The 72,089-nt window shown below is 41.0% G+C and overlaps 1 protein-coding gene and 1 long non-coding RNA gene across 52 annotated transcripts; both read right to left on the minus strand.

Moving 5' to 3' along the window:
* Positions 1-18,080: 18,080 nt before the first annotated feature.
* Positions 18,081-47,517, minus strand: LOC107128683 (uncharacterized). 50 transcript variants are annotated; one of them, XR_012432092.1, is made up of 12 exons: positions 47,133-47,271; positions 46,862-46,946; positions 46,660-46,774; positions 45,635-45,826; positions 44,800-44,957; positions 43,818-44,086; positions 43,556-43,676; positions 42,781-42,912; positions 41,292-41,412; positions 37,645-37,726; positions 35,594-35,984; positions 32,277-33,323 (listed from the first exon to the last, which is right to left on the minus strand). XR_012432092.1 is itself a non-coding variant. In XM_074034210.1 (10 exons), exons 1-4 carry the CDS (start codon positions 47,392-47,394, stop codon positions 44,056-44,058), a joined length of 468 nt encoding a protein of 155 aa, XP_073890311.1. In that variant the 5' UTR covers positions 47,395-47,517; the 3' UTR covers positions 30,508-33,323; positions 35,594-35,984; positions 37,645-37,726; positions 41,292-41,412; positions 42,781-42,912; positions 43,556-43,676; positions 43,818-44,055. The 50 variants fall into 50 exon arrangements, 15 of the variants coding, with proteins under 15 accessions (XP_073890309.1, XP_073890308.1, XP_073890310.1 ...); XR_012432119.1 differs by lacking the exons at positions 35,594-35,984; positions 47,133-47,271 and adding exons at positions 31,102-31,558; positions 31,959-32,102 and having other exon boundaries at positions 33,039-33,323; positions 37,645-37,729; positions 46,660-46,927; XR_012432120.1 differs by lacking the exons at positions 32,277-33,323; positions 35,594-35,984; positions 45,635-45,826; positions 46,660-46,774 and adding exons at positions 26,569-26,742; positions 26,891-27,013 and having other exon boundaries at positions 37,645-37,729; positions 47,133-47,517.
* A 3,021-nt stretch (positions 47,518-50,538) lies between these two features.
* Positions 50,539-51,600, minus strand: LOC141409814 (uncharacterized). Of its 2 annotated transcripts, none has more exons than XR_012432123.1 (2): positions 51,461-51,600; positions 50,539-50,747 (listed from the first exon to the last, which is right to left on the minus strand). It is a non-coding gene; the product is annotated as an uncharacterized lncRNA (long non-coding RNA). The 2 variants fall into 2 exon arrangements; XR_012432124.1 differs by having other exon boundaries at positions 51,337-51,474.
* Positions 51,601-72,089: the final 20,489 nt, after the last annotated feature.

Below are 72,089 nucleotides of genomic sequence, written 5' to 3' on the forward strand. Positions count from 1 at the left end.
TCTAGACCAGCCTGGCCAACATGGTGAAACATCATCTCTACTAAAAATACAAAAATTAGCCTGGCATGGTGGCAGCCTCCCGTAATTTCAGCTATTCGGGAGGCTGAGGTGGGAGAATCGCTTGAACCCAGGAGGTGGAGGTTGCAGTTAGCCAAGATCGCACCACTGCACTCCAGCCTGGGTGACAGAGTGAGACTTCATCTCAAACAAGCAAGCAAGCAAACAAAAAACAAACAAACAAGCAAAGATACTCACTGTCTATGCATCCCAGGATCTCCAGAACAAAAATTTAAAAAGAAAAAAAGATGGCCAGGTGCAGTGGCTCATGCCTGTAATCCCAGCACTTTGGGAGGCCGAGGTGGGTGGATCACGTGAGGTCAGGAGTTCTAGACCAGCCTAACAAACACGGTGAAACCCCACCTCTACGAAATACAAAAAAATTAGCTGGGCATGGTGGTGCATGCCTGTAGTCCCAGGTACTTGCGAGGCTGAGGCCAGAGAATTGCTTGAACCCAGGAGGTGGAGGTTGCAGTGAGCCGAGATTGTGTCACTGTGCTACAGCCTGGGTGACCGGAGCTAAACTGTCTCAAAAATGAAGATAAAAAATAAAAGATATTCACAGAAACTGTTATTATGATAAATTTAAGCAAGACACAGTGGCCCTAAAAATTAGACATCATTGAAGACCAAAGGAACAGCGTGTGGTCATTCTTTTGCAAATTGAAGTATATGATCTACATAAAATAAATAAATTTAATTGCATGTGTAGGCAAGAAAATGTTGATAAATGATTGACTATCTTATTTCATAATTCTAAACAGGGATTTAGCACCATATGAAAACTAGATTATTCATGTAATCAAAATAAAGGACAATTTTTATTCTAATTTTAACTCAGAAATTATTATGCTTATTTAACAATTTTGCTGAAAGATTAATGAGTTACAAAGGACAGATTATCATTACCTAACATTGCTATGGCAACTTACATACAAATACCTGTTAGTCACCAAAAGTCAAAAAAGCAATTAGCATTACAACTTCAGATGGATCATACAACAGAAACTAGTATCAAGTTACCTTATCTTATAATATTGAGTGTTATTAAAATCAAATTATAAAACAACACCAAAAATTAAGTTCGGGTTATAAGTGTTGTGCAGAAAAGATTTCATATAGCAGGTAAGAGACTTCCATCCTTAGAAAGGCCAGTATACAAGGCTGGCCCTTGGCTGGTGTTTAGGAAATTGGAATTGGGAGGGCTTTCACCATTCCCTGAGAAGACTGGCTCACTGTGTCTAACGTGTTTATACAAACAGTGTGGTTACTCTGAACAGCTGCTTTCCTTCTAGAAGTCTCTAACTTGGGTACATGTGAGGGAGAGTAACCTCCATATAAAAACTTGGGTACTTAGTCTCTAATGAGACTCTGGTAGTGGTAGACATCACTGCACCTATGTTGTCAAAATGTGAGCCTGGGAGAATTAAGCAGATCCTGGGAACTCCACAGGAGAGAACTCCTGGAAACTTGTGCCTGGTTTCCTCCAGACTTGACCACAGGCACCTTTTTCTCTACTAATTTTACTTGTCTCCTTTCTTGTAATCAGTTAAAGATCTGAGTATGACTATTTGCTGAGTCCTGTGAGTCCTTCCGATGAACCACCAAACCTGGGGGTGGTCGTGGGAAACCTAGACACGTAAGCACTGCATAAGATTTTATTAAGTTGATATGATATGTGTAACCGTAACCAGATGGTTATTTCACAAAATAACTTTCCCTAATCTCTTTTTTTTTTTGTCACCTTGATACTTGATTTGGAGATTCTTGTATTTCTATATCTATCCAATTGAATAAACCCATAAAAGGAAAAAATGAAACAATAATGTCAGAAAATAATGTGAAATAACCAGCAATCCTATTTCAACCACATAAAAAATTGAGGATCTGGGTGATTGGCAATATGTTCTACAATATGAATGTTTCTAGAAAACAGCTGGGATTACAGACAGGTGTCAGCATGCCCGGCTAATTTTTGCATTTTTAGTAGAGAACTCCCAGGTTCAAGCAATTCTCCTCCCTCAGCCTCCCAAGTAGCTGGGATTAGAGGCAGGTGGCAGTATACCCGGCTAATTTTTGCATTTCTAGTGGAGAGGGGATTTCACCATGTTGGCCACGCTGGTCTCAAACTCCTGACCTCAAGTGATCTGCCTGCCTTGGCCTCCGAAAGTGCTGTGATTACAGGTGTGAGCCACTGTGCCCGGCCTATATTGTTTATTACCTATCATATGATATATATTACAGATATACTGCTATGTAAGTTATATATACACGTTAGATGACAAGTAATACGTATATATACACAGTTGATGAAAAGTATGTTTTCATTTTACAGAGAATTCTTTCAAATCAAACCTTCAAAAACTCTAAAATTGCGCAAAGTGCTTTTTTCCAGATCTAGAAGTTACTTATGTACACTGGAAAAATTCCTTCACGTTTCTGGTATAAGAATTTAAATTAAAAGAGGAATGAAACAGTTTTCTATTCACAATATTTGTGAGGACGTTTTATATTCCTGCTTAAAGTTTAAGTTGCTGATTAAGGTATATATGCTATATGTATAGATGGTATATGTATCAGTAATATATGTATATCATATCATATGTAATAAACAAAATAGGCCAGGCACGGTGGCTCAAACCTGTAATCCCAGCACTTTCGGAGGCCAAGGCAGGCAGATCACTTGAAGTCAGGAGTTTGAGACCAGCCTGGCCAACATGGTGAAATTCCCTCTCTACTAAAAATGCAAAAATTAGCCAGGCATACTGGCACCTGCTTGTAATCCCAGCTACTTAGGAGGCTGAGGGAGGAGAATTGCTTGAACATGGGAGACAGAGGTCGCAGTGAGCCAAGACCGTGCCACTGGACACCAACCTGGGCAAAGAAGCGAGACTGAGCAAAAAAAAAAAATATATATATATATACACACACATACACACACACACACACACATATAATGAATGCCCTAAAAAATGAAAACATACTTTTCCTCTGAACATATGTATATAATATAGTTAATATTTTTCAAGTAAGCTCTCTTTTGTTTTGTTACTTTTTTTCCTGAAACACAGGCAGTTTTAATTTTTAGTTGGCTAAATCAACCTTCAGGATGTCTGCTTATGAGGCCATTCTTAGGAAGGCCTTTGTCAACATAAAAGGTACCTGTAAAACAAGCATTTGTGTTTTCTTCTGGTATCTTACTCATTTGCATATGTCAAAATTTCAATCTCTATTCCATCAGGAACTCATGTTTGTGACATAAAAGTTCATCAGTTTTCTTCAAACAGCAGGCATTTTTTCATTAATAATTCATCCTTTCCTACTCATCAATCCTTACTTCTAGCCTACATAATTTCAGTTTCTGGGTTTCCTACTCTGTTCCATGTGTTTCTCTTTTCAGCTGTCAGTAAACAATTAATTGTAGACATTAATAGCACATTTTGCTATCTAGAGGAGCAAGTGCTTTTTCACTCCATTATGAGATTTTTAAAACTGTCATCACAATAGTGAAAGACTGCAGGTGTCATACAAAAATGTTAAAACCTTGGTATTTTCATTCGGTCTACGTAAAATTGATAAACACAGAAAGAGCTCACATGTTGAGAAAAATGTGTCTTCCCATTCAAGAACACAGAACCCACCTCCCACTTCCAAGTAAGCAACCTACCTACACAGGTGGATACGGTTGTAAGATGGACAGTTTTCTCTGGGAACTTTTCACCTACTGAAAATAACTCACGGTATTTTTGATAGGGGAATGAGTTTTCACACTAGGCACCTCCTACAATGTATAAACCTTGAATCTCTCTTGACATATTTGCATTGGCACAGTGTGCCAGTTTGGGGCCCAGGCTTAAAAGGTCCTAGATTCTTCTGTTATCTTATTCAGAATTCTTCCATGTCTATGAGAACAAGCCCATTTTAGCTTTCTGGAGGATAAAATAGCATGCTGAGAAAAGCCAAAGAGCCTCAGTCTACAGAAAGCTCACTGCCAGAAGCAGAGCCACCTAATTCACAAGCAGCTGACCACTGACACCTGAAGGAGCCAATCTCAGCCTAGGAGAATAGCCCACCTGAGCCCAGCCTAAATTTCTAACCTGCTCAATCCTGAGCTAGTATGTTTTGGGATTGTTTGTTATGTAGTTATAACTGAGTAATATATACACCCATTAAACAGCACTATGAGAAGGTGAGGCAGAGGGATCACCTGAGGTCACAAGTTTGAGACCAGCTTCGCCAACATGCTGAAACCCCGTCTCTATTGAAAATACAAAAATTAGCCAGGCATGGTGGCACATGCCTGTAATCCCAGCTACTCAGAAGGCTGAGGCTGGAGAAGGGCTTGAATCCAGGAGGCAGAAGTTGCAGTGAGCCAAGATCATGCCACTGCACTGCAGCCTGGGTGACAAGAGTAAAACTCCATCTCACAAAAAAAAAAAAAAAATTAAAAGATGTGTGATATTTTAAAAACAACTTCGTTAAGGTTTAATTTTAACATCTAATACCATGTGCATATTTACAGTGTAGAAATTTTAAAATTTAAGTTCTCTATTACAATACTTTACAGTCAAACTGGGGCAAAATATTTGCGACTTATGTCCTAAAAAGCTTATTTTCCTAATTTATGAAGTCCCATAGACTGTAAGAAAAAGAGAAACATGGAAAAGAAAAATGGGCAGCTGCTATGTGGAAAGACAGATAAGTCTTGAAAAGCAGATTAAAAAGGAGAACTTTGAAGGAAGTAGTACCTATCAAATGCCAACTCTTCTAACATTTTTGAGATACAGAAGTTTATATATTGCACTTATCTATTCTGGGTTTTTTAATCAGGAGTATATCCGAACCTTGAGGGTTTTGTTATTGTTTGTTTGTTTTGGCTGTTGTTGTTAGAGACAGGTGTCTCACTAAGTTGCTCGAGCTAGACTCAAAATCATTTGTAGCATTTTAAAAATTATCTTATTGATAACATAAAATAATGGGGCATCACACAATCCACGTCCCTTACTCTGTGTCGGGATGGAAATTTCTGCCTCTTGAGACCCAGCTGCAGTCGCTCCACGCACCAAGCCAATCCCTGGGCCAACTGCTTGTACCTGTGACGGATTTGGGGGCAGCGGCTGTGAGAGGGCGCTGGGACACAACACAACGCCCAGCCCCACTCCATCCCCCTCCCCGCCTTAACTCCGCGGACCCGTGGATCACACGTGCCCGTGGATTCGCACCGGGGGATTCCACCCTTCCCGACTGACACCCGCCCCTGCCTCAGCCTCAGCGCTTACGGGAACTTCCTCTGGGGCGGGTTTCTTTGAGGCCTTCTCGCCTCCATTTGCCACCGAGGCCCTGTTCCAGGTTTTCTTCCTCTTCTTTTGTGCCTTCATCGCCTAACGGGTGCGCTCTGGGGTCGGTGTTACTGCGCGCGGGTTGTCCTGGGCAGAGACAGACAGTGGAAGGATTCCCGGTGCTGGAAACCGGGCCGGGAAGCCGGCGTCTGCGGGAGGCGCAGTGAGTACCCGGGCCTGGGGCCCACGCTGCCTCCCGGGCATGAGGTCCTAGGGCTTGGAGGAAGGCGGGCAGCACGAGGGTGCCGGAGGGCCGCCGCCGTGCAAGGCCCCGCCACCCGCGCGTCTTCTCCACACTGCTCGCCGCCATGCGTCGCAGTCGCCTCCGGAACTACGCGGGGCTCCGAGTCCGACGCCGAATTCCGTCCTCTGGAAACGCGTCTGCGACTCTAGGTTCCCCAGAACCGCTGGCGGGGCGGGCCGCGGGGGCCGTGAGGGGAAGGGGCGAGGCTGGGGCGGGGTCAAGCTGGGGCGAGGCGAAGCCAGGGCGGGGCGGGGCGGGGCGGGGAGGGGCATGGCAAAACCCAGATACACTGTATCAAAATCTAAACTTCAAAGACTTCCAGGTGATTCACACGCACGTTAACAATTGTTAGGTGGCAGTGATTCTATATTTGAAAGGGAAATGGATATATGGCTGTATTGATTTGTCAGAAAGGCAAAGACTGTATGTTTCAATGCATATACATCTTATCTTACAGAAAATGAACACAACAATAAAGTGGGTGTGGGGAAGGAGCTGAACCAGAAATTAAACAGAAATGAGACAGAATTAGTAGATGTTGAGGCTGAGCATCAGCCTATTACACTATTTTGGACATTGTGTGTAAGAATTTAAAACATGCTCCAATAAAACACTAGTATAAAAAAGAAAAGTCATCTAGAACACTAGCTCTTAGGCTTGTGCTTACATTTGGGGAGGAGGAAGAGGAAATAGTTGGTGGACAAAAACAAAGGTATTTCCATTCTATAGTTACACTAATGTATTAGCTTTGTTATAATTTATTGAACATTACATTAATATTTTATTGCATATATATTTCTGTATGCATGCTATATACATCAATAAAAATTTAAATCTTACATACTTATCCTAACTTAAGAGTTCAGAATAGTAGCAATGTTACTCTGTTTGAATAGTTTCTTGAAACAGTCTTACTCTGTCGCCAGGCTGGAGTGCAGTGGCGCGAGCTCGGCTCACTGCAACCTCCGCCTCCTGAGTTCAAACGATTCTCCTGCCTCAGCCTTCCGAGGAGCTGGGACTACAGGCGCACGCCGGCACACCCGGCTAATTTCTGTATTTTCAGTAGAGATGGGGTTTCACCCTGTTGGCCAGGATGTTCTTGATCCCTTGACCTCATGATCCACCCGCCTTGGCATCATAAACGGCTGAGATTACAGACGTGAGCCACCGTGCCCTGCCGGTATTGTTTTATTTGAAAGGGGGCAATCAACACTCGGGCTTCATGAAATGGATATTAATATTCCAAGGTATTTATTCTTGTCCTGACCCTTGGGAGTCCCCCCTTAGTCTTTTTGATTAGTATTATTATTTTTTATTTCATTTATTTATTTTCCTTTGAGACGGAGTCTCGCTCTTGTCGCCCAGGCTGGAGTGCAGTGGCGCGATCTCGGCTCACTGCAAGCTCCGCCTCCCGGGTTCACGCCATTCTCCTGCTGCAGCCCCCACCAGTAGCTGGGACTACAGGTGCCCCCCACCACGCCCTGCTAATTTTTTGTAGTTTTAGTAGAGACGGGGTTTCACCATGTAAGCCAGGATGGTCTCCATCTCCTGACCTCGATCCACCCACCTTGGCCTCCCAAAGTGTTGGGATTGCAGGCGTGATAGTCTTCCATTTTTTACCTCAGTTGAGTAAGTAGCATGGTTTTAGTTTTGGGGAATGCAATTTCGTACAGCAAAGTCCTTCCTCTGTAATAATATATATATGTGTGTATATATGTATATATTTAGTATACAACTATATTAATATATATTAATATATAAGCATATAAATATATAATATATAAATATATAATATATATTTATAAATTGATGTGTATATTAAATATATATATAAAATCTCATTAAAATAGATTACCTAATTGTCTCCTATCACTGAGCTCATCAATCACACCAAGGACAGAAAACAAACAGGTATCAAAACCTGGCTGGAATAACTACAGCTTCTTCTCTACCTCCTCACACTCTGGGCCATCAGATCCGTGCTAGGATGCTGGATCTCCATGGTCCTCTCCAACTAGCAGACAAGACAAAACCCTGCTTTTTTTGTTTTTCAGTTCCATGAAGGCAAGGCAAGTTGGCATTTTCCCATTTCCAAGACATGTACCAACAACATGTAACATCCCCTTGTTACTCAGCTCTGCTCTCATTTCAGAGATCACTGTACATCAACAGTTTTAGAGTGATAATTATAATTTCAGTATTGGGTGTCTCCCGTTTTGGTTTCACTCACACTGCTTCCTTGGAGCTACTCAACAAATAGTCAACTAACTTGAACTTTTTTTTTTTTTTTTGAGAGGGAGTCTTGCTCTGTCGCCCAGGCTGGAGTGTAGTGGCCGGATCTCAGGTCTGCAAGCTCCACCTCCTGGGTCTACGCCATTCTCCTGCCTCAGCCTCCCCAGTAGCTGGGACTTCAGGCGCCCACCACCTCGCCCGGCTAGTTTTTTGTATTTTTCAGTAGAGACAGGGTTTCACCGTGTTAGCCAGGCTGGTCTCGATCTCCTGACCTCGTGATCCGCCTGTCTCGGCCTCCCAAAGTGCTGGGATTACACGCTTGAGCCACCGCGCCTGGTCTAACTTGAACATTTCAACACCCAACATACTATTAGAAAACTCAGGCCTGGCATGGTGGCTAACACTTTGAGAGGCCAAGGCAGGAAGATTACTTGAGCTCAGGAGCTCAAGACCAGCCAGGGAAACAGAGTGAGACCTTGTCTCTACCAAGAAAAGGAAAAGAAAAAAGAAAAAAGAAAAAAAGAAAATAAAAGAAGTCAAAGATGTGGCTCCTTTTATCCCATGCATGGGGATTATACTTAGACTAAAATGAACATTGAGATCCCTAGGGATAAAGGTCTTAAAAATCCTGAAGAAAGCTTGCCCTCTACTTCTAACTAATCTAGACTTCTGCTTCATTTCTGACTAAAAGGTAGACTAACTCATTGCTATTTCAAACTACCAGAACCAAACTATGAACTCTCGCCTAATATATAAGATGGAATAGTTGCAATTATTTTAAACTTCAATTTAGTATTAACTGATCTTTTAACATAAACACTTACTTTGTCAACCCACAAGAGTGTAATCTTCGGCCTCTCATCCACACGTCTTGAGTAAGCTGTTAACATTTTGCTTAAGAAGGATGTTGATAATACCTGGTGAGTCATAGTGCACAGTAAGCATGAGGGCTGTTTTAAAATAACAAAGAAATCAGTCCACTCAAGACCTTTAATAAAGACTTTTTTAACCCACTCTTGTGGGTTGACAAAATAAGACTTGGTGGTCAGTGTCCTCCCAATTGTGGGGTAGGGGCGAGGCTAGAATGGTAAAATGCTCAGAAGAAACCGGTGAAGAAGACGACTTCTGAAATAATAAATTGTACTATTCCATAGCGGAGGCCTTTTTGGACGGGTATTGTGTGATGGACTTAGTAAGTACTTTCTCGAACAATGTCGGGTCATCATTGATACATAGTTAACATATTAGTTAGGAGGCCTAGTATTAATAGGGTGTTGGAATAAAAGTGAAATCATATAATTAAACCAGATGTTATTAGGAGGGCTGAGAAGGCTTCTGTTAGTGGTCAGGGACTAGGTTTAACTATGTGGTAGGCATGGAATTGGTGGGTCATTAGGTGTTGTCGTGTAGGTAGAGGCTAACTAAGAGTGTGAAGACATAGGCTTGAATTAGAGCGACGGCAATTTCCAGAATGCTTAAGAGTACTAGGAGTGTGAAGATAATTGAGGTGGTAGGGGGGCTAACAGTTGATAATGCTAATGAAGTGCTTCCAATTAGGTGCATGAGTAAATGACCTGCTGTGATGTTGGCAGTAAGCGTACAGCTAAGGCCACTGGTTGAATAAATAAGCTAATGGTTTCAATGATGACTAATATGGGGATATGGGGTGTGGGTGTACCTTGTGGTAGAAAGTGAGCTAGAGAGTTTTTAGTTTTAAAATGAAATCCTATGATTACTGTGCCTGCTCATAGGGGGATTGCTATAGCTAAATTTATGGATAATTGGGTGGTTGGTGTAAATGAGTGAGGTAGAAGTCCAAGAAGGTTGGTTATAGTGATAAAGATAATTAGGGATATTAGTATGAGGGATCAGGTTTGCCCTTTGGTATTGTGAATTGCTATTATTTGCTTTAGGGCAAGTGGAGTTAGTTTTTGTTGAACAGTAACTAGCCGGTTGTTAATAAGGTGGTTGGAAGTTGGAAATAGTAAGGAGGGAAATAGAATAATAGGTACTGCAGCAGGCAGGCTTAGAATTGTTGGGGCGATGAATGGGGTAAATAGATTTTCATTCATTTTGATTGTCAAGGGCTGTTGTAGTTTTGTGTGTTAATTTTTTGTGAGGAGGATAAGTGGTAATTTGTGTTTAGTAATTTTAGTTGTATGATGAGGAGTATAGATGTGATGATGGTTGGTCATGTAGTTGTATTTAGTTGGGGCATTTCACAGTAGAGAGGGGTTGCTTCTCTCGGTCTTTAACTTAAAAGGTTAATGCTGGGGCAGCTATACAGTGGGTCTGTAGAGATATTTTGTAAAGATTTATGGGTGGGGTGTGTTAGAGGCATAGAGTGGAGTGTGGTGGGTCTATGGAGTAAATACGGGTCCTATTTCAAAAGCTTTTAGTGGAATTAGTTCTATGACGATGGGTATAAAGCTGTGGTTGGCACCGCAGATTTCTGAGCATTGTCTGTAGTAGACGCCTGATCGTATGGCGGTAAAGGTAGTTTGGTTTAAGCATCCGGGGACTGCGTCTGTTTTTAACGCTAGTGTAGGAAGGGTTCATGAGTGTAGGATGTCCTGAGATGTAATTATTATACGAACAGGAGCTTCAATTGGAAGAACTACTCGGTTGTCAACTTCGAGGAGCTGAAGGTCTCCTGGGTTTAAAAATAATGGTGGGAGTATATAAGAGTTAAAAATTATCCCTCCATAATCTGTGTATTCGTGGGTTCAGTATCATTGGTGTCTGATTGATTTGATAGTAAAAGAGGGTTATTGATTTCGTCTGTCAAATAGAGGCTGTGTAAGGATGGGAGAGCGATTAAGACTAAAATGATAGCGGGTAGGATGGTTCAAATGGTTTCTATTTCTTGGGCATCTGTGATATTGGTGTTGGTTAGTTTTGTTGTGAGTGTTAGGGAGAGGACATATAAAACTAGAAAGCTAATTAAGAAAATTATTATAAGAACGTGGTCGTGAATGAAAGGTGATTAGTTCCTCTATAATAGGGGATGTGGCATCTTGAAGACCTAGTTGAACTGGGTGAGCCATTAAGATATACAGGATTCAACCTATAATTTAACTTTGACAAAGTTATGAAATAGTTTTTCTAATACCTTATTGAAAAAGTTATAGGGGTTATAGGGTTGGCTTGAAACCAGTTTTAGGAGGTTCTATTCCTTCCTTTTTCATCTAGGCTTTTTTTGTTTTGTTTTGTTTTGTTTTTTCTTTTTGAGACGGCGTCTGGCTCTGTCGTCCAGGCTGGAGTGCAGTGGCCGGATCTCAGCTCACTGCAAGCTCCGCCTCCCGGGTTTACGCCATTCTCCTGCCTCAGCCTCCCGAGTAGCTGGGACTACAGGCGCCCGCCACCTCGCCCGGCTAGTTTTTGTGTGTGTGTGTGTGTGTGTGTGTGTGTATTTTTTAGTAGAGACGGGGTTTCACCGTGTTAGCCAGGATGGTCTCGATCTCCTGACCTCGTGATTCGCCCGTCTCGGCCTCCCAAAGTGCTGGGATTACAGGCTTGAGCCACCGCGCCCGGCCGTCATCTAGGTTTTTTTATGTAGGTTGGCTCTTCAAATGTATGGTAGGGTGGGGGACAGCCGTGCAACCACTCTAAGTTAGTAGAGGGTTGTTCGATTAGTAAGACTTTATGTTTTGAGGCAAAAGCTTCTCAGGTTATATAGATTATTAATATTACTGCTACTAGGGAAATGAAGGAGCCCATAGATGATAGAATGTTTCATGTGGTATATGCATCAGGGTAGTCGGAATAGCGTCGGGGTATTCCAGATAAGCCGAGAAAATGTTGTGGAAAAAAAAGTTAAATTTACGCCTATAAATATAATGGCAAAATGGGCTCTGGCATAAGCTTGGTCTAGTGTGTAGCCTGAAAATAGGGGAATCCGTGGATAAAACCTTCTATAATAGCGAATACAGCTCCTATTGATAGGACATAGTGAAAGTGGGCTACAACATAGTACGTGTCATGTAATACAATGTCTAATGATGACTTTGCTAATACAATGCCCGTTAAGCCTCCCACTGTGAAGAGAAAAATAAAGCCTAGGGCCCAAAGTATTGCGGGGGGATCATTTGGTATTGCTTCCGTGGAGTGCAGCAAGTCAGCTAAAAACTTTAACACCGGTGGGGATAGCAATAACTATAGTGGCAGAGGTGAAGTAGGCTCGTGTATCTACCTCTGTACACACTGTGAACATGTGATGGGCTCATACAATAAAGCCTAAGAATCCAATTGATATCATGGCTCAGACTATGCCCATATAGTCAAATTGTTCTTTTTTTCCGGAGTAGTATGTTACAATATAAGAGATTATCCCGAACCCTGGTAGAGTGAGGATATAGACTTCAGGGTGACCGAAGAATCAGACTAGGAAAATGAAAAAGATGTATCAAAATGCAGAAGCTAAGGTGAGTAAATCCACTGAAAACTGTGTAGAAGAGAGGATATGTCAACTCCAAGGTGAAAATCCGTGGCTTGAGCAGCAACTAGATGATGTTCATCAGAAAGATAATCAGAGAGAGATAGAGATTAATAGTCAAGAGTAGTTTCTGTCTCTCCTCTCTTTTTTTTTTTGTTGTTGTTGTTTTCATATGGCTTTTTTCCCCTGAAAAGTCTCATGTAGATAACCTGATCTGTGAATTTTTTTCACTAAGTATTTTTGAACTTTTTTAATTAATAAAGTGATCTTGTTATAAGATTACTTGTCAGAATTTCCCTAAATAGAAATATTAAAGATTTTAATTTATTTTTCGGTAGATCACAACCTAAACCCAAAGTGTCAAGTGGTACTGCTACTCTGGGCACAATCATTTTTGACGGTGATCTTTAGTATTATCACTAGAAAGCCTCTTTGTGTAACATTTTCAAGATGTTACAGAAAGGCGTCCTTGTGAAATAGGGAATGATTATCACAGGAATTTAAAGAAGCGTAATTCACAAAGTCGTTAGAAAATAACACCTTGTTCAGCCTGAAGAGGTGTGCGGAAGGCAGAAAGAACAAGCCCCACTTCCAGTGCCTTGGTCACAGTGTTGGGGGCTAATTGCCTTCAGAGACGCTTTAGTTGTTTTTGATCCCCAACCAATCTAGTTCTCCCCTAGGAGTTGTGGCTCTGAATTATTCCTCAGTGCCAAATGTTTAATTGTTCCTAGATAATGGGTGAAATGTACCCTTCACCCTTGTGAAGCCTGAAACTGGTTTACTGAACACAAGTATTCCTAGATTTTTTTCTGTCCATTTTAGCTTTCTTAACCTATGTTAAGGAGTGCAATGTGACGTTTTGATAAAATTATTTCTAGTGAAGTGGTTCTTATAATCAAGCAAATCAACATATTCATTGTCCCATGCTGTTACCCTTTAAATACAAGTATTTCTAATGGAATCTTCAGAATCTTACAAATAGAGCCGTTTTAGAAGGCATCAAGTTTTGTCTTTGAGCCATACATCACTGATAGCCATTTGCCTTCCGTGTCTACTTTGTTTGAACTGCTTGTTCAGTATAAAACACCTTAGAAACACAGGTTCTCCTTTAGAACGATTTTAAAGTTATAATTCCTTACAACAGGTATGCCCTCACACATCCTCGGTGTGAAAGCTCTGTTTAGTGGGTTATTTGGTTTACTCTCAGGGCAAGTTTTTAAAAACTGCAAGTCATTAAGAATCATTTAAGGAAAAATGAAACACTAAGCCTTTGTCTTTGCTATCTTTACAGATCGAATAAGAAAAGAGCAATGATCAGCACCAAGCTCCTTATGGAGAAAGAGCGGGTGAAATATTTTCTCAGCACTCTTCCTACAAGGTGAGACCCAGAGTCACCTTGTGTTGAAAATCTTTCTAGTATAGGACTCAACAGAAAATAGATTCCCCAGCTGCCCGTAAGAATTCCTACTTCCAACCCACAGACTTCAAATGACTGCAAGAACGACTTGACTGAGGTTAGTTATATGACCGTTTCTTTTTTGGGTTTCACTTCTCTAATATAATTCTTGTTTTTAATTTGGTGGAATACTGAGTTGTTCTGTTGACTTATGCATGTTAAGTAAAGATCATAATTAGCTCTGTTAACACAGAAAGGAAATGGGAATTTTATATTTTTTAATTCCCTGGAGCTCTCATTTTCAAGAGATATCCATTTGCTAACTTTATTCAACAAATCTGACTCAACTGACATGTTTAAAATGTCTTTAAAAGCTGCATTTAAGTTAGGTTTTAGAAATTGCATGTTATTGCCTGATAACTGATGATATACTTTGAGATGTTTTGGTTTACTCTCTATTTGACTGTAGTTTAGCTGTGGTTCATACCACATTTTTTTTTCTTTTTTCTTTTGAGGCAGTGTCTCACTCCACCGCCCAGGCTGGAGTGTTGTGGTGCCATCTCGGCTCACTGCAACCTCCACCTCCCAGGTTCAAGCAATTCTCCTGCCTCAGCCTCCCGAGTAGCTGAGACTACAGGCATCCGCTCTTACACTTGACTGAGGTTTGTGTTTTTAGTAGAAACAGGGTTTCACCATCTTGAGCAGGCTGTTCTCGAACTCCTGACCTTGTGATCTGCCTGCCACAGCCTCCCACAGCTCTGGGATTACAGGCATGAGTCACCGTGCCTGGCTTATGTCACTTTTAAAGTTTCTTTGCAGCGGCCGGGCATGGTGGCTCATGCCTGTAATCCCAGCACTTTGGGAGGCCAAGGCAGGTGTGTCATGAGGTCAGGAGTTCAAGACCAGCCTGGCCAAGTTGGTGAAACTCCATCTCTACTAAAAGTTCAAAAAAAAAATTTTTTCCGCGTGTGGTGGTGGGCACCTGTAATCCCAAGTACTAGGGAGGCTGAGAGAGAGAATTGCTTGAATCTGGGAGGCAGAGGTTGCAGTGAGCTGAGATTGCACCATTGCACTCCAGCCTGGGTGACAGAGCGAGACTCCATCTTGAAAGTAAAAAAAATATTTAAAGTTTATTTGCACCATCTCAACTCTTCCCACCCACAATCACAACTGAATTATTGGCATCCAAGCACTTTAGCCCACATATGGATGTTTATTATATAGTAGAATCCAAAATAATTGCATTTTATGAATTACATGAAACACTAAAAAGTTCATTTCCATTTTTATGTGAAAAGCTTTGTGCTTGGCCGGGCGCGGTGGCTCACACTTCTAATGCCAACATTTTGGGATGCCAAGGCAGGTGGATCACTTGAGGTCAGCAGTTTGAGACCAGCCTGGCCAACATGATGAAACCCATCTCTACTAAAAATACAAAAATTAGCAAAGCATATTGGCAGGCATGTGTAATCTCAGATACTCAGGAGGCTGAGGCTGGAGAATCGCTTGAACCCAGGAGACAGAGGTTGCTGTGAGCCAACCTGTGGTGAAGTGACATCTGTGTTCAAGTGTAGAAAGGGCCCAATCTGGTCGATGAAGCACACGGCCAGCTTCTGGGTGGTGCGGGCACAGTGCCACAGCTTTTGTCACTTCCTGATGTGCCCCACCAGCACTGAAGAGACAGCCTGGAGACGGGACAAGAGGAAGGCTGAGATGGTGAGTGCCAGACTCTCCCTGGCCCTGAGCCTAACCCCAGGGTGACACTCAACCTTTGGGAGTGGGAAAGCAAGATGGACAGTTTCAAGTGCTTCACTAAGAAGGTGGACAACAGGGCACTCAGCTCATCTTCACAGCCAATGAGTTGATATACAAGCAGGTGATAATGACAGGCTTTAAGAAAGAGCATCGGAAGGTGGCCAGTTCGTCTTCAAGCTTCAGCCAGTCCTTGGAGCTGGACCACGCCACCCACTTCACCACAGATGCCTTCCACACTGTCAGTGAGCGCTTTGCTAATCATTCCAGGCAGGACCTGGACCCAGTCATGGACCTGTTAGTGCTGTCTCAGGGACACCAGGCAACATCCTGAACTTCATCCATGTACACAAGGAAGCTCTTACCAAAGTGACAGAGAGCAGGCAACACGTGGCAGAAGAGAAGACAGAGGTGCAGAGGCTGATGACGTCAGAATCACAGGAACAGGATTTATTTCGCTACTTCAGTGGAAATTCGCTGCTTCCATCCAATTTGAATGAGAGACATGAAATCACGGATGCAGCATTTCTTGCAAAAGAGAGACTATTTTTTCAAAAAGTCACCCAGGAATTGATAGATTTGAATGACTAGATATTTGATTGTGGACTGTTTCCAGTTCAAGGATACTTTCTACAGCAGAATAATAACACTAACAAAGAGCTAGTGCCAGCTATCGGTGGTAGTGCCAGGATGGTTTTGTGCTCAACTGAAATCCAGCTGAATACGGAACTGTGTAGGTAAGAGTTAATATGGTGATAGAAGAGAAACAGTAGCAAACATGAACTAAGTCATGCTACGAACGCCTGCACTACCGTTGTACCTTTTGGAATGAATGAGAATGCCACTTTATTGCTTTTTGAAGTGTGAATATTGTAGTGTCTATGCTGTAGACCTCAAACCCTATAAAGAATCTCAAGGAAGTTGGCTGGATAAAGCCCGCTGTGGATGTCTTGATACTCAGAGATTGATGATACAATTCGAATATGTGTCCCCACGAAATCTCATATTTAATTATATTTCCTAATGTGGAAAGTGGATCCTGGTATAAGGTGATTGAATTATGAAGGCAAATTTCTCATGAATGGTTCGGCGCCATCCCCTTGTACCATCCTCACAATCACGAATGACTTCTTGTGAGACCTGGTCACCGAAAACTCTGTCACCTCCCTACTCACCGTGTTTTTCTTTTGCTATGTGAGACAACTCACTCTCTCTTTGCCTTGCATGAAGATTGAGAGATTTCTGAGGACTTCCTGAATTGGAAGCCACTGTGCTTTCTGTCCACCCTGCAGAGTCATGAGCCAATTAAACCTCTTTTTCAAAATAAATCATACAGAAAATGGCCAATGAGGATGGGAGCACTGCTGTAAAGCTACCTGGGAATGTGGAAGCAACTTTGGAACCAGGTACTGGGCAGAGGTTGGAAGAGTTTGGAGGCCTCAAAAAAAGACAGATAGACGAGAAAATTTTTGGAGTGTCTTAGGGACTGGTTAAGTGGTTGTGACAAAATTCCTGACAGAAACATGGACAGCGAAGGCCAGGCTGAGGAGGTCTCAGATAGAAATAAACTTTCTGGAAAATGTCTTCCTTTTGGATATGGAAAGCTTCCACCATGCCTGTACCATCATTATACCTTAGAAGGAGTGAACTTGCTTTTATATCAGAGGCTCATAGGCGAAAGAGGCTGTAACCTTGACTCAGATGAGGCCTTGGACTTTGTAACTTTGAGTTAATGCTGAAATGAGTTAAGACTCCTGATGGCAAGGCATGACCGTATTTTGCAATGTGAGAAGGACATGACGTTCGTGGGGTCAGGGACAGAATAATATGGTTTGTCTCTATGTCCCCATCAAAACCCATGTGGAATTTTACTCCACATGGGGAGGCCTAGGTGGAAAAAGGTTTAGTCATAAAAGGGTGAGGGGTGGATCCTTCATGAATGATAAAGCACCTTGACGCTGTCCTCCTGATGGTGAGTGAGTTCTCACGAGATCTGGTTGTCTAGAAGGCTGTGGAACCTCTTTCCTCACTCTGTCTTGCTCCTACTCCTGCCTTAGGAGACAGCTCATTATCCCTTGGCTTTCTGGTATAATTAGGAGGCTTCTTGATTCCTCCCAGAAACAGGAAAGGCACTTTGCTTCCTTCACAGCTTGCAGAACCATGAGTCAATTAAATCTCTTTGGTTTGCAATAATACAGAAAATTAGAACTGCAGAGAGAGCTGTGAAATACCTTCAAGGCCTTTTTCCCTTTGTCTGGGCTATTAGCACAGGGCTTCTTGATATGCAAATTTCTGAAATCTTCTTGAATTTTTCCCCTTAAATGGGGTTTTGTGTTATTGCTACATAACCAACCTGCTATACAGATACCTGAAAAAGTAGAAGCAGGCTCAGTAGTGGCTAGCAAAGATTGGGTGGTTTTGGAGGCATTAGAGCATGACAGAAAGATGAGGAAGTGGGAGGGAGTGATTTAGTCATGGATAGTGGGGTGGGTGTAGAAGGAAAAATGGGGGGTGGTTACGGTGGGAAGGAGTAGATTGGCTGTGTAGGTTGGCTGAAGTGTGGTGGGTAGTAGTGTTATGCCCAGACCCTCTGTTCCCCAAAGAAGACCACCAGAGTCCAGAGTCAAAGCCAAGCGGCAAGGATCTTTACGACAAGTTCGAACTTGGTCCCTCCATTACACAGCATACAAGAGGGCCCCGAACAATGCGAGTGTTTGCTTTTTATAGCCCGAAAGTTACAGGGGAACAAAGGAATTCTTTTGGTTCCCGCGCTTTCAGTAAAACTTTGAACGGCTGCCTCCTTATCGGAGACTTTTCCAGGTGGTGTTTGTACTGGGCTCAGGAAGTTTGAGAGATATATGGCGATATGTGGTGGGATGGGAGGATGGGATGTGTTTGTACTGGGCTCAGGAAGTTTGAGAGATATATGGCGATATGTGGTGGGATGGGAGGATGGGATGTGTTTGTATTGGGCTTGTTTTGAGCCCGGGGCTGAGGAATGTGCCCGGCTCCTCTCATTCCCCCCTTCTTTTCAGGTATCTCTAGAGCCAATCTTGGGTCTTACAAGTCTGATTCTGTTTCAGCGTCTACAGGTTGGTATTGGGCTGTGAGGACCATGAGTTGTACAGTGTCAAATCTTTCTCTAACGAACTGCAAAATTCTGTTAACAACACAAGGTCCTACGGTAAGCAGAAATAGAAGACTCAGCAGGGGTCCAAGGAAGGGGGCTAACAGAGAAAACATAGATGACTTCCACCATTGGTCTGCAGCTGAAGCAAACTGCCGTGTTCTTACTTCTGTGCTTAACTTGCGTAACTGTTGGACCCGGTCCTCCACAAGTCCTGATTCATTTATGTAGAAACAACAGTCTTCCTTTAGGAACATACACGTACCCCCTTTTTCAGCAGTGAGTAGGTCTAAGGCCCTCCGGTTCTGCAAGGTTACCTGTGCTAGGGACGTGAGCTGCCGCTGGAGGGAGGCAAGGGACTCAGCTGACTCCTCCATAACAATGGCAAATTGTTGGTACAGCTTGTTACTTTCTATGAGGGTGTGACCTAAGGCTCCCCCCGCCAGTCCGGCTGCCATGAAGGATGCGGTGAGGGAGATTCCTGCAATAAGGGGGAGAAATATGGCTCGTGCAGGTCTCGGTCTAGGGACTGGGTGAATAACAGCACTAGTCCAGTTACCGGTATACCCTAGGAACTCTCCGGCAGTAAGTAGAGTCAACTGGGGAACTAATGTGACAGGAAGACACAGTAGGTTGGTAACAGAGGGGCTTGATAGGTTTTTAGATAATGTTCCATTACACCAGAAGAATATGCCTGACAGAGCCCTTAAGGTGATATTAGGGGGCGTTGCAGTGATGCTGCAGAGGCTGGAATTAGTTCCTGAGAAACAGTAGGGAAACTTTTCTTGACTGGGGTTTAGGTATAGTGGCATGTTAGGGATAGGGGCATATGAGAGGTTTCGGTGGTGGTTAGCTTGGGCAGAGGTAGAGGATCCCCACGGCAGGGGGACAGCGGTTAGCGGTGGACGCCCTAGAGTGGCATACAGAAAGCAGCCAGACAGGCTGTGAAGTCCTGTAAAGTTAGCAAGTTCTAATCCTTCTTGCAATAATTTTAACCAGGAAAAAGGACGTAAATCTTGTGTCAGGCGGTTTTCTTGTCACTGGGTATTTCCATGGACCAGGGGCCGTACCTGCACTAGACTCCGCCACAGATAGAGGTGACTGCTAGGCCATGTGGAGGCGGAGGAGTAGTATACAGCCCCGTGTTGAGGCGTGGTCCAGTGGGAGTTCCAGGGGTCTCTTAACTATCCATGTATATGAAAGGTCTCCATCTCGTCTACGATGGAAGGGCCATCTGGGATCTATCTGTTCTTTTCCACCCCATCATTGGTATTTATGGACGATACAATAGTTATAAGGGCAGCCGGCACTTTGGTGCCACCAATAGTGCTTACAATTGTATTGAGTCTGATCATACTCGAAGCATATCATTGGTGCCACTGGTTTGGCTATTGGGAAATCGGTAAAATTTAGTAAAATTGGGCTATTGCACCCTGAGGAGGGGCAATCTGCACTGGCCACTAATTTCCCGGGCTTATGAGGTTGCCCAGGGTGGGTTTGGTTTTCATAAAGCCAGAATCTCCAGACAAAGGGATTAGGAGCTGGCTTTATGTTTTCCCCAGCGGCCACTAGGGCGACCAACGTTAGAGTCAGACTACCTAACTGCATGTTTGCAGTGAGCTATGCTGTCGGCGCAGGGTGAGTTTTAAGGGGTTGTTCTTAGCTCTGTCCACAGTCCACGTGTCCGGTGCTTCAGCCGCCGCCGTGATTGGTCCCAGGAGGTCGGAGGTTGGGTCCACCGGCTTGACGTGGGTGTAGTGGATCCACGACGCAATGCCTTCTACCTTTAGGGCGGTGGGTGTGGTTAGGAGTACCTGGAGTGGTCCTTTCCACCTGGGTTCTAGGGTCTCTTGTCGGTGTCGCTTGACCAAGACCCAGTCTCCTGGCTGGTACGGATGGGGTGTCGGCGGGGGACCGGTCTCATATAGTTCCTTCAGCTTGGGCCAGATTTCTTGATTAATTTTCTGCAAGGCTTCTGCCGTGTTGTAGTCCCACGCCGGCCTGGTCAGAGGAAAGGTCGCGTTTATGAGGTCAGGGTTGGCAGTCAGTTGACCGTCGTCCCCCGGGACCAGCTTTCTAGCTTCTACCTGTATTCTCTCTCGCTCTTCCGTGGTAAACAAGATTCGGAGGAGCTGCTGGCAATCATCCCAAGTGGGCTGGTGGGTGAACATGACACTATCCAGTAAAGCCAGTAAATCTTTGGGGTTGTCTGAAAACCGAGCACTCTGAGTCTTCCAGTTATACAGATCACTGGTGGAGAATGGCCAGTACTGGATCCTGGGGATTCCTGTGTCATCTGGCGGTCCTATTTCCCGAAGGGGTAAAGCCACCGTAGAGTCAGGCGGCTGGGCGGCGGGGGGGGCTAGTCCGCGAAGTGCGCCCTCGCGTCTGCCCTGCCGGCCCTTCCAAGTTACTTTCCCTATCAGCGGGCCGGTGAGTGCCGGCCGCCTCCCCTCCGCCTGCTCCCTCCCGCGACTCAGCCCAGGGGGTGGGCTGAGTGATCAAAGAAATGACCCTAAGTTGGAACTCATATTGAAATGAGAAGCAGAGCTTAAACCTTTGGAAAATTTGTAACCTGGACAAGTGGTCCAAAGGAAAAGCTGGTTTACAGGGGGAAGATCTAGAAGGCTTCACGTATTTGTATGAGAAGGAGCCCAGTGCTAATAGTTCAAGACAATGGGGAAAACGGCCTTGAAGGCCTCTCAGAGACCTTTGTAGCAGCCCTTACTGTCATTGGCCCTGGGGCTTAAGAGAAAAGAATGGTTTCCTGGGCCAGCCCCATGGCCCCACTGCTGTGTGCAGCCTCAGGACACTGCTACCTTTATCCCTGCAGCTCCAGCTCCAGCCATGCCTGAAAGATGCACAGGTACAGCTTGTGTCACTGCTTCAGGGGTGCAAGCTCCAAGCCTTGGTGGCTTCCACATAGCGTTAAGCCAGCAGGTGCATAGAGCACAAGACTAGAGGCTTCAGAGCCTTCGCCTGGGCTCCAGAGGATGTATCAGAAAGCCTGGGTGTCCAGCCAGAAGCTTTTCCAAGAGGCAGAGCCTCGTGGGAAACCTCTACTCGGGCAGCGCAGAAGGAGAGTACAGGGTTGGAGCCTCCATACCCATTCAGGGAGGCAGCCTTTCCAGGCCCCAGATTCATAGACCCACCAACTGCTTGCACCCTTAGTGTTGAAAAGCTACAAGTATTCAACACCAGCCCAACCCACGAGGGCAGCTGGAGGGTAAAGATTCTGCAATGCCACAGGTGCAGAGCTCCCCAAGGCCTTGGGATCCCAGCTATCACACCACCCTGTGCTCCAGATGTGGACATAGATTCCCAAAAGATGATTTGGAGCTGTAGGATGGAATGAGTGGCCTGCTGGGGTTTTGACTTGCATGATATCTGTAAGTCCCATCTGTATTTTGTGCTGCTTTCTGGCAAATTTCTTCTTTTTGGCTTGGAATGCTTACCCAATGCCTGTACAATCTTTCCACTTTGGAATGAGTTAACTTGCATTGTATTTCAGAGACTTAGGGGCAGCAGGGATGGCAGCCTTATCTCAGAAGAGACTTTGGGCTTTTGACATTTCAGTAAATGCTGGAATGAGTTAAGCCCTTGGGGGAACGTTGAGAATGCAAAGCTGTATTTTGCAGTATGAGAAGGACGTGAAATTGGGGGACAAAGGGGAGAATAATATGATTGGGCTCTGTCTCCCTACCAAAACTCTTGTGGAATTGTAACGGGGAATGTTAAATGTGGGGCTCTGTAGAAGGTGATTTAATCATGGTGGACAATGGAGGTTGGAAGTGGGAGTGTGGGAGAATGGGGTTTCATGGCGCGGGTGGGGGTGGAACGTGGGGATCGGCGGCAGATCCTTCATAAGTGGTTAAACGGTATCTCCTTAATGCAGTCTGTGTGATAGTGAGTTCTCATGAAAAATGATTGCTGTCCTGCAGAGTTTTGGACTCGCATTGGGCCTGTGTCCCAGTTGTGTTATTATTCTGGGAAAATCTTCTCTTTGGGTTGAGAAACCTCACCCAGTGCCTGTACCATCACTGTAACTTGAAAGAAAAGAACTCCCTTTTACATTCAGAGACTCATAGGCAGAAGGGATTGCAGCCTTGTCTTGGATGAGACTTGAACTTATTACAGGGATTACAGGCAGGTGCTAGCATGCCCGGCTAATTTTTGTAATCCCAGCTTCCTCTGAGGCTGAGGGAGGAGAATTGTTTGGACCTGGGAGACACAGGTTGCAGTGAGCCAAGACTGTGCCACTGGACACCAGCCTGGGCAAAGAAGCGAGACTCTGAACCAAGAAAAAAAAGAAAATATATAAAATGAAGTCCCTATAAAATTAAAACATACTTTTCATCTGAATATATGTATATACATATGTATAATATAGTTAATATTTTTCAAGTAAACTCTCTTTTGTTAATTTTTTTCCTGAAATACAGGCAGTTTTAATTTTTAGTTGGCTAAATCAACCTTCAGGATGTCTGCTTATGAGGTCATTCTTAGGAAAAGCTTTGTCAACATAAAATGTACCTGTAAACTAAGCATTTGTGTTTTTGCTATCTAGAAAAGCAAATGTTTTTCCACTCCATTATGAGATTCCTAAAACTGTCATCACAATAGTGAAAGACAGCAGGTGTCATACAAAAATGTTAAAACTTTGGTATTTTCATTCGGTCTATGTAAAATTGATAAACACAGAAAGAGATCACATTTTGAGAAAAATGTGCCTTTCCATTCAAGAACACAGAACCCACCTCCCACTTCCAAGTAAAGAACCTACCTACACAGGTGGAAACAGATAGGCTGAGATGGTGCAGCAGTTGTTTTTTAAAGTAAAAACCTGTGTATTCTAGAGTTGTAACAGTCAAGTCAGAAGTATTAATAAGATGCACGTAATTATTGGCATAGAGTGAAAAATATCACCACGAACAATCAGGTAGACCAGCAACTATTTGGACTGAGTAACATAAAGAAGAGCATATAGTAGGATTCATCTTTTCGTGTAATATACAGTGTTGGTGACTTATAATCTGATGTTTTTGGTAATGTAAGCTTTTATTAGCTAAAGGGTTTTGTATGAGTTTTATCCATTTTTTGTTTTTCCTTTCTTGAGACGGAGTCTCACTCCGTTGGCAGCCTGGAGTGCGGTGGTGTGATCTCGGCTCACTGCAACCTCCACCTCCCAGGTTCAAGCGATTCTCCTGCCTCAGTCTCCCAAGTAGCTGGGACTACAGATGTGTACCACCGTGGCAAGCTGATTTGTCTATTTTTAGTAGAGATGGGATTTCACCGTGTTGGCCAGGGTGGTCTCAATCTCTTGATCTCTTGTTCTGGTCTCCCTGCCTTCCCAAGGTGCTGGGATTACAGGTATATGCCACTGCACTTGGCCAGTTGTATTAATTTTTAAAGTGTTAACTTTTAGTTTATGACTACTAATATTGTCATTATGACTGTTGTTGTTATTTTCAGCCTGCAGATAACTCTTATCTGACCCTCAGGTGATGTGAATATATCAGACTAGGAAAGCAACGGTGAAATCTTTGCAACTCTCCCATCTTAAACATCAGGTGAGAGTTCATAGTTTGGTTCCGGTAGTTTGAAATAGCAATGAGTTAGTCTACCTATTAGTCAGAAAGCTGGTGATCTCTGAAATAAGAGCAGAGCTGAGTAACAAGGGGATGTTACATGTTGTTGGTCCACGTCTTGGAAATGGGAAAACGTCCACTTGCCTTGCCTTCATGGAACTGAAAAACAATAAAAGCAGGGTTTCGTCTTGTCTGTTAGTTGGAGAGGACCAAGGAGATCCAGCATCCTAGCCCGGATCTGATGGCCCAGAGTGTGAGGAGGTAGAGAAAGATTCGTAGTTGTTCCAGCCAGGTTTTGATACCTGGTAGTGTTCTGCCCTTGGTGTGATTGATGGGCTCAGTTATAGGAGACAATTTGGTAATCTATTTTAATGAGATTTTATACATATATATTTAATATAAAAATATATACAAACATGTATATTATATTAATATATATCATATATTTATGTATTAATATAACATTTACATATGAATTAATATTAATATAGTAATACATATTTATATATAATAGATAATATGTAATACATGATGTAATATATATAATATACAATGTAATATATAACAAGCAACATATAACATATATTTCCATATGAATATATATTTACATATAATATGTAATATGTTATATATAATTATATATTATATAAAATATATATTATATTGTATATATTATATATCATGTTATATATTACGTTAATATTGTATATGTTAATAATATATATTGTCTTGTCTGTTAGTTGGAGTTGATATATATTATATATAGTATACAGTATAGAATATATAATATATATTTTATATTATATATTTAAAATATTAATATTTATTTATTTATTTATTTTATTTATTTATTTATTTATTTATTTATTTTTGAGACGGAGTCTCACGCTGTTGCCCAGGCTGGAGTGCAGTGGCGCGATCTCGGCTCACTGCAAGCTCCGCCTCCCGGGTTCCCGCCATTCTCCTGCCTCAGCCTCCTTAGTAGCTGGGACTACAGGCGCCCGCCACCGCGCCCGGCTAATTTTTTGTATTTTTAGTAGAGACGGGGTTTCACTGTGGTCTCGATCTCCCGACCTTGTGATCCGCCCGCCTCGGCCTCCCAAAGTGCTGGGATTACAGGCTTGAGCCACCGCGCCCGGCCAAAATATTAATATTTAATATTGATGTATATTCATATTTAATATCTAATTAATCTTTTATATATATATATATATTCAAAGCACCTGAGATGAGATTTTCTGTTCAGTTGAGAAATATGTAATTTTGTGAATTATTAGTTTTTTCTCCTGTTTAATGGATAATACCACCCCACTTTTATTCGCTGAGGTTTGCAAGACAGAGAAAATGGTGGAATTTTTATTGAAAAAGCCCAGACACATGCCGTTGATAGGCTGAGATGGTACAGCAGTTCTTTTTTAAAGTAAAAACCTGTGCATTCTAGAGTTGTAACAGTCAAGTCAGATGTATTAATAAGATGTACGTAATTATTGGCATAGAGTGAAAAATATCACCACGAACAATCAGGTAGACCAGCAAGTATTTGGACTGAGTAACATAAAGAAGAGCATAGAGTAGGATATATTTTTTCGTGTAATATAGAGTGTTTGTTGTTGTAATCTGATGTTTTTGGTACTGTAAGCTTTTATTAGCTAAAGGGTTTTGTATGAGTTTTATCAATTTTTGGTTTTTCCTTTCTTGAGACAGTCTTACTCCGTTGGCAGCCTGGAGTGCGGTGGTGTGATCTCGGTTCACTGCAACCTCCACCTCCCAGGTTCAAGCGATTCTCCTGCCTCAGTCTCTCATGTAGCTGGGACTACAGGTGTGTACCACCGCGGCCAGCTAATTTGTCTATTTTTAGTAGAGATGGGATTTCACCGTGTTGGCCAGGGTGGTCTCAATCTCTTGATCTCTTGTTCTGGTCTCCCTGCCTTCCCAAGGTGCTGGGATTACAGGTAAAAGCCACTGCACTTGGCCAGTTGTATTAATTTTTAAAGCGTTAACTTTTAGTTTATGACTACTAATATTGTCATTATGACTGTTGTTGTTGTTGTTTTCAGCCTGCAGATAACTCTTATCTGACCCCCAGGTGATTTGAATATATCAGACTAGGAAAGTAATGGTGAAATCTTCCTCTAAATCATTGCCTACTTTAGATAAGCGACCTCAGCACAGTTTCTGGGCCATCAAAGAACTCTCAGTTAGCATCTTGTATTATGTCATACCCCAGTGGGGCAAGAGGATTCCTTGTGGTCCCTTCCTTTTAGCCTTGGTGATCATTTACAAAGATGAACACTTGAGCACCCTAGATGCTTTTCGACCCAAACTAGCCAGTCCATGCAAATGGCTATTCCGCCTACACTGACAGGCATATGTTAAAACAGTCAAGTGTGTCAAACTAGCTGTTTAAAAAAGTCTTTATTAAAGTTCTTGAGTGGAGTGATTTGTTATTTTGGAAGAGCCCTCAAGCTTGCTGTGCGCTATGACTCGCCACGTGTTGTCAACCTCCTTCTTAAGCAAAACGTTAACAACTCTACTCAAGATATGTCTGGATGAGAGGCCGAAGATTACACTCCTGTGTGTTGACAAAGTAAGTGTTTATGTTAAAAGACCAGTTAATACTAAATTGAAGTTGAAAATAATTGCAACTATTCCATCTTAAACATCAGGTGAGATAGCATAGTTTGGTTCAGGTACTTTGAAATAGCAATGAGTTAGTCTACCTGTTAGCCAGAAAGCTGGTGATCTCTGACATGAGAGCAGAACTGAGTAACAAGGGGACGTTACATGTTGTTGGTCCATGTCTTGGAAATGGGAAAATGTGAACTTGCCTTGCCTTCATGGAACTGAAAAACAATTAAAGTAGGGTGCATACCATCACATGCCGGGCTAATGTCTTGATGGTTACTTTTATAGAGACAGAGTCTCATTCAGTTGCCCGGGCTGGTCTCAAACTCCTAGGGTGAAGGAATAAAATTGGGGGGTATGGCCCATTAAAACGAAGAAAAAAATTAATAATTCACAAAATTACATATTTCTCAACTGAATCGAAAATTTTATCTAAGGAACTTTGAATCCATATATAACAATATATATTATAGATTATGTATTAAATATTAATATTTGTCTGTTAGTCTTGTCTGTTAGTTGGAGAGGACCAAGCAGATCCAGCATCCTAGCCCGGATCTGATGGCCCAGAGTGTGAGGAGGTAGAGAAGAAGTCGTAGATGTTCGAGCCAGGTTTTGATACCTGTTAGTGTTCTGCCCTTGGTGTGATTGATGGGCTCAGTGATAGGAGACAACTTGGTAATGTATTTTAATGAGATTTTATACATATATATTTCATATATAAATTAATATATACAAATATGTATATTATGTTAATATATATCATATATGTATTAATATATTATTTACATATTAATAATATAGTAATACATATAATAGATAATATGTAATACTATATAATGTATGAAGTAAACAGTAATGTAATATAAAAAATATATTCATATTTTAATATATATTAGCATATTATATGTAACATTGTAATTATATCTAATTATAGATTGTATAAAGTATATATATATTATGTTATATATTATATATCATTGTTATATAATATATAATATATTAATATTGTATATGTTAATATACATTATTTTGTCTTGTCAGTTGGAGTTGTTATATATTATATAGTGTACAGCACATAATATATAATATGTAATTGTGTATTATATTTAAAATGTATTATTTAATGTTTATATATTTATATTTAATATATAATTAATCTTTATATTCAAAGAACTTCAGATGAGATTTTCTGTTCAGTTGAGAAATATGTAATTTTGTGAATTATTAATTTTTATCTACTGTTTAATGGACAATACCACCCCACTTTTATTCGCTGTGATTTGCAAGACAGAGAAAATGGTGGAATTTTTACTGAAAAAGCCAACACAAACGCCGTTGATAGGCTGAGATGGTAGAGCAGTTTTTTTCAAATAAAAACCTGCGTATTCTAGAGTTGTAACAGTCAAGTCAGAGGTACTAATAAGACGCACGTAATTATTGCCATATAGTGAAAAATATCACCACGAACAGTCAGGTAGAGCAGCAACTATTTGGACTGAGTAACGTAAAGCACAGCACACAGTAAAGTTCACATTTTCGTGTATTATAGAGTGTTTGTTCTTATAATCTGATGTTTTGGTACTGTAAGCTTTTCTTAGCTAAAAGGTTTTGTATGAGTTTTATCAATTTTTTTTTCCTCTTTCTTGAGTCGGAGTCTCACTGGGTTGCCAGTCTGGAGTGCAGTGGTGTGATCTCGGCTCACTGCAACCTCCACCTCCCAGGTTCAAGTGATTCTCCTGCCTCAGTCTCCCACATAGCTGGGACTACAGATGTGTACCACCGCGGCAAGCTGATTTGTCTATTTTTAGTAGAGATGGGATTTCACCGTGTTGGCCAGGGTGGTCTCTAACTCTTGATCTCGCGATCTGGTCTCCTTGATTTCTTAATGTCTATTGTTAACATATAATGACATGTAATATATAATATATTTTAATCATATATAATATATAAATATTATATATTATATATTAATATATTACATAATATATACTAATATTAAAATATTGTATATATTAATACTACACATTATATTGTCTTGTCAGTTAGTTGGAGTTATATAATATGAAAGTATAGAGAATAAAATATAAAAAATATATTTACATATATATTTAATATCAATTAGTATGTAATATTAATATTTAATACATAATTAATCTATAATAGATAGTTATATATGGATTCAAAGTTTCTTAGATAAGATTTTCGGTTCAGATGAGAAATATGTAATTTTGTGAATTATTAATTTTTTTCTTCATTTTAATGGGCCATACCTCCCCAATTTTATTCCTTCACCTTAGGAGTTTGAGACCAGCCCGGGCAATTGAATGAGACTCTGTCTCTACAAAAGTAACCATCAAGACATTAGCCCAGCATGTGATGGTATGCACCTTGTAGTTCCAGCTGTTCAGGAAGTTGAGGTGGGAATATTGCTTGAGGTCAGGATCTTGAGGCGGTAGTGAGCCATAACCATGCCACTGCATTCTAGCTCTGGGTTGACAGAGTGAGACCCAGTTTCATAAAAAGAGATTCATAAGACACTTTTGATGCGACTCATTATAATTTGTAAAGTGGAAACTCATTCTTGATATTACCTTAGCAGCGTGTCCCCGAGAAAGTGTCGGAGCCTTTACCTCGACCTTCCCGTGAAAAAGGTAATAGGGTAGTCAACGGAAAAGGAGAAGGTGAGAACCGTATTTTATTGAAAAAGTCATTGGACGGAACGCTTCTTTTCAAATAGGAGTACCAAGATAGTCTAATAGCTAAATAAAATGTCCTGTTAACTGTATAATAAGTAAAGGAGAAGTCAAATGGTGATAAGTTGTGTCTCTAAGGGTCCGCAGTTGATGCTATTGCGAGTACCACTAAAGGAGCTGAGTTATGAGTTCCATTTTAAGATACTCTAAGACCTGAGGCAAGTCAATAAAGAGGGGAGAGGAAATGAATAAAACAGAAAGAAGGCATGAGGAGGGCGGAGGAGTGTACATGGAATCAATAAAAAAAAAAAAATGTGGGTGTATGTAATGGAGAATAGTAAAGTCCAACTGTTCGGTAGAAGAAGGAAGAACAGGGTGTTAGAAATAGGAAGGGAGATAAAGGGAGCTTCCAATAGGAAAACGTGTCAGAGAATGAGAGTGACATGTTCCTCCTCTTGCTGTCATCCTCACTCCTAGGGAGGCATTAAGGATTGAGGTACTTTACCACACATTTACCACAGATGAGTATCACCAAAAATGGTCAGCCACGTGTGGCTAGAACTTAGTTTTGTAGAAAACGTTGTAACCTCACGGGATAGTATCATATAGGTCGAATTAACATAATTGAAAGGAATAGTGTTGGGTGATGGATGGAGAAGAAATCAATTAGAAAAGGTCCTGCCTGATGAAAAGTTCATGAGGAACACTATGGCTTATAATGTACTATTAAATTCAGGGATACAATAGGGAAGAAACTGAGGCTAAACCAAAAAGGGCAACTAGGGTAAAAAAATACGGAAGCACATCAGTAGAGAACAGGCCATTCAAATTTTCATGAATCAGTTGAGGAACTTCTGGAAAATACACACTCTGATCGATTCTGCATTTCTCATGAGTACTCAGGTGCTGTTGGTGGTGCTGGTCCTTAGACACAGCTCTGAAGAGCAAGGGAATAGCCTTCCTTTAGAGAAATGTGGAAAAACCACCATTGGACCGCAATTTACAAAACAACAGAATCAAGGGCAAGCATGAATTTCCTTTTATTTCTGAGCATAATTCAAGCCACAGGGAAAGAGTATGAGATGAAAAAACAGAAATTATGGGTAGACACCACTGCTGAATACAGACGAAAAAAGTGGTTACAATTATCCATAGAAAAAGCAGTTCGGAAGGGAAGCATCGGGACAACAGATCTGAAGATTCCTTTTTCAAAGGAAGAGCGATTGTGGAAGGAGAATGAGGGAGGAAAGAAAGACATTCGCTGCAGTCTTGGGAGTTAAAGCGAAGTCAACCTGAGACAACTGATTTCCAGTTGCTTCAGCATATGCCCAGTCTCACAAAAGAGGTTACTGCTGTGGAGAGTACTGGAGGCAGGAGGGATGCTAGAATTGGGGTAAACCACTGCAGCCCATTTCACTTCATAAGTGTCAGGCCTCAGACAGAGAAGTCTCATTGACATGAGTGAAAAAGATGTGATTAAGTTGCGTAAAGATGCTTCGGCCAATGTGTTTTAGACAGCCAGCTCTTTGATATGATAGGCGTTTTATAAAAATCCTGTGCAGTGTCAGATGATATACCAACCTTAGCTAAATTTAGAAGCGACCACATTATAAAATTCATTCTGATTTATTATGCTTTGCATTTAGTAAATACACTGGGAAGTAACATTTCTTGTTGCATTAATTAAATACCACTAATTATGATTAATGTTTATTCTAATAAGGTCCCAGGTGAGCTCCCAAAGGAATGCTTTGTAACAAAGCGTCAGTCTTATGCTTTAAAAGACAAAACAAAACAAAACAAACAAGAACAAAAACAGGATCTAAAGCATACACACAGGTGTGCACAAGTGTTTTTCTTACTAAGGTAGAGTCTTGCTTTGTTTCCCAAGCTGGTCTCAAACTTCTGGGATCCTCGAGTGATCCTCCTGCCTCAGCCTCCTGAGTAGTTTGGATTACAGGCATGCATCACTGGGCCTTCTTATGCTTTTAATATTCTGTACCTTTATTATTGATTTAAAATGCATTTTGCCTGTTTCTTTAATAGATGTTGGAAGTTCTGATGAATCTTCAGTCAGGTAGGATTGTACAGATTTAAAAAATTATGTTAACCAAGGAAATATAGGTGGAAGGAACTAACATCTGTTGAGTGTTGTATTCGGGGTAGACATCCTATTGCACTTATCGTCTCATAAAACCATCACGACATCTGTGTTCCTATCAACTACTGTTTGTTTAAAAAACGAGTATGGGTTGGAGCAATGGATTAATTGGCTCATGATCCTCTAGTTAACAAAGTAGCTGACCCACTTTGATTGTCAGCCTGCCTGCCTTCCAAATCCCTTCTCTTGTTCCTCAGCATAGGTAGATAGACATCCATGCAGCACTTGGAACATGGTATACATCTGAAGCAGCTTAATTAAATTCATTAATTTAATTAACATCTAAATTAATGAGAGTTTAAATACTTTCAACACCCATTTAAGGTTATCGTTAGAAGGTGGTCAGTCCAGAGTCTGTCATCATAAATTTGACAATTTCAGTGGGAACCGGGATCTTCTTTTTGCCATCAGAAGTTTTAGGGCTGATCTTACTTAGCTTTGGCCACGAGACTGTAAGTTTTACAAAAGCAAGTTTAGGCAAGTCTTAGAAAGTATTTGATTTCTCAGTTTGGCTTTCATTTAGGCTAGTATTTCTGCTTACTTCCATCATACTTTTGGTAGTCTTGTTTATTTTTCCATGAATTTTCTATAATCGTGTCTTGAGGTTTTCAAAACGTTCTTCTCTTTTTTTTTTTTTTTTTGTCTTTGTTATTTAATTCTATTCGTTTTTCAAATTCTGCTGGCTATGTATTCCCAGAATCAGAAGCACATAGAATTACAGAATTTTAAGGAATCTTAGAATGAATTAAAACACGTTCTAGTATTGTCATGTCTGTTGAACATTCTGGTCAAGGGATCGTTTAGATAGAAAACTTGAGTCTCAGAAAGATTAGGATTCAAGAAGACATAGGAATTGGAAGAAATGAGATTTGTACTCATGTTAAATCCCAGTATTCTTCCTACTTTTTATATCCTATTGGCCTGAGTTTTGGTAATACAAACGGGAGTGAGTCTCGTGCACCCAGTGTCTAGAATGAGTGTGGAATTGACTAGTGAAGCCAATGAAAGCGGGTAAGAATGGAATGGGCAGGGCAAGGCCAAGTTTGAAGAGAAACAATGATCGATCGATAAATTCCAAAGATGACCGACACACAGAATGTTGGGAATTATCTACAAAGGCGCCTTAAAATAGAAGGTTCAAGGGAGCTCTAAAAACTTTGCTGCCTTTTTTTTTTTTAATTTATCAAGGACTGACAGATTTTTACTGAAAGATGTTAAAACATTTTGAGACACTGAAGGAGTGGCTACAGCAGAGAGAAATCTTCGTGGCACCATCTACTTCCATCCTGACTTACAGAAGGTGGTTTAGAGCCCCTGGAATACTAAGGGGCTGGAGATTGATGAACTCTACATAGCTCTGTGGCCCAGGACAGGTGGTCTCCTCACCTCTGCCTCTTTTCCTAATTCGCTGATATTCCTTCCCTTGTTCATGTAGGCTGGGTCAGGGGCATGATTGGATGGCAAGTCAGTCATGGAGTTCAGCTGCGTAGCTGGTAGTGCGTCTGTGCTGGGGGCAGGTGATGGAGAGTCCAGTTAGCTTGTTTTTCAGGAGCAGGGATATAGACGGCTCGTATACTTGGTCATTTGAGGCCATCCTTTCAGGAATCGGTGCTTTCGGAGACTGAAGATTTGAAGGTTGGAGACTCCTGTGGAGCCTTGCAGAAGTGGAATCTGGAAGTTGGAGCCCATAGGAAGAAAGATATTGAGATGGTACTTAGGGAAATAGAGGCACAACTACCAGGACTCTATTTTTCCAGCATTCTCTTTCCTTGGGTATGAGTGCCTACGAACATTTTTGAGGGCTTGCTAGTTTATGTGGACCTGAATAAAGTAAGGGCTTATAGAGTGAAGATAATGGGATTTTATAATTGTTAACGTTTTAATCTTTCTGGCAGGAGTATTCTCAATAAGAACGTACACCTCTGCTCTTTGACTTTTGGACATTTAGCTTTCCTACATTTCAGCTATTGCAGGGGTTTCCCTGTACTGATTTAGGGAAAAGGAAACCAATAGGACCTTCCAGAGTGGTTTCCCTGCTGAGGAATCAAGACTGCCATTTTGAGGCGAAGCAGATTCGTCTTTTAACCATAGATAGATCATGGGCAAGGGACAGTGGATCTCTCTACCTTGTTTTAGGTCATCAGTTTTTTTCCAGATTAGGTAACACAATTGATGTCATCCGTTAAGTGAATTTTAAGCTCAGCTTCAGGTCGGATAATTTGTGAGGGTCAATTATTGTCAGGCTCTGCCAGTATATTGACCGTCACTACTGGCGATAGAGCTCAAGGTCAGTTTTCATTGAATATGTTACAGATTTAGACAGGTGGAGGCAGCGATAGGTAACCAGAATCTTTTACAGCAGGGGACATATTTTAATTATATCAAGAATCATTATTTAATACCTAGATCACTGGCCTTTCCCCAGATTGTTTTCCTTTTCTGAGGGGGAAGCTGGATAGAAACCAGCAGATAAAAACTGTAGAGAAATCAACTTGTTCATTTTCATTGTACATGTTTGCTTTCAAGCCTGTTCCACGAACTGTGTGTGGATTCATTGCCTACATCACATCGGATGAAAAAGACTTGAGTGTAGCTACGAAGTTAAAGTGATCTCTTGTAAAATTAATTTTCTCACTCTGCATCTAGTTTTGCATAGTATTTACTTTTAAAAGGGAGCAGTGGTGTACTGTTTATCATAGTTTGACGGTGGTAATGGAAAGTCAGAGAAAAACACACATATGGCTAGTTGATTCAAATAATTATTTGTTTACCATTGGTAACGAACAAAGATTGATAAGTACCATGACAGGATGTGAGCTGAGAAAAATGAACTGGAAAGTTAAGTCGTGACAGGAAAATCCCATTAGGAAATGCTTTCTCCAATGGAGGAACATGAAATTTGGTTAAGGTTTATTTGGATAAATACTAACACTTTGACTTTTCAATCATTTGAGGGTAACTATCATATTTATGTTCGTATAAATCTTCAGGGGATCAAATTATTTGCGCTAATCATGGAATCCCCCGGTACCTTTTAGTTGCAAAAACGTTTAACACATTGCCTATGACCTTTTTTTTTTTTTTTTTTCTTCCTGGAAACTTACAATTTTGGTATCATACAGTTTTTAGGAGAGATTGTTTCTCTAGTTATGTTATTGGTTCTGTTGTGAGACGAATATTACAAGTTGTAGAACAATGGCTGAGTGTGGTGGTGTAGATCTGTGTGATCCCTGCTACTTGGGAGTTTGAGGCAAGAAGATTGCTTGGGCCCAGGAGTTTGAGAGAAGCCTGGGCAACATAACAAGACTGTACCTGACTTAAAAATATAAATCATAGAAATGTGGAAATTTAAATTTTTGCTCTCAAAATTTGTACCGCAAAGGGATTTTTTTTGGTGTGTTTTGTAAGTTGTCCATGAAGAGTTTCCATGAAACAATTCATCTGTTGCTGCAAATAAACAGTTCTCGAAGCAGAGACTCTTAATACCAATATGGTAATACTTCACTGTCATAATTTTGTCATTGTAGTTTATCTAAACTATTGACTTGGCCGGGCCCCGTGGCTCAAGCCTATAATCCCAGCGCTGTGGGAGGCAGAGGTGGGGGATGACCCGAGGTCAGGAGTTTGAGATCAGCCTGGCCAGCATGGTGAAACCTTGCCTCTAAAAGAAGAAAAGACACAAAAATTAGCCGGGCAGGCTGGTGCATGCTTGTATTCCCAGCTGCTCAGGAGGCCGAGGCCGGAGAATCGCTTCAACTCGGGACGCAGAAGCTGCAGTGAGCCAAGATCACACTGTTGCACTCCAGCCAGGGTGACAGTGCAAGACTACATCTTAAAACATAAAATGACCACTCAAAGTCCATCTATCACATTCTGCAATTTTGGGTTTTGGAAGTTTTTAGGTTTCCTTGTTTAAAAAATCATTGAAAGCGCCTGCATACCATGGGCCACTGGAGGTCAGCAAACATATTTGTGTGTATCCTGGAGTACCTAGAACACAGTCTTCTGCGTAAGCAGCATTTTAACGGCTGTTTTTTGAGAGGGGGATTCACTCTGTAACGCAGGCTGGAGTGCGGTGGCGAGACCTTGGCTCACTCCTATCTCCATTTCCTGGGCTCAGGTGATCCTCACACTTCAAGCCATCCAAGTCGTTTTGACCGTTGACCTGTGTCACCATGCTGGGCTGATTTCTGTAGTTTCTGTAGAGACGGGGTTTTGCCTTGTTGCCCAGGCTGGTCTTGAACTGTTGGGTGCAAGTGTTCTGTCTGCCTCAGCCTCTCAAAGTGCTGGGGTTTACAGGCGTGAGACATTCAACCTTCATCGTTGCTTCATCTGAATAAATAGACAAATGAATTTTTCTCTCATGGAATGTGTCAAGTCATACACCTCATGTATCTAACGATTCAATATTTAAAATATTGCTTACATTTGTATTACATTTTAAAATTTAAGGATGTGTAAGTTTTGAGGTGTTATGTTGAGAAATTATGCCATCCATAAAAAGGAAATAAATTAGAAATAGGTCATCAGCAGCAAAGAGGATTGCAACGTATTCCCTAGTATCATTCAGCTGGAATCATGACGTTGTGATTGCAGATGAACATTTCTTATACTTTTTATTAGCTCCAACACACGACACGTTCTATGAAATATACCTTTTCAAGCCATACATTACTCTTTAGAATTCTGGTGACCAATTATTTTTCTAGGTGGAAAGTTGAAAGTTCCAGGTTTCTCTCTCTCTTATAATAGTGTTCTTTCAGGTAGTGGTAGAGTACCATGTTTAAGTAACTGAATGTCTTATAGTAATAAACTCTATCACAGCACTACTTACAACATCTAATTGTAGCATAAATATTAAGTAGCATCATTAGGGACAGGAAAGACCAAAATGCTCTGTTAGGGATCTATTTCTCCACGTCCTTGATTGTACTTCATGGGGTTTCCTTTCTTTCTTGGCTTAAGCTCGCATTTCGTTCAATGGTTCTTTTTCCACATTTCTCTAAAGGAAGGCTATTCCCTTGCTCTTCAGAGCTGTGTCTAAGGACCAGCACCACCACCATCACCTGAGTACTCATGAGAAATGCAGAATCGATCAGAGTGTGCATTTTCCAGAAGCTCCTCAACTCATTCAGGAAAATTTGAATGCCCTGTTCTACACCGATGTGCTTCCGTATTTGATTACCCTAGTTGCCCTTTTTGGTTTAGCCTCAGTTTCTTCCCTATTGTATCCCTGAATTTAATAGTACATTATAAGCCATAGTGTTCCTCATGAACTTGTCATCAGGCAGGACCTTCTCTAATTTGTTTCTTCTCCATCAGTCACCCAACACTATTCCTTTCAATTATGTTAATTTGACCTATATGATACTATCCCGTGAGGTTACAACGTCTTCTACAAAACTAAGTTCTAGCCATACATGGCTGACCGTTTTTGGTGATACTCATCTACGGTAGATAAAACACAGGTCTGTGTGGTAAAGTACCTCAATCCTTAATGCCTCCCCAGGAGTGAGGATGACAGCAAGAGGAGGAACATGTCACTCACGTTCTCTGACACATTTTGCTATTGGAAGCTCCCTTTATCTTCCTATTTCTGACACCCTGTTCTTCCTTCTTCTACAGAACAGTTTGACTTTACTACCCTCCATTACATACACCCACATTTTTTTTTTTTATTATTCCATGTACACTCCTCCGCCCTCCTCATGCCTTCTTTCTGTTTTATTCATTTCCTCTCCCCTCTTTATTGACTTGCCTCAGGTCTTAGAGTATCTTAAAATGGAACTCATAACTCAGCTCCTTTAGTGGTACTCGCAATAGCATCAACTGCGGACCCTTAGTTAGAGACACAACTTATCACCATTTGACTTCTCCTTTACTTATTATACAGTTAACAGGACATTTTATTTAGCTATTAGACTATCTTGGTACTCCTATTTGAAAAGAGGTGTTCCGTCCAATGACTTTATCAATAAAATACAGTTCTCACCTTCTCCTTTTCCGTTGACTATTCTGTTCCCTTTTTCACAGGAAGGTCGAGGTAAAGGCTCCGACACTTTCTCGGGGACACGCTGCTAAGGTAATATCAAGAATGAGTTTCCACTTTACAAATTATAATGAGTCGCATCAAGAGTGTCTTATGAATCTCTTTTTATGAAACTGGTCTCACTCTGTCAACCCAGAGCTAGAATGCAGTGGCATGATTATGGCTCACTACCGCCTCAAGATCCTGACCTCAAGCAATATTCCCACCTCAACTTCCTGAACAGCTGGAACTACAAGGTGCATACCATCACATGCTGGGCTAATGTCTTGATGGTTACTTTTGTAGAGACAGAGTCTCATTCAATTGCCCGGGCTGGTCTCAACCTCCTGGGCTGAAGGAAACCTTCCCCTTCTGCCTCCCAAAGTGTTGAGATAACCCGTGTGAAACACCACAGCCAGCACTCATCAATTCCTTTCAATAAACCTCAATGTTGCCCAGGCATGGTGGCTCACACCTGTAATCACAGCCCTTTGCCAGGCCAAGGTGGGTGGATTGCTTGACTTCGGGAATTTGAGACCAGCCTGGGCAGCATAATGAGAACACGTCTCTGCACAGAAATACAGGAAGGAGTCAGGCACGCTGGTGTGTGCCTGTATCCCAGCTGCTCGGGAGGCTGATGGGGGAGGATCACTTGAGCTTTGGAGGTGGAGACTGTAGTGAGCCGAGATCATGCCACTGTACTCCAGCCTGGGCAACAGAGCAAGACCCTGACTCCACAAAACTTTCCATTTACAACGTGAGAACGGAGGGAAATACAAAAAACAAGCCTAATCGGTCAACGAAATGCGAGCTTAAGCCAAGAAAGAAAGGAAACCCCATGAAGTACAATCAAGGATGTGGAGAAATAGATCCCTAACAGAGCATTTTGGTCATTCCTGTCCCTAATTATACCACTTAATATTTACGCTACAATTAGATGTTGTAAGTAGTGCTGTGACAGAGTTTATTACTCTAAGACATTCCATTACTTAAACATGGTCATCTACCACTACCTGAAAGAACACTATTATAAGAGAGAGAGAAAAACCTGGAACTTTCAACTTTCCACCTAGAAAAACATTAGTTTATTTATTGGTCACCAGAATTCTAAAGAGTAATGTATGGCTTGAAAAGGTGTATTTCATAGAACGTGAGTTGGAGCTAATAAAAAGTATAAGAAACGTTCACCTGCAATCACAACGTCATGATTCCAGCTGAATGATACTAGGGAATACGTTGCAATCCTCTTTGCTGCTGATGACCTATTTCTAATTTATTTCCTTTTTATGGATGGCATAATTTCTCAACATAACACCTCAAAACTTACACATCCTTAAATATTAAAATGTAATACAAAGGTAAGCAATATTTTAAATATTGAATCGTTAAGATACATGAGGCATATGACTTGGCACATTCCATGAGATAAAACTTCATTTGTCTATTTATTCAGATGAAGCAACGATGAAGGCTGAGTGTCTCACGCCTGTAACCCCAGCACTTTGAGAGGCTGAGGCAGACAGAACACTTGCACCCAACAGTTCAAGACCAGCCTGGGCAACAAGGCAAAACCCCGTCTCTGCAGAAACTACAGAAATCAGCCCAGCATGGTGACACAGGTCTACGGTGGTCCCAACTACTTGGATGGCTGAGGTGTGAGGATCACCTGAGCCCAGGAAATGGAGATGGGAGTGAGCCAAGGTCTCGCCACCGCACTCCAGCCTGCATTACAGAGTGAATCCCCCTCTCAAAAAACAGCCGTTAAAATGCTGCTTACGCGGAAGACTGTGTTCTAGGTACTCCAGGATACGCACAAATGTGTTCGCTGACCTCCAGTGGCCCATGGTATGCAGGAGCTTCCAATGATTTTTTAAACAAGGAAACCTAAAAACTTCCAAAACCCAAAATTGCAGAATGTGATAGATGGACTTTGAGTGGTCATTTTATTTTTTAAGATGTGGTCTTGCACTGTCACCCTGGCAGGAGTGCAACGGTGTGATCTTGGCTCACTGCAACTTCCGCGTCCCGGGTTCAAGCAATTCTCCGGCCTCGGCCTCCTGAGCAGCTGGGAATACAAGCATGCGCCATCATGCCTGGCTAATTTTTCTGTTTCTTCTTCTTTTAAGAGGCAAGGTTTCACCATGCTGGCCAGGCTGATCTCGAACTCCTGACCTCAGGTCATCCCCCACCTCGGCCTCCCACAGCGCTGGGATTATAGGCTTGAGCCACGGGGCCCGGCCAAGTCAATAGTTTAGATAAACTACAATGACAAAATTATGACGTTGAAGTCTTACCATATCGGTATTAAGAGTCTCTGCTTCGAGAACTGTTTATTTGCAGCAAACTATGAAGTGTTTCACGGAAACTCTTCATGGACAACTTATAAAACACACAAAAAAATCCCTTTGCGGTACAAATTTTGAGAGCAAAAATTTAAATTTCCACATTTCCACAATTTGTATTTTTAAGTCAGATACAGTCTTGTTATGTTGTCCAGGCTTCTCTCAAACGCCTGGGTCCAAGCAATCTTCTTGCCTCAAACTCCCAAGTAGCAGGGATCACAGGTCTACACCATCACACTCAGCGATTTTTCTACAACTTGTAATATTCCTCTCACGAAAGAACCAATAACATAAGTAGAGAAACAATCCCTCCTAAAAACTATATGATACCAAAATTGTAAGTTTCCAGGAAAGAAAAAAAAAAAGTCATAGGCAATGTGTTAAACGTTTTTGCAACTAAAAGGTACCGGGGGATTCCATGATTACTGCAAGTAATTTGATCCCCTGAAGATTTATACGAACATAAATATGATAGTTACCCTCGAATGATTGAAAAGTCAAAGTGTTAGTATTTATCCAAATAAACCTTAACCAAATTTCATGTTTCCTCTATTGAGGAAAGCATTTCCTAATGGGATTTTCCTGTCACGACTTATTTTCCAGTTCATTTTTCTCAGCTCACATCCTGTCACGGTACTTATAAATCTTTGTTCGTTACCAATGTTAAACAAATAACAAACAGCTAGTTTCACACACTTTACCGTTTAACATATGCCTGTCAGTGCAGGCATAGTAACTATTTGCGTGGACTAGCTAGCTTGGGTCTATAAGCATCTAGGGTGCTCAAGCGTTCATCTTTGAAATGATCACCAAGGCCAAAAGGAAGGGACCACAAGGAATCCTCTTGTCCCACTGGAGTATGACATAATACAAGATGCTAAGTTAGAGTCCTTTGATGGCCCAGAAACTGTGCTGAGGTCGCTTATCTAAAGTAGACAAAGATTTAGATGAAGATTACACCATTGCTTTTCTAGTCTGTTATACTATAATTCAAATCAGCTGGGGGTCAGATAAGAGAAATCTGCAAGCTGAGAATGACAACAACAACAACAATCATAATGACAGTATTAGTAGTCATAAACTAAAAGCCCACACTTTAAAAATTAATAAAACTGGCCAACTGCAGTGGCTTATGCCTGTAGTCCCAGCACCTTGGGAAGGCAAGGAGACCAGATCACGAGCTCAAGAAATTGAGACCTCCCTGGCCAACATGTTGAAATCCCATCTCTACTAAAAATATACAAATAAGCTCGCCGTGGTGGTACACACCTGTAGTCCCAGCTACGTGGGAGGTTGAGGCAGGAGAATCGCTCGAACCTGGGACGTGGAGGATGCAGTGAGCCGAGATCACACCAACGCACTCCAGGCTGGCAACGGAGTGAGACTCCGTCTCAAGAAAGGAAAAACAAACAATTTATAAAACTCATACAAAACCCTTTACCTAATAAAAGCTTACAGTACCAAAAACATAAGATTATAAGTTAGAAACATTCTATATTGCAGAAAAAGATGAATCCTACTACATGCTCTTCTTTATGTTACTCAGTCCAAATATTTTCTGGTCTACCTGATCGTTCGTGGTGATATTTTTCACTATATGCCAATAATTACGTGCATCTTATTAATACTTCTGACTTGACTGTTACAACTCGAGAATACGTAGGTTTTGACTTTAAAAAAGAAATGCTGTACCATCTCAGCCTATCAACGGCATGTGTATTGGCTTCTTCAATAAAAATTCCACCATTTTCTCTTTCTTGCAAGTCACAGCGAATAAAAGTGGGGTGGTATTGTCCATTAAAAAGTAGAAAAAAAGTAATAATTCACAAAATTACATACTGCTCAACTGAACAGAAAATCTTATGTGAGGTGCTTTGAATTCATATACATAAATGTATATTATAGATTAATTATATACTAAAAATGTTAATATTAAATATATATTAAATATAAAAAATAACATTATATACTGTATACTATATATAACAATTCCAATTAACAGACAAGACAAAATAATGCATATTAACATATACAGTATTAATATATAAAATGATATATAATATATATTTCATACTATAACATTTGTTATAACTATAAGAATTATATTACATATAATTATATGTAATATTTATTGTATATTACATTATTTTCTATTATACATACACTACAGAGTAATACATTACATTAATATTTGCTAATACATAAATAATACATTAATACCTAAATATGATATATTAATATTCATATTTGTGTATATTTATATTTAAATATATAAGTATAAAATCTGATTAAATAGATTACCAAATTGTTTCCTATCACTGAGCTCATCAATCACACCAAAGGCAGAAAACTAACAGGTATCAAAACCTGGCTTGAACAACTACAATTTCTTCTCTAACTCCTCAAACTCTGGGCCAGCAGATCCGTGCTAGGATGCTGGATCTCCATGGTCCTCTCCAACTAACAGACAAGACAAAACCCTGCTTTTATTGTTTTTCAGTTCCATGAAGGCAAGGCAAGTTCACATTTTCACATTTCCAAGACATGGACCAACAACATGTAACATCCCCTTGTTACTCAGTTCTGCTCTCATTTCAGGGATCACCAGCTTTCTGGCTAAAAGGTAGACTAACTCTCATTGCTATTTCAAACTACCAGAACCAAACTATGAACTCTCACCTGATGTATAAGATGGAGTAGTTGCAATTATTTTCAACTTCAATTTAGTATTAACTGGTCTTTTAACATAAACACTTACTTTGTCAACCCACAAGAGGGAAGTCTTCAGCCTCTCATCCACACGTCTTGAGTAGAGCTCTTAACATTTTGCTTAAGAAGGATGTTGACAATACCTGGCGGGTCATAGTGCACAGCAAGCATGAGGGCTGTTCTACAATAACAAAGAAATCGCCCCACTCAAGAACTGTAATAAAGACTGTTTAAACAGCTAGTTTGACACACCTTACCATTTTCACATATGCCTGTCAGTGTAGGCGTAATAACTATTTGCACGGACTAGCTAGCTTGGGTCTATAAGCATCTAGGGTGCTCAGGTGTTCATCCTTGTAAATGATCACCAAGGCTAAAAGGAAGAGACCACAAGGAATCCTCTTGTCCCACTGGGGTATGACATGATACAAGATGCTAACTGAGAGTCCTTTGATGGCCCAGAAACTGTGCTGAGGTCGCTTATCTAAAGTTGGCAAAGATTTAGATGAAGATTTCGCCATTGTTTTCCTAGTCTGATATATAATTCAAATCAGCTGGGGGTCAGATAAGAGTCATCTGCAGGCTGAAAACAACAACAACAACAACAATCATAATGACAATATTAGTAGTCATAAACTAAAAGCCCACACTTTAAAAATTAATAAAACTGGCCAACTGCAGTGGCTTACGCCTATAATCTCAGCACCTTGGGAAGCCAAGGAGACCAGATCATGTGGTCAAGAGATTGCGACCACCCTGGCCAACACGGTGAAATCCCATCACTGCTAAAAATACACAAATAAGCTGGCCGCGGTGGTACACACCTGTAGTCCCAGCTACGTGGGAGGCTGAGGCAGGAGAATCGCTTGAACCTGGCAGGTGGAGGTTGCAGTGAGCCGAGATCACACCACTGCACTCCAGGCTGGCAACGGAGTGAGACTCCGTCTCAAGAAAGGAAAAAAAAAAAAAAAAATTTATAAAACTCACACAAAACCCTTAGCTTTTAGCTAATAAAAGCTTACAGTACCAAAAACATCAGATTATAAGTAATAAACACTCTATATTACACGAAAAGATGAATCCTACCATATGTTCTTCTTTGTTAGTCCAAATACTTGCTGGTCTACCTGATTGTTCGTGGTGATATTTTTCACTATATGCCAATAATTACGTGCAGCTTATTAGTACTTCTGACTTGACTCTTACAACTCTAGAATAAACAGCTTTTCGCTTTAAAAAAGAACTGCTGTACCATCTCGGCCTATCAACGGCATGTGTATTTGCTTTTTCAATAAAAATTCCACCATTTTCTCTTTCTTGCAAATCACAGCGAATAAAAGTGGGGTGGTATTGTCCTATAAAACAGCAGAAAAAAATTAATAATTCACAAAATTACGTATTTCTCCACTGAGCCGAGTATCTTACCTAAGATGTTTTGAACTTAAAAATACAATAGAGAAAGGAAGTCAATGGAAAGCAGGCCCTTCCTTCTCACTCCTCCATGCTTTCTGACGTGCTGGTCGCTGCCTTGCAAACAACCCTCGTCTGTCTCCCCGGATTAACTGTGCTCATTGCCAAAACTCACTTTAAACATTTACCAGACCCAAGAATCCTTGCTTCGATCACAGCACTTAGCATGGTACATTGTAATCATTTCATTGTTTCCCTCTGAAACCAAGAGCTTCTTGAGGGCAAGGGCTGTATCTTTTGTCTCTATGGCCCCAAAACCCTAAGACATAGTAGCAAGTACTTTAAGTTTTTTACATAAATTAATGATCTGAATTATTCTCTCTAAAGCAGTGTTTCTTAAACTGTATTCCAAAGAATATTTGCTTTACCAGAAGTATTATACCCCAAGAGAAAGACCCCATGACCATCTGCATTTGAGGAATATTACAAAACTGTATTTTATGTCCAAGAATCAGGAAATCTCTTGAATTTTACCTGATCCCCATTTTGTGCCATACTATTTGTGGCAAACATTAACGTTTGAGGAATGAAGAGTTTCAGAGAAACAGTTGCCAGCACTTCCCAATATAGGTGGAGGTTTCCTCTGGGTAGTACATACTTGCTTGATTCGGTTCTATCAATCGTGTCAGGATCCCAGATGCCGATGTCGGGCACTGCTGCTCCAAACGGGTGATTATAGAAATGACCTCTGAAGTAAGACTGGCTTCAAATGCACTTATTTTCCTTATTATTAAAGAGTCCATGGGTTATTTTTTCCTAATACAAGAGAGTAGATTTATCTTTACTGCTAGAAAGCTCAGTTTGCTCTGTGTAAGAGAGCTAGGTTTAAAAAACTTAAAAACCAGTATTTTAAAAAACCAAAGCTCACTAAGAAATACTACTCTCAATATTGTAATTGAGATTACCATGATAGGTAATCCCAGGACCCTAATGCAGCTCTACCTTTTAAATCCATTTTTATTGGCTTCCAAACTTACATGGCTATTTAAAATTACTTTTTGTTTTAGGTAAAATATAAATCAGAAATAAAAACATAATGGCTTATCAATAAAAGCTCTCATGCTGATCCATGCGGATTATTTCTAGCATGATAAAAGCCAGTAAGTCACCTGCAATTTTAAGGAAGGGTGCTGAGGAGAAAGATGTAATGTCTGCAATATTCATAAATTTTCCAACTATAACCAGGAATAACCTAAAAAGGCTTCTAGGCATTTTGATGGGCAGATGATTACTTGTGGCATATGTGAAGAAAAGAGTTTTAAAAACTTCTAAATTCTAAAATTCAACTCCATAACGGAGGGATTTATAGGCCCTCTAGACTACATGTTATAAGCAAATACATGCTGACTTTAAAAACTTGAAATCTTTATCAACATATACTACAACATAAAAGTTGTAAACTCAAAATACTTATAAGGACAAAGGAAGGTTACCTGAGTAAGGGAAGTACTGAGGTGGGCACAGTAGCAAACTGGAGAATGCATGCCTTCCATAAAGGGGCGACCTCTGCACAGCAGACCAAACAGTGATAGAAACTCAGGGGACACCAGGTTTGATTTTTTTTTAGGATAAGCCTGAAGTCCAGATTTCCACACGAGTCTTCTAAATTGCACATGTCGATTCAACTTATAGAGGCAAACAAATCCGTGTACCACATTAGGATATAGCCCTCGTGTTTTTATATTTGCTATAAATGTGTTACTAAATGGTTGTGTATAATCCAAGTATTGGCATGTCAAATATTTTCTTTCTCTAGTGTCATATGTTTTACCAAAAACTCAGGCTCTCGTATACAGTAAAAATGGCTAAAAAGACTCATAATAATACTTGCTTCAAGCATTTTCCCAACATTTATTCATTTAAAATGTATTTGTATATAATTTTCCCAGATCGTTAACCAAATAGGTCATTGGTTCACAGGACGGCTAAAACTAAACTATTGTAAGAATCCCTATCTGTATTCTTAATAGCTTCATGGATTTCAGTGTTTAAAACTGACATTTTGGTTATGCTAAAGCTCTATAAACTTAACAAATATACTGAGATAGTTCATAATACACCTTCAACCAAAAAGAAATAGTTTAGGATTTGCTACTATTCTAATTGAGAAAGTCCAACTTGTAATGAGCATCTGTTGAGACACAATCACCTGCATGGTGACAAAAGGACACCAAATCCTGAAAGGGTCAGCCTCTACCTATTGAAAGATTACCCATAAGCAAATTTCTAAGGACTCTCTGAATGGTAGTGAATGACTAATGGTGGGAAGGAAAAGGTGTTATTCTGTAAGCTGAGAGATGTTGCCAATACTATTTCCTTTCACTTCCCAGTCACAGGTGTAGAGAAAGAGAAGTCTTGAAAAGCAGATTGAAAAGGAGAACTTTGAAGGAAGTAGCACCTATCAAATGCCAACTCTTCTAACATTTTTGAGATACAGAAATTTGTATATTGCACTTACCTATTCTGGGTTTCTTAATCAGGAGTATATCCGAAACTTGAGGGTTTTGCTATTGCTTGTTTGTTTGTTTTGGCTGTTGTTGTTAAGAGACAGGTGTCCCACTATGTTGCTCGAGCTGGACTCAAAATCATTTGTAGCATTTTAAAAATTATCTTACTGATAACATAAAATAATGGGGCATCACACAATCCACGTCTCTTACTCGTGTCGGGGTGAGTTTCTGCCTCTTGAGACCCAGCTGCAGTCGCTCCACGCACCAAGCCAATCCCTGGGCCAACTGCTTGTACCTGTGACGGATTTGGGGGCAGCGGCTGTGAGAGGGCGCTGGGACACAACACAACGCCCGGCCCCACTCCATCCCCCTCCCCGCCTTAACTCAGCGGACCCGTGGATCACACGTGCCCGTGGATTCGCACCGGGGGATTCCACCCTTCCCGACTGACACCCGCCCTTGCCTGAGCCTCAGCGCTTACGGGAACTTCCTCTGGGGCGGGCTTCTCTGAGGCCTTCTCGCCTCCATTTGCCACCGAGGCCCTGTTCCGGGTTTTCTTCCTCTTCTTTTGTGCCTTCATCGCCTAACGGGTGCGCTCTGGGGTCGGCGTTACTGCGCAGGGGTTGCCCTGGGCAGAGACAGACAGTGGAAGGATTCCCGGCGCTGGAAACCGGGCCGGGAAGCCAGCGTCTGCGGGAGGCGCAGAGTACCGGGGCCTGGGGCCCACGCTGCCTCCCCGGCATGAGGTCCTAGGGCCTGGAGGAAGGGGGGCAGCACAAGGGTGCCGGAGGGCCGCCGCAGTGCAAGGCCCCGCCACCCGCGCGTCTTCTCCACACCGCTCCCCGCCATGCGTCGCAGTCGCCTCCGGAACTACCCGGGGCTCTGAGTCCGACGCCGAATTCCGTCCTCCGGAAACGCGTCTGCGACTCTAGGTTCCGCAGGGCCGCAGGCGGGGCGGGGCGCGGGGTCCGCGAGGGGAAGGGGCGAGGCTGGGGCGGGGTCAAGCTGGGGCGGGGCGGGGAGAGGCAGGGCAAAACCCAGATACACTGTATCAAAATCTAAACTTCAAAGCCTTAAAGGTGATTCACACGCACGTTAACAATTGTTAGGTGGCAGTGATTCTATATTTGAAAGGGAAATGGATATATGGCTGTATTGATTTGTCAGAAAGGCAAAGACTGTATGTTTCAATGCATATACATCTTATCTTACAGAAAATGAACACAACAATAAAGTGGGTGTGGGGAAGGAGCTGAACCAGAAATTAAACAGAAATGAGACAGAATTAGTAGATGTTGAGGCTGAGCATCAGCCTATTACACTATTTTGGACATTGTGTGTAAGAATTTAAAACATGCTCCAATAAAACACTAGTATAAAAAAGAAAAGCCATCTAGAACACTAGCTCTTAGGCTTGTGCTTACATTTGGGGAGGAGGAAGAGGAAATAGTTGGTGGACAAAAACAAAGGTATTTCCATTCTATAGTTACACTAATGTATTAGCTTTGTTATAATTTTTTGAGCATTACATTAATACTTTATTGTGGATGTACGTCTGTATGCATGCTATACATCAATAAAAATTTAAATCTTACATACTTACTCCTAACTTAATAGTTCAGAATACTAGCAACGTTATTATGTTTGAATAGTTTCTTGAAACAGTCTTACTCTGTCGCCAGGCTGGAGTGCAGTGGCGCGAGTTGGGCTCACTGCCACCTCCGCCTCCCGGGTTCACGCGATTCTCCTGCCTCAGGCCCCACCAGTAGCTGGCACCGCAGGTGCCCCCCACCACGCCCAGCTAATTTTTTGTATTTTTAGTAGAGACGGGGTTTCACCATGTAAGCCAGGATGGTCTCCGTCTCCTGTCCTCGATCCACCCGCCTTGGCCTCCCAAAGTGTTGCGATTACAGGCGTGACAGTCCTCCATTTTTTACCTCAGTTGAGTAAGCAGCATGGTTTTAGTTTTGGGGAATGCAATTTCGTACAGCAAAGTCATTCCTCCATAATAATATAAGAGTGTGTGTGTGTGTGTGTGTGTGTATAAAATATATATTAAATATACATTTAATATACATTAACATATAAACATATTAAATATATATAAATTGTGTATTAAATAATAAATATTTATTAATATTAAATAATAAATATATTAATTACATATTGTATATTATATATTATATAGTATACATTATATTATATATTACTACATATTAATATATAGTAATAATATAGTAATACATAAATATATAACATATTAATATATATTTTTATATAGATATATATTTTAAATATACATATATATATATAATCTCCTTAAAATAGATTACCTAATTGTCTCCTATCACTGAGCACATCAATCACACCAAAGGGAGAAAACTAACGGGTATCAAAACCTGGCTTGAACAACTACAATTTCTTCTCTAACTCCTCAAACTCTGGGCCAGCAGATCCGTGCTAGGATGCTGGATCTCCATGGTCCTCTCCAACTAACAGACAAGACAAAACCCTGCTTTTATTGTTTTTCAGTTCCATGAAGGCAAGGCAAGTTCACATTTTCACATTTCCAAGACATGGACCAACAACATGTAACATCCCCTTGTTACTCAGTTCTGCTCTCATTTCAGGGATCACCAGCTTTCTGGCTAAAAGGTAGACTAACTCTCATTGCTATTTCAAACTACCAGAACCAAACGATGAACTCTCACCTGATGTATAAGATGGAGTAGTTGCAATTATTTTCAACTTCAATTTAGTATTAACTGGTCTTTTAACATAAACACTTACTTTGTCAACCCACAAGAGGGAAGTCTTCGGCCTCTCATCCACACATGTCTTGAGTAGAGCTCTTAACATTTTGCTTAAGAAGGATGTTGACAATACCTGGCGGGTCATAGTGCACAGCAAGCATGAGGGCTGTTCTACAATAACAAAGAAATCGCCCCACTCAAGAACTGTAATAAAGACTGTTTAAACAGCTAGTTTGACACACCTTACCATTTTCACATATGCCTGTCAGTGTAGGCGTAATAACTATTTGCACGGACTAGCTGGCTTGGGTCTATAAGCATCTAGGGTGCTCAGGTGTTCCTCCTTGTAAGTGATCACCAAGGGTAAAAGGAAGGGACCACAAGAAATCCTCTTGTCCCACTGGGGTATGACATAATACAAGATGCTAACTGAGAGTCCTTTGATGGCCCAGAAACTGTGCTGAGGTCACTTATCTAAAGTTGGCAAAGATTTAGATGAAGATTTTGCCATTGCTTTCCTAGTCTGATATATAATTCAAATCAGCTGGGGGTCAGATAAGAGTTATCTGCAGGCTGAAAACAACAACAACAACAACAATCATAATGACAATATTAGTAGTCATAAACTAAAAGCCCACACTTTAAAAATTAATAAAACCGCCCAACTGCAGTGGCTTACGCCTATAATCTCAGCACCTTGGGAAGCCAAGGAGACCAGATCATGTGGTCAAGAGATTGCGACCACCCTGGCCAACACGGTGAAATCCCATCACTGCTAAAAATACACAAATAAGCTGGCCGCGGTGGTACACACCTGTAGTCCCAGCTACGTGGGAGGCTGAGGCAGGAGAATCGCTTGAACCTGGCAGGTGGAGGTTGCAGTGAGCCGAGATCACACCACCGCACTCCAGGCTGGCAACGGAGTGAGACTCCGTCTCAAGAAAGGAAAAAAAAAAAAAAAATTATAAAACTCATACAAAACCCTTTAGCTAATAAAAGCTTACAGTACCAAAAACATCAGATTAGGAGTAACAAACACTCTATATTACACGAAAAGATGAATCCTACCATATGCTCTTCTTTATGTTACTCAGTCCAAATACTTGCTGGTCTACCTGATTGTTCGTGGTGATATTTTTCACTATATGCCAATAATTACGTGCAGCTTATTAGTACTTCTGACTTGACTCTTACAACTCTAGAATAAACAGCTTTTCGCTTTAAAAAAGAACTGCTGTACCATCTCGGCCTATCAACGGCATGTGTATTTGCTTTTTCAATAAAAATTCCACCATTTTCTCTTTCTTGCAAATCACAGCGAATAAAAGTGGGGTGGTATTGTCCTATAAAACAGCAGAAAAAAATTAGTAATTAACAAAATTACGTATTTCTCCACTGAGCCGAGGATCTTACCTAAGATGTTTTGAACTTAAAAATACAATAGAGAAAGGAAGTCAATGGAAAGCAGGCCCTTTCTTCTCACTCCTCCATGCTTTCTGACGTGCTGGTCGCTGCCTTGCAAACAACCCTCGTCTGTCTCCCCGGATTAACTGTGCTCATTGCCAAAACTCACTTTAAACATTTACCAGACCCAAGAATCCTTGCTTCGATCACAGCACTTAGCATGGTACATTGTAATCATTTCATTGTTTCCCTCTGAAACCAAGAGCTTCTTGAGGGCAAGGGCTGTATCTTTTGTCTCTATGGCCCCAAAACCCTAAGACATAGTAGCAAGTATTTTAAGTTTTTTACATAAATTAATGATCTGAATTATTCTCTCTAAAGCAGTGTTTCTTAAACTGTATTCCAAAGAATATTTGCTTTACCAGAAGTATTATACCCCAAGAGAAAGACCCCATGACCATCTGCATTTGAGGAATATTACAAAACTGTATTTTATGTCCAAGAATCAGGAAATCTCTTGAATTTTACCTGATCCCCATTTTGTGCCATACTATTTGTGGCAAACATTAACGTTTGAGGAATGAAGAGTTTCAGAGAAACAGTTGCCAGCACTTCCCAATATAGGTGGAGGTTTCCTCTGGGTAGTACATACTTGCTTGATTCGGTTCTATCAATCGTGTCAGGATCCCAGATGCCGATGTCGGGCACTGCTGCTCCAAACGGGTGATTATAGAAATGACCTCTGAAGTAAGAGAGACTGGCTTCAAATGCACTTATTTTCCTTATTATTAAAGAGTCCATGGGTTATTTTTTCCTAATACAAGAGAGTAGATTTTTATCTTTACTGCTAGAAAGCTCAGTTTGCTCTGTGTAAGAGAGCTAGGTTTAAAAAACTTAAAAACCAGTATTTTAAAAAACCAAAGCTCACTAAGAAATACTACTCTCAATATTGTAATTGAGATTACCATGATAGGTAATCCCAGGACCCTAATGCAGCTCTACCTTTTAAATCCATTTTTATTGGCTTCCAAACTTACATGGCTATTTAAAATTACTTTTTGTTTTAGGTAAAATATAAATCAGAAATAAAAACATAATGGCTTATCAATAAAAGCTCTCATGCTGATCCATGCGGATTATTTCTAGCATGATAAAAGCCAGTAAGTCACCTGCAATTTTAAGGAAGGGTGCTGAGGAGAAAGATGTAATGTCTGCAATATTCATAAATTTTCCAACTATAACCAGGAATAACCTAAAAAGGCTTCTAGGCATTTTGATGGGCAGATGATTACTTGTGGTATATGTGAAGAAAAGAGTTTTAAAAACTTCTAAATTCTAAAATTCAACTCCATAACGGAGGGATTTATAGGCCCTCTAGACTACATGTTATAAGCAAATACATGCTGACTTTAAAAACTTGAAATCTTTATCAACATATACTACAACATAAAAGTTGTAAACTCAAATACTTATAAGGACAAAGGAAGGTTACCTGAGTAAGGGAAGTACTGAGGTGGGCACAGTAGCAAACTGGAGAATGCATGCCTTCCATAAAGGGGCGACCTCTGCACAGCAGACCAAACAGTGATAGAAACTCAGGGGACACCAGGTTTGATTATTTTTAGGATAAGCCTGAAGTCCCGATTTCCACACGAGTCTTCTAAATTGCACATGTCGATTCAACTTATAGAGGCAAACAAATCCGTGTACCACATTAGGATATAGCCCTCATGTTTTTATATTTGCTATAAATGTGTTACTAAATGGTTGTGTATAATCCAAGTATTGGCATGTCAAATATTTTCTTTCTCTAGTGTCATATGTTTTACCAAAAACTCAGGCTCTCGTATACAGTAAAAATGGCTAAAAAGACTCATAATAATACTTGCTTCAAGCATTTTCCCAACATTTATTCATTTAAAATGTATTTGTATATAATTTTCCCAGATCATTAACCAAATAGGTCATTGGTTCACAGGACGGCCAAAACTAAATTATTGTAAGAATCCCTTTTTTTCCTTTCTTGAGACGAAGTTTCACTGCGTTTCCAGCCTGGAGTGCGGTGGTGTGATGTCGACTCACTGCAACCACCACCCCCGAGGTTCATGTGATTCTCCTGCCTCAGCCTCCCACGTAGCTGGGACTAGAGGTGTGTACCACCGTGGCCAGCTAATTTGTCTATTTTTGGTAGTGATGGGATTTCACCGTGTTGGCCAGGGTGGCCTCAATCTCTTGACCTCATGATCTGGTCTCCTTGGCTTCCCAAGGTGCTGGGAGTACAGGCATAAGCCACTGCACTTGGCCAGTTTTGTTGATTTTTAAAGTGTGGGCTTTTAGTTTATGACTACTAATATTGTCATTATGATTGTTTTTCTGTTGTTGTTGTTTTCAGCCTGCAGGTAACTCTTATCTGACCCCCGGCTGATTTGAATTATAATATATCAGACTAGGAAAACGATGGTGAAATCTTCATCTAAATCTTTGCCTACTTTAGATAAGCGACCTCAGCACAGTTTCTGGGCCATCAAAGAACTCTCAGTTAGTATTTTGTATTATGCCATAACCCCAGAGGGACAAGAGGATTCCTAGTGGTCCCTTCCTTTTAGCCTCGGTGATCATTTACAGAGATGAACACCTGAGCACCCTAGATGTTTATAGACCCAAGCCAGCTAGTCCATGCAAATGGTTATTACGCCTACACTGACAGGCATATGTGAAAACGGTCAAGTGTGTCAAACTAGCTGTTTAAACAGTCTTTATTACAGTTCTTGAGTGGGGGTGATTTCTTTGTTATTGTAGAACAGCCCTCATGCTTGCTGTGCACTATGACCCGCCAGGTATTGTCAACATCCTTCTTAAGCGAAATGTTAGCAGCTCTACTCAAGACATGTGTGGATGAGAGGCCGAAGATTACACTCTTGTGGGTTGACAAAGTAAGTGTTTATGTTAAAAGACCAGTTAATACTAAATTGAAGTTTAAAATAATTGCAACTATTCCATCTTATACATTAGGTGGGAGTTCATAGTTTGGTTCTGGTAGTTTGAAATAGCAATGAGTCGGTCTACCTCATAGCCAGAAATCTGGTGAGCTCTGGAATGAGAGCAGAGCTGAGTAACAAGGGGAGGTTACATGTTGTTGATCCATGTCTTGGAAATGTGAAAATGTGAACTTGCCTTGCCTTCATGGAACTGAAAAACAAAAAAAGCAGGGTTTTGTCTTGTCTGTTAGTTGGAGAGGGCCATGGAGATCGGGCATCCTAGCACAGATCTGCTGGCCCAGAGTTTGAGGAGGTGGAAAAGTAGTCGTAGTTGTTCAAGCCAGGTTTTGATACCTGTTAGTGTTCTGCCCTTAGTGTGATTGATGTGCTCAGTGATAGGAAACAATTAGGTAATCTATTTTAATGAGATTTTACATATATACACAAAATATTTACATTTATATATAAAATTATGTACTTTATGTTAATATATGCATTGTAAAGTATATTAATATGTTATTTATATATTAATATATAAATGTATATTTATGTATAATATATAATATATAATATAATACATAATATATAATATATAATAATATACACTAATATATATTATTATATACTTGATATATAGTTAATATTAAACATTAATTGATATTTAATATATGTATATATTTAATATCTATTATATATACACACACACACATATATATATTATTACGGAGGAAGGAGAGAAGTGGGGGAGATGCTATAGGTGATGAGGAATCCTGCGAATAGACTGCCGGTTGTGAGGCGTTTGATTGGGTTTAGTAGCATGGGAATGTTTTCGTTGACATTAGTTAGGGTTGAGAAGCGGGGTTCTCCTGCTAGGCTGAGGAGGCTGGATCCAGCTCTGTAGGCGCTTGTTAGGGAGGTGGCAAATGAGAGTGATAGGGCTCAGGCGTTGGTATACGACGTGTTTGCGGTTTCGAAAAGAAGGTCTTTGGAGTAGAAGCCTGTAAGGAAAGGCATACCTGTGAGTGCCTGACTACCGATGGTTAGGGAAGTTGAGGTAAGGGGTATTATTTTAAATAATCCTCCTATTTTTCAAATGTCTTGTTCATTATTAAGGCTGTGGATGATAGATCCAGAGCATATAAATAATATGGCTTTAAAGAAGGCGTGGGTGCAGATATGTAGGAATGCTAGGTGTGGTTGGTTAATGCCGATAGTGACTATTATCAGGCCTAATTGGCTTGAGGTAGAGAAGGCTACAATCTTTTGGATATCGTTTTGTGTTAGGGCACAGATTGCTGTGAACAGGGTGGTAATGGCCCCCAAGCATAGTGCGAAGCTTTGAATCAGTATGTTATTTTCCATCAGGGGATGGAAGCGGATAAGCAGGAATACTCCGGTTACGACTATGGTGCTGGAGTGGAGTAGGGCTGAAACTGGGGTTTGGGCCTTCTATAGCGGAGGGAAGTCAGGGGGTGGAGGCCAAGTTGAGCTGTTTTTCCTGTTGCTGCCAGAAGGAGGCCTATTAGTGGGAGAGAGTTTGAATTGGAATCTAGGATAAGTATTTGTTGGAAGCCTCGTGAGTTATAGTGTAGGAGGAACCATGTTAGGGTTAGAGTAAAGCCGATATGGCCAATACGGTTGTATGAGATTGCTTGGATTGCTGTTGTGTTAACATCTGTTCGGGCATGCTATCAACTGATTAGCAGCAATGATAGCATCCCTACGCCCTCTCATCCGATAAAAAGTTGGAAGAGGTTGTTGGCGGTGACTAAGATTAATATAGTGGTGAGAAAGATAAGTAGGCATTTGAAAAATTGGTTGATATTTGGACCTGAGCTTATATCTCATAGTGAGAATTCTATGATAGATCAAGTGATAAATACTGCAATTGGAGTAAATATCATGGAGAAGTAGTCTAGCTTGAACCTTAGTGACAGCTCTGGTGTTTGGATTGTTGTTCAATGTCAGCTTGAGATAATTGCCTCTTGGTCTAGGAAAATAAATAGGGTTATGCAGAGGAGGCTAGTGATAAAGGTGAATAGAATTATTGTTTTTACATCATCTGGATATAGGTGTATTTTGTTAGGGTTGATAAAGGTCATGGTGATTGGGGAAATTAAAGAGGTTAGGGTTATTATGGTGATGGAGATATTACATGTTTGTTACTTTTATTTGGAGTTGCACCAACGTATTCGTTTCCTAAGACCAATGGATAACTGTTATCCCTTAAAAGTTGGGAAAGCCATGTTCTCAAGCATGACGGCGCGGATTAGCAGTCCTTGCAAACTTTCTCGGTAAACAAGAAGTAGTAGGCCTCTATGGTTAGATTCACAGTCTAATGTTTTGGTTAAACTATATTTACAAGGGGTAAAGCCTAGGATAACTTTGGGGTTGAGGGATAGGAGGACAATGGGAGAGAGGTGTATAAATATTAGTGTGTTTTCTCGTGTAAAAGAGGGTTTTATGTTAATAATTATGGTGTGTAAGTATTCCTCGTTGTGTTGTGGTAAATATGTAGAGTGAAGGGCTGTAATTAGTATATTGAGGCCTGTAACTACAATGGTGATACATGATCAAAAAATGAGGTGATTACTACAAGAAGCTGTCCTATCAGGTTGATAGTGGGGGGGTAAGGCAAGATTGGTAAGATTTGCTGCAGATCATCACAAGGCTGTTTGTTAACGGGAGTAGGGTTTGAAGTCCTCGGGAGAGTATCATAATGCGGCTGTGTGTGTTCGCTCATAGTTAGAGTTTGCTAGGCAAAATAGTATGGAGGGAGTGAGCCCATGGGCGATTATAAGGGTAATTGCACCGGTGAAGCTTCAGGGGGTTTGGATGAGGGAGGCTATCTATGATTACTAGGGCTATGTGGCTTACAGAGGAATATGCGATGAGCGATTTTAGATCTGTTTGTCGTAGGCGGATTGCGCTTGTTATAATCATACCTCATAGGGATAGTATGAGGAAGGGGTAAGCTCTATATTGTGTTAAAGGATTAAGGAGAGAGGTAAGTCGGATTATGCCGTAGCTGCCTAGTTTTAGAAGTACTGCGCCAAGAAACATTGATCAGGCAATGCGGGCTTCAACATGAGCTTTGGGAAGTCATAGGTGCAGGCCATAGAGGGGTATTTTCACTATAAATGCGTGCTAGTCATATGAGACTATGGGATCATGTGGTCGTTAGTTTTTGGGCTGTGAGTGTTAGTAGTATTATATTTAGTGAGCCTAGAGTATTGTAGGTATAGAGTAGTATAATGAGCAGGGGGAGGGAGCCGGTTAGTGTGTAGAATAGAAAGTAGGTGCTTGCGTTGAGGAGGTCTGCTTGGTTACCCCCATCAGGTAATAATGATTAGGGTTGGGACGAGAGTAGTTTCGAACAGGATATAGAATATAATTAGTTCTGTGGCTATGAATGTTAGAATTAGGGAGATTTGTAGGAAGATCATTATAGAGAGGTAGAGTTTTTTTCCATGGCGGGGGTGGGGGGTGTTCATTGTGTAGGTGGTATTGGCTTGTTATTACTATGAGAGGTCAGAGTCAGGCTGTTAATATCAGGAGGGGTGTTGTTAGCAGATCAGAAGATGGTTGAAGAGACTGTTGTTAATTTGGTTGAAAAATATTAGGGGAATGAGGCTAATAATTAGGCTGTGCATGGTTATGTTGACTCAGATTATATTGTTTCCGGAGAATCACGCTGTTGGTGGTAGTATGAGTGTAGGAATGATTATTTTTTACATTGGAGTAAGTTTAGGTTGTGGATGTGATCTAGGCCGTATGTGTTAGAGATTGAGAGAATTAGTAAGGCAAGGCCTACTGCGGCTTCACAAGCAGCGAACATTAATAGAGCAATGGGTATGATGTCGGCTAAGGAGAAATGTATGTTTAAAGTTGTGAGGGTGCTTATGATAAAAAGTGATATTATTATTCCTTCTAGGCATAGCAAGCATGATGATATTAAATGTGAACAGTAGGTTAATATGCCTAGGAGTGAGATAGTAAATGCTAGTATAATATTTATGTAGATGGAGGGCATTTGGTGAGTATGATTATCATCTAATGAGTTGAAATCATTTGTTTTATTTAAACTACTTACCAATTCAGTTCAATCTAATCCTTTTTGGGTTCATTCATAGGCTAGACTAAGAATAAGAATGATAATTAGTATAAATGGAGGATTTAGTTATTAGTGAAAGACTGGTTGTTTGAAGGGCTCATGGTAGGGGCAGTAGTAGGGCAATTTCTAAGTCAAATAGTAGAAAGGTAATGGCAACTAGGAAACATTTTTATGGAGAAAGAAATATGGGCGGAGCTTAGTGGGGGTCAAAGCCACACTCGAAAGGATTGGATTTTTCTATATAGGTATTGAGTTCAGACAGTCAGAATGTAATGGTTATTACTAGTAGGGCTAGTAGGGTGTTAATTGTTAAGGCTAGTACTAGGTTGATTATTCTTTTTCGAATGCTATTGAAACTAGTTGATTGGAAGTCAACTGCACTGGTTTTTACTGAAAGAATAGGATCCTCATCAGTAGACAGAACTATATAGGAATAATCAGACTACATCCACGCAGTGTCAATACCAGGCGGCGGCTTCAAAGCCAAAATGGTGGTTGGATGTAAAGTGATGCAGTAGTTGGCAGATGAGGCAGATAGTGAGGAAAGTTGGTCCAATAATGACGTGGGGGTCTGTGGAAGCCTGTGGCAACAAAGAATGTTGAACCGTAGACACCATCAGAAATAGTAAAAGATGTTTCGTGGGACTCTAAGGTTTGTAGGAGGGTGAAGTAAATACCTAGTAGAGTTGTAATGAGAAGTGCTTGGATTATTTGTTTTCGGTTATTTTCTATTAGACTATGGTGGGCTCAAGTGATTGTGACTCCTGATGCAAGTAGTACAGATGTATTTAAAAGTGGAACTCCTAAGGGGCTTAAGGGGATAATGCCTGTTGGTGGTCAGTGGCCTCCCAATTGTGGGGTAGGGGCGAGGCTAGAATGGTAAAGTGCTCAGAAGAAACCGGTGAAGAAGAAGACTTCTGAAATAATAAATAGTACGATTCCGTAGCGGAGGCCTTTTTGGATGGGTGTTGTACTTGGTAAAAGTACTTGGTAAGTACTTTCTCGAACAATGTCGCGCCATCATTAACTAATATTATTAGTTAGCAGGCCTCACTAGTAATAATAATAATAATAATAATAATAATAATGGGGTGTTGGACTAAAAGTGAAATCAGATAACTAAGCCCGATGTTATTAGGAGGGCTGAGAGGGCTCCTGTCAGTGGTCAGGGACTAGGTTTAACTATGTGGTAGGCATGGGATTGGTGGGTCATTAAGTGTTGTCGTGTAGGTAGAGGCTAACTAAGAGTGTGAAGACATAGGCTTGAATTAGAGCAACGGCAATTTCCAGAATGCTTAAGAGTACTAGAAGTGTGAAGATAATTGAGGTGGTTGGGGCCTAATAGTTATAAGGCTAATGCAGTACTTCCAGTTAGGTGCATGAGTAAATGACTTGCCATGATGTTGGTGGTTAAGTGTACCGCTAAGGCCAGTGGTTGACTAAATAAATAAAGCTTCTAGGTATTCTTATGGCCAGATGATTATTTGTGGTATATTTGAAGAAAAGAGGTTTAAAAACTTCTAAATGCTAAAATTCAGCTCCATAACGGAGGGAGTTATATGCCCTCTAGACTACAGTTTTTATGAACAAAATACACGCTGACTTAAAAAACTTGAAATCTTTATCAACATTATACTACAACATAAGATTTGTAAACTCAACTACTTACAAGGACAAAGGAAGGGTACCTGAGTGAGGGAAGTACTGAGGTTTGCACAGTAGCAGACTGGAGAATGCATGCCTGCTATAAAGATGCGACCTCTGCACAGTAGGCCAAACAGTGATAGGAGACACCAGATTTGAAATTTTTTTAGGATTAAGCCTGAAGTCCAGATTTCTACACGAGTCTTCTAAATTGTACATGGCGATTCAACTTATAGAGGCAAACAAATCTGTGTACCACATTAGATATAGCCCTTGTGATTTTATATTTGGTATAAATATGTTACTAAATGGTTGCATAAGCCAAGTGTTGGCATGTCAAATATTTTGTTTCTCTAGTGTCATATGTTTTAACCAAAAATTCAGGCTCTCATATACAGTAAAAATGGCCAAAAAGACTCATAACAATACTTGCTTCAAGCATTTTTCCAACATTCATTCATTTAAAATATATTTGTATATGATTTTCCCAGATCGTTAACCAAATAGATCATTATTTCACAGGACTGCTATAAACTAAATATTGTAAGAATCCCTATCTGTATTCTTATTACGTTCATGGATTTCAGTGTTTAAAACTGACATTTTGGTTAATGCTAAAAAAAAAAAAAACTCTATGAAGTTAACAAACATACTGAGATAGTTCATAAATACAACCTCAACCAAAAAGAAATAGTTTCGGATTTGCTACTATTCTGAGAAAGTCCAACTTGTAATGAACATCTGTTGATATATAATCACCTACATGGCGACAAATGGACACCAAATCCTGAAAGGGTCAGCCTCTACCTATTGAAAGATTACCCCATAAGCAAATTTCTAAGGACTCTCTGAATGGTAGTGAATAACTAATGGTTGGAAGGAAAAGGTGTTATTCTGTAAGCTCAGAGGATTGCCAATACTATTTCCGTTCACTTCCAGTCACAGATGTAGAGCAAGACAGATAAGTCTTGGAAAGTAGATTGAAAAGCAGTACTTTGAAGGAAGTAGAAGCTATCAAATTCCAACTCTTCTAGAGATTTCTAACAGTTTTTGAGATACAGAAATTTGTATATTGCACTTATCTATTCTGGGTTTCTTAGGCGTTTATCCGAACCTTGAGGGTTTGTTTGTTTTGCCTGTTGCTGTTAGAGACAAGATTCTCACTATGTTATTCAAGCTGGACTCAAACTCTTAGGCTCAAGCTGGGACTACAGAACATGCCACTGTGCCCAGCTTCAAGGACATGTTTTTAAACAGTTCAGGCCTTATTAGGTCTATTACATCAAACTCCTCAGGGAAAGCCAACAATTGTAGATGTTTAACAAAATGTTCTCTGGTCACTGACGTGCACAGTGTTGAGAATTAGTGCAGCAATCACTTCCCTCTCTTCTCTAAGCCACATGGCAAATTCCCTTTATTAGTTGGTTTTTGTGACCCATATGAGAAAAGAGTAAGGATTGTGTCATTTGTAAAAGCTTCAGTTAATTTTCCTGGGTTTGGGTAGAACAGGAACTAGTAAACTCAAAAAATCTCACTTGGTTTTTGCTATTAATAGGTTCCTTAACTCCCACCTTCCCACCAAGACGTAGATTTCTCTGCCAGGAGTCTTTAGACTCAGTGTTTCAGAAAATTATCATCAGCAGCAATATGTACTGTAAGTTATTTAGTTTTTGAGTTTTTTAAGATGAAGCCTATTTCCAGGGCATAGTTTCTTTCCTGTTTGTTTTACACTGAGTAAGAAAAAGAAAAGAAAATTAAAAGAAGACTGCGTAGAAAAAATTTGAAAAGGTTTACCCTTGAACAACTTCACAAATATTATCCGAAGTGCATTTTATAAAACCCTTTCATGCTTCTTTAAATATATCAATTTTTAAAAAAAAATCTTATTTCAAAATAATTTGCATTTGCATTCAGGGAATGGTTGAGCTTCCAAATTAAAAAAAAAAACTGAATGTTACCTATGTCAGTGTTAAACAAGTATTTTGGAAAAATAGATCTATACGTTGTCAGTTGCTTCAATATTTGCACAATAAGAGAGTAGTTTTTTCTGCTGTCACCTATACACAGCATGATGGAGAGCAGTGTTACCATAAATATCCTTAAGGTTTAGATTGGCACGACGTTCCAGCAGAATAATGGCAAAAGGCTCTTTCTGGCAGTGGACAGCCTGTCCGCTTTAGACAAAGAAATAGATTGTAAATTTTTTAAGAATTCAATAAGGCCGGGCGCGGTGGCTCAAGCCTGTAATCCTAGCACTTTGGGAGGCCGAGACGGGCGGATCACGAGGTCAGGAGATCGAGACCATCCTGGCTAACCTGGTGAAACCCCGTCTCTACTAAAAAGTACAAAAAACCAGCCGGGCGAGGTGGCGGGCGCCTGTAGTCCCAGCTACTCGGGAGGCTGAGGCAGGAGAATGGCGTAAACCCGGGAGGCGGAGCTTGTAGTGAGCTGAGATCTGGCCACTGCACTCCAGCCTGGGCGACAGAGCGAGACTCCGTCTCAAAAAAAAAAAAAAAAAAAAAAAAGAATTCAATATACATTATTCCCATTGTTCCAGTAACTAGTTATATTTAAATGAAATCAATTTATTTCAGTTCTATGTAAGTATATGAAAACCCAGTCATGCTGAAAGAGTTGGCTCTAAATAGCCCCATATCAAAGGCATTCTGTTTTCTTTGTCACAAATATCAATCTAGCATTTTCTGTTACCCAGGAGAGTGACCTCTTTCACATGGCCACTGACACAGTGCAAAGAGGACATTTAAGGAAAAGGAAACTGTGGCGCTATATCTCAAAACTTATTCATGTAATTGTAAAAACTGAATTAGTGTTTTTTTTCCGCTGCCTTCATGCAAATAATATTTTTAGAAGATAGTACAAAACTTACTAGTTCTTATTGCTACTGCCTTAAATGAAGACAGCAGACTATTGGAATAGAAATAGCTCAGTCTCTGGATTCAGCTCAACTAAGGCTTGAGTCATACTTCAAACCCTGTCACCAAATATTGCTTAACTTTTCTGTACCTCGACTTCCTCATTAATAAAAATGACCATAGTAGCGATCTCACAGGACAGCATTGTTGTGCCTAAATGAGAAACTAGGCAAAATATTTACAATAGTTTCTCCAACAACTCAATAATTGTAAGATTTTTTTATTTTTTGGGACGAAGTAACCATTTGGGTCAGGCTGGAGGGCAGTGGTGTAACTATACCTAAGTGTAGCCTGAACTCCTGGGCTCAAGTGATCCTCCAATCCCAGCCTCCTGAGTAGCTAGGACTACAGATATGCACCAGCATGCCCAGCTATTAGTTTAAAAATTTCTGTAGTGTAAAAGTCTCACTTTGTTGCACAGGCTGATCTCAAAGTCTTGGCGTCAAGCAATCTTTGCACCTAAGCCTCCCTAAGTTTTGGGATTACAGGTGTGAGCCACAGCACCCAGACAGAGTATAATTCTTAGTGTTACTACTAAACAAGAACATTTTATTTAAAACGGTACAATTATACCTACTTTGCAGGCTTTCTTAAAGAGTAGGCCACATTTTCACACTTCTGACGTTGGAATGACACTTATAATTCATGATTTATTGTAACTATCATTTGTAGCATTTTTAAAAATTATTTTATTGATTCATAAAATAATGGGCATCACACAATCCATGAGAGCTTACTTGAAGTAGAATATGGCAACTCAGACGGTCTAGGGCAGTTCTAGTCATAGGACTGTATTTTAAATGCATTTTAGTTCTTAAAGGTACTATGGGGAAAAAAACCACTGAGATAACAATGATGCATTTTTTTAACAATTCTTTGATTTTTTCAAACAACTTGAAACCAAACGAAACTCATGATTCACTTGAATATGTCTGACTCATTTTATTCAACACTTATACTTAGAGAATATATGCAAATAAGTAATTTCCAAAGATCAACATTAGTGTTTAAGACTGATAAAGCTTTTGAAAGGGCAGTTAAAGGTTATCTTCTACAATTTTCTAACTTCAGAAATGCTTTTTTTTAACAAGGTGGGTGGTAAAGTTTCAAGGAGATGAAGTTCCCAAATATTCCTACTTCAAATCTCTCAGCTTGTGAAGGCAGGGCAGGTAATTATGATTTTTTTTTTTTTTTTTTTTTTAGAGAGAAGAGTGCTGAAAAAAAAATAGGATGTCTGCTGCATAACAGGTGATTAGGTTATGTTTGAAAAATAAAAGGAAAGAAAAAATGGCTACAGTTGGGAGTTCAATTAAAAAAAAAAACACCTATAAAGGCAATGTTTTTGCAATAGTAATTGTTTGTGTAACGTTTATTTTTAAAGAATACAAGTAAAATGAAATGTTTAGTCTACCATTGTTCACATAAATGGAATAAGTATACAAGGAAAACATGTACATAACAGAATATACATTACAAAATCTGGAATCAGACGAAAAAACCTTCCTGTGTTACGTCTGAAGAGGATAAAATTTCAAAGCAGATAATAATACATAAAATAATAGAAAATAGAAATTGAGAAATTGTTTTCATCAGTGCATGTTTCACATTCCTCTCTTCCCAAGGATTTATAATAAAACTTTTACCAGAAGTTTTCTACGTGATCACTTCAGCAATCACAGATAAGGAAAAGAAAGAAAACTTAAAATCAAATGGTCAGAAATTGCAAATTTTATGTTCTGTACATATTTTTTGCTGAAACAAAAACCATTATAATTTTGTGTGTATGTATAATTGAACCAATTTTTTTCTCACTAGTTATAACAAAAACTACATCTTTTAATATGACATACTTTGCATCTATTGCCCCTTTCAGTGGTCACCTATTATTCCATCAATGCAGGAAACATAAATTTATAGTATCCATTCTATGTGTTCATTTTAAAATAATTACTGTGAAAAAATAAAGTGAATATGCTTTATTACTTTATCTATATTACTTTTCAATCTAATGTTATGTAATTTATATGACTTACATAATATAGCTGTTCTATATGGTATACCTAAGTTGTAATATATCATATGATATGTAATAAACAATATAGGCCAGGCACAGTGGTGCCCACCTGTGATCCCAGCACTTTGGGACGACAAAGAAGGCAGATCACTTGAGGTCAGCAGTTTGAGACCAGCCTGGCCAACGTGGTGAAACTCCTCTCTACGAAAAATGCAAAAATGGAGACGGGCATGCTGGCAACTTCCTGTAATCCCAGCTACTTGTGAGACTGAGGGAGGGGAATTGTTGAACCTGGGAGATGGAATTTGCAGGGAGCCAAGACTGTGTCACTGGACACCAACCTTGTTGATAAAGAAGCGAGATTCTGGATCATAAAAGGAATATAACGAATTCCCTAAAAAAAGACACTGTCTTTTAATCTGAATAGATATATAAATATAGTTACTAGTTTTCAAGTAATCTTTTTTATTTTGTTTGTTTTCCTGGAAAAAAAACTTGTTTTAATTTTAATTGGCTAAATCAGCTTTCACATGTCTGCTTATGTGGTCATTCTTAGGATGGCCTAAGTCAACATAAAGTGTAACTGGAAAATAAGCATTTGTATTTTCTTCTGGTATATTACTCACTTGCATCTGTAAAAATTACAATCTGTAGTCCATCAGGAACGCATGTGTGGAAAATAAAATTTCATTACCCCTTTTTCAAATGGCATGCATGTTTTTCATTAATAATTCATGCTTTCCTTCTCATCAATCCTTCTAACATAATTTCAATGTTTCTGGGTTTCCTACTAATGTTCCATCCGTTTGTGTTGTAAGCAATTAATTTGTAGACATCAATAGCACATCTTGCTAGATAGAGGAGCAAGCGATTTTTTCAGTGCAGTATGAGAGTTTTTAAAAAATGTCATCACAATAGTGAAAGAGAGCAGGTGTCATACAAAAAAAAAATGTTAAAAACCTTGATATTTTCATTTGGTCTATGGAAAACATTGATAAACACAGAAAGAGCTCACATTGATAAACACAGAAAGAGCACTGGCACCGTGTGCCAGTTTGGGGCCCAGGTTTAAAAGGCCTAGATGCTTCTGTTATCTTATTCAGAATTCTTCCATGACTATGAGAACAAGCCCATTTTAGCTTTCCGGAGGATAAAAATAGCATGCTGAGAAAAGCTAAAGAGCCTCAGTCTACAGAAAGCTCGTCCCAGAAGCATGGCCACCTAATTCAGAAACAACTGACCACTTACACCTACAGGCGCCAAACTCAGCCCAGAAGAATGTTTCCGCTGAACACAGTCTAAAAACTTCCAACTCCAATCCTGAGCTAGCATGATTTGGGATTGTTTGGTATCCAGTTACAAACAATATACACACGCATTTTATAGAGGCCTGGAAATCCCAGCTGTATGGCAGCTGAGGCACACGAATCTACAGAGGTCAAATGTTTGAGACCAGCTTCGCCAACATGCTGAAAAAACCCTTCTATTGCCAATACAAATGTTAGCCAGGCGTTCACTTACAGACAGTGAATTCTCCCTAGAGGTAAAAAATAGGTTAGACACGCAACCACCAAGGCGCCGGATCTCTAAAGCAGAGCAGAACCCAAAAATCTCACCGGACTGCCCACCCACGTCTTACAGGAGACAGCAACGAACTGGCAATCTGCCCCACTGATTGGAGGAGAGGTCAGAAAAAAACAACCAAATGGAACCCACGTTAATCCAATCTTCCACGAGCAGGGTCAACAAATCAACACCATGGCCATGTGTTCTGTTCCCGAAGTTGCATGCTTACACTTGTTATCCAATTTTTATCAAAAATAGATAATTAGGGCAATAATGTTATAACAGCATTTAAGCACTAAAAAACCACTGAAGGGGGTTTCCTTTCCAAAGTGAAAAACCAGTGTACGCTTATGCGGCTTCTCCACGAATCTTTGTTAGCAACAGCAGTTAATCTATCCTTCTTTCTACAATACCTTAAACACTCCAATTTCTTGTGTATTTTCCTGAATGTAACTCTCTCTTTTGAATGACAGAATATTTCACCAGAAAACAAATGGGTCTTGGGCCTGATGTCTCACACCTTCACAACAGCTCAAATCCTTGGAACAGAGAGGACAGATCTACCCATTGCCCTCTGCCAAGAGAGGCAGGAAAGGCTCTGTACCTCAAAAATAAACCCCTACACACCCCAAGGGAGAAACTGTCCCAGGTTGGGAAGATGCTAAAAAGAACTGAACTTTAACCCTTCAATCAGTTGTGTCCAAGTGGCTTTGGTCTCTCCACAAAAAGCGACACTTGCAGAGCCTTCAGATCTTGTTTAATCGTGGCTCCAGCTACCAGGCTGCATCTGGCTCATTAAGCAGCTTCAGGACACCTGAGTGGGTTTGCCTGTGGCTGGCTGGGAAAGCCTGTTTTTATTCCTTATCTGGGCACACGCCTATCCTGCTGATTGGCCATTTTTAACAGACAGCTGACTTGTCACCTACATTCATCTAAAAGAAAAAAAAATTCTTTTGATAGAGGAGATTGAAAACCACACTTTATGTTACCAGAGACGGGAATATTGGGGAGGTAGTGACCCTTATGGCAAAGTTCCTTCAGATGGAAATTTGAAATATGCTGGGCGGTGACAAAAGTTAGGAACCTTAGCTTCAGGATCTCCTCGGAGTGCACGCCCACTCTGGAGGCGCTTGAGGAGACCATTAGCTCGCCACACAAACGAGCACATCCTGGGCTGGCTGAGACTGGAGAATCCACCTCTGCTTGTCACGAGTTTGGAGCAGAGACACAGGCAAGAACTAGGATGGCAGGCACGGGCTAGTGCGAATTCTGGCGGGCATGGTTGCCGGTCCCACTCAAGCAGCAGGCGGCTCGCACTGAAAGCCCAGGAAATGATGAGCTTAGCTGAAGGGCCACTAAATGCGGAGGTTGCTCCGGTTATACCAAGAAAGCTGGCCAACTTTCGCCACACTCTAGTTCTCACCATGCCATAGCTGGCACATGGCAGGAAACCACTCAGGACATGCCGCCTCATGTCTGAGCTCCTCTCAATGTGGTACACAAAATTTTTATATTTATTAACAGAAAGTTTTATTCTGAGAGATATCCAAAATGATAATACAGTTTCTAATAACGTTTCTCTCTAGTTTTTATTTAAAGATATTTCTTTTCTCACCATTGGCCTGTTTACCAATTATATCCTTTCATGCAATCAACAGAGGATACAAACTGGTTTTAATGCAAATAAACATGTAACACTGTGAGCATAATGAAAGCATCAGAGAGAAATTTTTTTCCTCGAAAAGGTTCTCACTAGACTGCCTTTTTCAAGCCCTCTAAACTATACCATGGTAGAATTTACAAAAGCAGGATTTCAACACAGCTAAGAGAAAACAGTGATTTAAACCTGTGAATGGAATGCACAAATCACAAAGTAATTTATTGACAACTTCTCAGTTTCAGCTGAGGCTATATCTCAGTCCACCAAAGGCTTCAGTTGTCTCCCAAATATGGCTTTGTACACTTTCCATACTTCTCAATGAAATGAGCCTTTGAAATCAGTAAGTGGAATACACAAAGCACTTTCTCAGAAAACTGATTTCCGATTTTTCATCTGACAGTATTTCCTTTTTCTCTGTAGGCCTGAGAGCGCCCCAAAGAATTCCTTCCTGTACCCTAACACTGTTTCCCAACTGCCCCATGCAAAGAGAAGTTTACATCTGTGAGATGAATACACAACTAATGAATACACAACTAACCCTAACCCTAACCCTGACCCTGACCCTGACCCTAACCCTAACCCCTAACCCTAACCCTGACCCTGACCCTGACCCTAACCCTAACCCTAACCCCTAACCCTGACCCTAACCCTGACCCTAACCCTGACCCTGACCCTGACCCTAACCCCTAACCCTGACCCTGACCCTGACCCTAACCCTAACCCTAACCCTAAACCCTGGCCCTGACCCTAACCCTAGACCCTGACCCTGACCCTGACCCTGGCCCTGGCCCTGACCCTGACCCCTGACCCTGACCCTGACCCCTGGCCCTGACCCTGACCCTAATCCTGAGAGCCAGCAGACCCCAGGATAAATACACATGTGGCTTCCTGGGGCATGGTTGTGTCTTTACACAGCAGGACTCAACATGTTTGACCATGCTTCACATTCTCCCATCTGCAGATCGTGTGTCTCTGTTTGCCAGTTTTTGTGTCTCTGTGTAATTTTCATAAAAAATTAATTTTAGTGAAAACATGAGTGAATTGAAATATATTCATAAACAGTAAAATTCACGGTAAGTAAATCAAATAGAGTAATAAAATAAATCGTAGTAATGATGGCAGCATCGAGGATGCTGTTTCTGAGAAGTGCCGACGTGCGGGAGATCACAACAGGAGGCCCCATCCGGGAGGGCTACAGGCCCCATGGGCTCTGGCTAAATCAAGCCCAGCAGGACCAGGGAAAAGAGCTGAGGACAGAGCAGGGCTGCTGGGGGACAAGGTGTGCTGACTCACGTCCACCCTCATCTTCCACCACAGCTCCTGAGATCTGGACCTAGAAATACAGGCTGTCTGCCTTCCTCTGTTTGAGAAGCCTTTGTTCTTGTTACTACTGATGCTAAAAGGCAGAGACAGGAAACCCGCTAAGGACCAAGCAGATCAGCATGTGAGAGGCCCGGGCTCTCTGTGCTTCCCCAGGGTGCAGGCAGAAGAGCACAGTGAAGCCAGTGGCAGAAGAGGTGGTCACTGAGCCCACTCAATCCTGTCCTTATGGCTCCTAGGGGTCCCTTGTCTGCTGGTTTATTTGGTCAACGGTGACAGAGTCTGCCTCTGGAGAGTTCAGTGAAGAATATTATTTGGAGGATGTGGGCAGCTCACGGAATTGCAGGACAAGCTGGCCATTGAGGTTGAGACAGACTGGAGTGCAGGGGCCTGGAGAGCACAGCTCAGGGTCACTCCCTGGAGGCTCCCACCTCCTCTCATGCAAGTTCTTAGAGAGAGTATCTGACGAGTCTGGCTCAGGTAATGAGTGCAGCCTTTGAACCTTCTTAACTGGGAGGAACAGGGAGCAGGGATGTCCTCCTTGAAAAAGCACGTGGTGTGACCCAGAGAAGGAAGGAGGCTGGGCAGGCAGAAACACAGATTCTTGCAGAAATGCCAAGGGTGTCTTTTTCACAGAGACTGGAAAGTGTGTCCCTCCAGGACAGCCTTGGTGCTTCTCAGAAGGCCCTGATTTTGTATTACATCATTTGTCCTGGACCACAGAAGGGCCGTTCAGCAACTCTGCATCTGTCTGCCTGCCTGTTTATCCGAGGAGAGCTATGGGAATACACACATGGGAGTTCTTCCAAACCTGGGGAGAGAGGCTTGGTGAACAGAGGGAAGAACGTGCAGCCAAGGTTTTAACCACAGATGTTTTACAGGTAATCACTCTCTTGACACATTTCAAAAATAAGTTCCACACATCTCTGCCCGAAAGCGAAAAGACTGACCCCCAGTCAGTGTTTTATTTTCCCTGACGACTGCAGGGCGTGAACTTACTGAACAAAAAGGTAATTAGGCTCTTGGACCCAGGCAAGTAGCTCCATGGCACCTGCCCTCATTTGTTGAGCATTTTGGTTTCTCAGATCTGCTGCTCAGTTTCCAGTCTCTTCCTCCCTGCCAATGCCACCAACGTGCCTCTCCTTCCAGCACCAACTGCCTTCCACCTTCCATTCTCTAGTCTTTAGCCACGATCTGCCTGGACTTTTCGGAATGGACTGCAAAGGAGAATAAACTGGCTGAGTCTGAGGGTGACTCATGTGCAAAGCTGCAAGCTTTGCTGTACCCGTCTTGGCAGCTTTGGGCTCCATAGAGTTCCTTCTCATTTGGGGATCTGACGAGGTGGGCTCGCTGCCTGTCTGCACTGGTGGCATCTGGTAGCACCTTGTCACTTGCACATAGGTAAGCACCGTGGCTGCACCTGACGCTTAGCCAAATGGGGAGCCTGCATTTCTGTGTGTCAGGTGATACGTAACCTCCAGAGGTTAATGAACATGAGGGAAAGATAATATCTGGGCCTGTCCACATATTGCGTCTGAGTCAGTGAAAGAAAAGAATGTGGGGTCTGTTTGCTGAGACTGGACACCTCCATAATCTCATGCTCCATGAAAGGCAGGCAGGAGGTCTCGCTTTCTACCTCTGGGACATGCAGAATAAGACTAGGCCCACACAACTGACCCTTTATTTGGGAAAGAGAAATGAAATCAGATGCAGCAATTTAATATCCCCTAAGATGATATCTTAATCACAAACACTCTTCTGTTTTTCAGAAATGTGAATGTTATTTATACTAGGTTAAAAAACCCGAATATCCAACAGCATGACACCGACTAAAGAAACACTCTGGAACCTTGCAGACCACTCATTGGCACGGGAACAATGGGAACGTGCCTATGCAAAGATGTGCGTGGAAATTAGAAGAATGCAACACTGTAGGACGGACGTGACTAAAACACACAGGACCGCGTCTGCCTCTGCACCCCGTGACGGACCGTTGTGGAACAAGTTAGAACACACAAGACTCTGTCTGCCTCTACTCCCCGTGATGGACCGTTGCGGAACAAGCCCAGGGGATTCTGGTGAGGGCAGCAGTGGCGTCACTTAGGGACCAGGCTCCCGTGGGAATCCCCATCTCCTTCCAACCTAGATGCACTTCATGGGAAAGGTGAGCAGGTGAAGGTCATGTAGGAGACGGAAGAACTCACTCCCCAAGCCCGTAGGCCTTTGTCCTCCACCCATGGACAGAAGCATCTTGTTAGATGAGGGCTGCCCACAGCCAGGGCTGCAGGAGAACCTGCCACGGAGCGAGTGTCAGTAAAGAACCGCTGACTGTCACCGTCCCTACTTGGGGGCCGCTGAGAGATCTGACACGTCTCACTGCCCTTTGTAAAGTAATTATTGGAAAAGTCAGTCCTCCAACAAGGCATAGGTTGGTTAGTTACAGGATTTGACGTTTGTATTTTAAAAGGCAGCATTGAAGAGTGTCTTTATAAAGGATGTACAAAACCTGTCACACTCTGCCACACAGATGGACTCATGTGCAATGTAGCCATTTAATGAAACACTGGCATTTACCAGATGCAAACTTACTAGAGACGACAACCAGAAATGATGTGCTGGATGCGCAGGTTTACTTATATGAATATAACCATCTATCTGGATGCATCAAAAGATACACAACATGAGATGCCGATCTGTTTCTACTAGTTCATGATCAGGAGGTCAGGACAGGGAAGGAAGAGGAAACACTTTGACTCATGGTCCTTTATTCTTAGATGCCGTCATCCTGCATATGCAAGGGACATGCATGGCTGAAATAATGGAAACAAAGTGGATAAAAGTGAAAGTAACTTAAACTGAGTCACCCAGGAATGCCCAATTCAGGTGCTGCAGAGAAGGGCACGTGACCGGGTGTCTTCAGGACAGGTGCACATCTAGGAGCGGAGTGGGCGTTCTTCAGCAGGGAGGAGCAAGGCCTGGGTCCGGGAACACTGGGGCTGCTGTCCCAGAGGCCGGCAGTGGAGCCCTGAACCCCCAAGACTTCACTGAGACT

Source organism: Macaca fascicularis, chromosome 3 (assembly GCF_037993035.2).
Source record: "Macaca fascicularis isolate 582-1 chromosome 3, T2T-MFA8v1.1".
NCBI classification, from domain to species: Eukaryota; Metazoa; Chordata; class Mammalia; order Primates; family Cercopithecidae; genus Macaca; species Macaca fascicularis.

What these genes read in the sequence shown, in the direction of transcription:
- LOC107128683 (XM_074034208.1), bottom strand. Translation starts at nt 47,394, where the DNA reads ATGCCGGGGAGGCAGCGTGGGCCCCAGGCCCCGGTACTCTGCGCCTCC. An exon ending in CCGCCCCAGAGGAAGTTCCC is followed by an intron (nt 46,947 to 47,132) that starts GTAAGCGCTGAG and finishes AATCCGTCACAG; the next exon opens with GTACAAGCAGTTGGCCCAGG. An exon ending in AGAAACTCACCCCGACACGA is followed by an intron (nt 44,890 to 46,861) that starts GTAAGAGACGTG and finishes GTCTTACTTCAG; the next exon opens with AGGTCATTTCTATAATCACC.